Consider the following 72,089-nt stretch of genomic DNA (forward strand, 5'->3'; position numbering starts at 1 on the left):
TGGCTTCTTTGTATTTGTTTGTGTGTAAGAAACAGCAACCAATCTCATGTAGAGTGACAGCAACACTTTGATCAGTTTTTTCATCTATTGACACTCGTTTCTCGATTTCAAGTGACTTTTGAAAATAATCCATGGCTTCTTTGTATTTGTTTGTGTTTAAGAAACAGCGACCAATCTCACGTAGAGTGACAGCAACACTTTGATCAGTTTTTTCATCTATTGACACTCGTTTTGTGATTTCCAGTGATTTTTGAAAATAATCCATGGCTTCTTTGTATTTGTTTGTGTTTAATAAACAGCGACCAATCTCATGTAGAGTGACAGCAAAATTTTTATCAGTTTTTTCATCTATTGACACTCGCTTCTTGAATTTCAGTGAGTTTTGAAAATAATCCATGGCTTCTTTGTATTTGTGTGTGTTTAAGAAACAGCGACCAATATCATGTAGAGTGACAGCAACACTTTGATCAGTGTTTTCATCTATTGATACTCGTTTCTTGATTTCAAGTGATTTTTGAAAACAATCCATGGCTTTTTTGTATTGGTGTGTTTCTAAGAAACAGCAACCAATCTCGTGTAGCGTGGCAGCTAGTGTTGCATCAGAATTTTGACGACCTTGTTTTTCATCCATTTTTATCAGATTTTCATATTTTTCAATTGCATGTGCGTATTGATAAACATTTTTATGACAGCTTGCCACAATTTCAATGGCTTGTCTTTTAGACGCAATTGTGGCTTCATTTTTTGCTGATAGTGTGATTTCATTGAGATATTTCTCTCCATACTGTAACGATTCTCGGTATTGTTTGTTGTCATACAAAATTTGACAGATTTTTAAATACATATCCTTTGCTTCATTATTTTGTGATTCATCACTTTCGTTTTGAGCTATTTCAATAGTTTTGTCTAATTGTCTGAAATTCTGTTCTAATGAATACATATTTGTTTCAAAGTCCATCAGCCGTGCATGGGTAGTTGGATTGTCAACGAACAATGTCATCAGGTTAGAAGCTTGAAGTTCGAACCTAAGAAACTTGCAAATTTCTACATTCAGCAATGTTATGTTGGGATAAAAATGTAATCTTCTCATTTCGAATCGTTTACAGATGTCACACTGCAGAGAGTAAGCAACTTGGAAGAAACTGATGCAACATTTTTCTCCAATAATATCAACCAAAGAAACTGAATTACCCGAAATTTTACTCGAATTATTGCTTTCTAAGAAATCGACTTGTCTCTTGTTGGTCATGTAAACTTTTAATCGTATCTCACATGCAATTGCAACGGAAATTGATAACTTGTGTTTTGTGTACTTGCTAATAGTTTCTTGGTCATAAAGTTTAGAGATGATATCGAAGCAAGAATTTGCTGAAATCTTGTGTAGTCTCTTCAGCGCTGATAAAAACAATGTTACACTTCGATAGACAACTCGCTTGTGGTTGAAATTGTCTTTTTCAGAGAATGTTGAAAGGCTTGGTTTTGTTGCAAAATTTTCCAAATCTTCTTTAATTTGCTTGATAATGTTACCTTGCAAAGACTCTTCAGAAGCTGAATCTAATGATGCTTGTACTCCATCAAAAAATTCATCATATATTGCTTGTTCTCCGGCAACAAAAATAGTTTCAGTAAGAATATCACTGAGATGATAACCATTTTTTAGTGATTCCTCTGTGTTCAGATAATGCAGCATTTCACTCACAGGCTTTATAAGCTCAGTCTTCCAAGGTTTGTCTTTGGTGAGTTGTTGGCGACCGAGAGGAGATTTGCAAGCATGTGGCATCATGCCGTCAAAACACACTCCCCTTGTCGTCAAAGCATCAAAGAACCAATACTTACCTTCTTTCGATTTACTTTTCAAATTGTCAATATCTACACTTGGTAATATTGTTTCTTGTAAGTTGATTAAAATGATTTGATATACGACCGCAAACCAACGAAAGTACTCCAGCACTTCTTCATAATTGTCAAAGTTTTGGCATCCCTCCTCTAAAACAATGATATTCTCGAAATCAGAGAAAGGAGTAATCTCCTTTCTTGCCAACGATCCCATTCCAACAAGAGCATACTTGCAAGGTGGTTTTCCCATCACGGATTCGCAGTATTCACTGATCTCTTTCATGATTGATGTGTAATCATCACTTATCTTCTCTTGAATGGTCTTTATGGTTTCAATTTTTTCAACTTCCAGTTCATGCAAAATATCATCTGCAACTATGTTCGGAATTTTCTTTACTTTTGACAAAGAAGTTTCAACAGATTCCCTCATTTTCCGGAAACTTGTCTTCACATCTTTTGATTTTTCAACTAAATCTGGATCTTTCTTCTCTGCATTAGCTTGATGAAGAACATGTGAACACAATGCTTTTAAGTCACTTTCTACTTGAGCTGCATTGTCAGGTTTTCGCGCGATGGAAGCGTTCAATAAAGCAGCACTTTTTATCAAGCTTATTTTGTCCGGAGTGCGTTTTTGATAAAGGAGTCCCATTTGATGAAAAATATTTGCCGACTTTGATACGTCTCTTTCCTTCCCATTTGCGTAGCAGGCTTCTCGAAGGTCATCAGCAAGTTTGATTTCGTCAGCTTCTGACATGGTTTATTTGCTCTTACTTAAAGCACAAACTTAGTCTTTAAAAAAATTAGCATTTTTCAATAAGACTGGTTGTGAATTTATGTAAAATATATTGAAGTCTAAAGCAATGCATAAACTTTTTGATTAGAATAATGTTATCTTGAGAAAGATAAATTACCGTAGCTTATAATTCACAAATGCCATGAAAGTTTAAAAAGAAAATCTTTTTTGTTAGTTTTTTCATACATGTTTCTGTTTTATCAACAACGCATTTCAGCATCGTGGAATAATTAGCCAAACTTTAAACATTTGCTACTCTAACTATTCTAAGAGTGATAGGAAGTAAAAACAAAATTATTGCATTTTTTATAACGAGAGCATTAAACTGCTCAGGCTGGATGCAGTCTAGGCCTATACACAGACAACATTAACTTTTTATTCACTTCCAGATGAAGAACAGCCTACCAAAGCAGACCTATCATACTTGTTCTAATCTGTTATTAACCCGTTCAGTGTGTAATTAATTTTTCGCAACTCGAGTTATTGTGCGCATGTAATTTGGAGACTCCCAGCATTTTTCGTCGCATCATAACTTTGTATATTGGGGAGTCCCAAGCCCACAGCGCAATGAGCTTTTGTTTAGTTTTTTTTCGTAGTTTTTTCTTCCTTTTGTCATTTTGATTATTCCGGAGAAGTCAATATTGAACTAAGTTTATTGTTTTCTGATGTAATCGAATTATCACTGCATTATTTCTGTCAAACTGTAATAGACCTTTCCCGCTGCTTTGTGCCACGAAGTGTGACGTGGAAAACAATCACGCTGGCTGCTTCACAAGCACCAGATTGCCTGTGAATACTTAATAACTTGTTTAGCAGTTAGTAGAATCTTTGTAAAAACTTGAAATCACCGTATAAAAACGAGGAACTGACTGTATTATTTTGATCAAGTTACTTTACAAGAAAAACAGGCCAAGTGATGCAAAGATAAGCCACTTATTAATGGGCTCTCGTAACTGCGCATACGGTTTGGTGCTTGAAAGCACTGCTGGTGGTGTGTTACTGTGAAAGCAAAATGCTGTTGGTCTATAATTCTGATAGACTTGAAATTCCTTTCTGCGTTACTGTGTCTTTATAATAATAAGTGAGAATTATTGTCTTATTTGCTACAATAAGTAGGTTTCAATATGCAGTTTTTTATTGCTTTTTTACTTGAGAAAATAATGTAGGCTACTTGGCTTAGTTCGGTAATTACTCTACGTTTGAAATCGAAGCTACATTTTAAATATTTTTTGTTCCGGCCACAGAAGGATTTCACTAATTTATTTGTTCACCCAGTTTCATACACACAGTTGACATGGAAATCACGTTTTTGTACTCCCATTGCGACAACATATAGAGTACGGAGCCAACACTGCGATCACAAATGCAATACAACAAGAAGCAGCGAAGAGATGTATAATCTGGTCTTGCAGTCATCTGCCACCCTTATTTTAGCATGCCATCAAGTGTCTTTGCCGAGACACAGCCGCAAACTCTGGAGCGGTGTCGAACCGACGCCCTATACAAACGTCGCGCAAAGAAACTTTACGATAATTGCCTCTACCCCGTGATCGATTTCGAGTAATGGGTAGTACCAAATTTAAGTCATAAGTAGAGTAGACAACCAGAAACAGACATTGCAGTCGGCCGCAGCGTGGGTCAGGTGTACGTCGGAAGGCGTACACCGATGCATGCGCTCAAGTCCGCTTTCCCGCAATAGTTCAGGCCCTTAGGGGAATCTTTAGGCTAAACAAGTTACACGTTGTTTTTTTGCATATTTTTGCAGTTGATCAACCCAACTTTGAATTTAGTGGGTGCCGCAACTTTTTGGGTTACGTGATCACCCCCAAATCGGGGATTTCCCCAGAAATCACGTTTCAGCTCTTTTTACGTCATTTTTGTGCAATTACATATTTGATTTTTGTATATTTTAACTTAAAAAGCACATACAAATAAGTGAGACAAAATAAACACAAAATAATTTCATTGATGACGTCATTGTGACGTCATCACACATATTTTTTTTCTTTTTAACCTATTTTGGTCGTTTGCTGTTGATTTTAGTTGGAGTACCGGTTACTAAAACCATTTTACAATTCCTAAAAGTAGTTTCGTCATGATTGCATCTTTTATGACATTATTAAAACTAGACAACTTCAAATTCAGGAACCAAAGGTAAGTTTATTCCGAAAAAAGCGATCAAATACTCTCATTATAAGTTTTGCAAATGCTTAAAATTTTACAATTGCAAGCAATAACAATAATTCCAGTACAGTATGACGCAATAACGACGTCATCAAGGGAATAACCAGAAGAGCAGCTACCAGGGGTGAATTTCCCTTTTGGTCATGCCACTTTAAAATATAAAATAATATGTAGGCCTAATGATCTACAAATCAAATTAATACACGACCCCAGATGATGCAATGTCAGAGTCTTAACACTGTTAATTCAAGATGAAAAAACTAGCGGTTTTTGATGTTAAATTCCTACCATACGTAATTTGATGTTAAAAAAATTCGTGTACGACAAGTTTTTTCAAGTTACAAGATAGAGTTTAGAAAGTCAAAAGCATTTCTTGAATGATCAGTGTGGATTGGAGATGAAACGTCAATGTGGATTGAAGATGAAACATCAGAGAGGATTGGATATTCTGTGGTCGAATTGCATGTTTCGTACTCGCATGAACAAAGACTTGTGCATTTTATGGATTTTTTCTTACAGGAACATCGAGAGCCACAAGTAGACTGACAAAACGGAACAAGCTGATTTGCATCATTATGTTTCCAACCCCAAGCTAAAGGAGAAGGTAGTTGCTGAACATTTACGAGGCTTGATTTCCGTATTTCAGCTTGATGTATCGCTCTGCGTGTATGTTGCATCAGAGCAGCTGACGTTGGACGTTGGTGGCAGCTTTTCAATAGTGCAACCATTGGTAAACATAATATAACGGCATTCGTCTACATCCGTGATAGTAGGACCATTGCCATAAAGAGCTATGACATACTTTTGTATGTCATTTATAGAACTAGGTGAGCTTGAGAAATTCAGAGAGTTAAATAAGCCACACATTGCGGTAAGATTAAGCATCCAACAATCCCAAGCCTTTTTTTCCAAAGACGAAACAGTATCACAGATTGTGATAGCATAAAACAAAGGTAAAGAAGCGCAAATTATCAGAGATTGAGGTGAAGATGAAACAATATCATGGATTGGAATGAAGCGAGTTTTTTCTCCAACTCCAAATTCAACCCATAGTTTACAGATTTCTAACTTGTCAAAACACGAAATTGCAATAATTACCACATCAGTATTTACTGTTTTGACTATGGCATCGGATTTTCCATGTTTCACATAGAGAAACATACGGGCGTCTGCCTCTTCGTGATCACATGGGGAAACCTCAGACATGTCCAACGTTTGATTGTAAAGAGCTGTATCTAACGATGTTACAACAGTCGTAAACAAGTTTGGATCGACTGAAGTTATTACAGCTTGTTGAACCAGTTGATATAACGCAGTTTTGTTGCTGTCATTTCCCAAAAACTCAGACCAGTTGAGAGGAAGACGAGTATTACTTGTGACAGCCACGTATCATCCAGACCCTGTTTCTTGCAGAAGATAAGCCTCAAATAGCTACTGCCATCACAGAACATGCCAGCAGTGTGATGTCAGCCGATTATGAAGTAGTGAAAGAATCTGCCTCGAAAACCGATCACTACGTCCTTGATGGAGGGTTCTTGTTGCATCGAGTGCCATGGAAACTGGAGACAGTTATGGGTCTATTGCACAGTCGTATGCAGATTTTACCATTCGTCATTATCGCTTAGCAACGGTGGTCTTTGATGGATATAGTGGTTCGTTTATCAAAGACAATACCCATCAAAGACGCGGCATGAACGTCCACCCGGTTGTTCACTTTACTGTAGACACCCAGTTCATTGGAAAGAAGGAGCAGTTCTTGCCTCGAGCTTCCAACAAGGAAGGATTAATTTCTGCTCAACTGAGGAATAGAAGCTGCAATGTGATGAACGCTCCAGGTGATGCAGATGTTGACATCGTCAAGACGGCAGATGGACAGCTCTCATCGACATAGTACGACTTTAATTAGTGAAGACACGGACCTTTTAATATTGATACTACGCTATGCTGACACTGACCCAGACATTAAAGACCTCTACTTCCGCTCCGAAAAGGCTTACGCAACCAAGATACACGACATCAACAAACTTAAAGCAATCATCGGACCAGACATAATTATGCTTACAGCTCCACTTTATTCACCGGTTGTGATTCAACGTCAAGGATATTTGGTATCGGAAAGAAGACGCTTTCAAGAAACTAGTGAAAAGTCAACCAATAATCAAAGAATGTGCAAATTGCTTTATTCTCCCAAATCAGACAGACCACATCATTAAGATCTTGGAAACAAAGCTATGACCGTTATGTTTGGCAACGATGGCAGTAGGAACCTAGAAACACAACGATACAATACATTGGTCAAGAAAATTAAAACAGCCAAATCCTTTGTTCACCCTGAACGTTTGCCACCTACATCATCCTTTACCAAATTCCACTGCCTCAGAGTTTACTACCAGATTGTGGTCAGGATGGGTAGGCTACTGACGATGGTATGGATGCTCTACACTGGGGATGGAAAGTAGACAATAATCAGATGGTTCCAATCATGACGGACATGAAAGCTGCCCCGGACAACCTACTGAAAATGATCACTGCCATTGCGAATCGTGTTCACCTCACTGTAGTTGCCGGAGATATGTGCTACCATACCATGCTGGACGTGGACCATGCCAAACTGGTTCATGTGTCCATACAGCAATCACATAATTACAGACGATGACATCGAGAGTGACAGCGATGAGCATTAGTAATACTTGATCCATTTGCTTTCTTTACGCTGATTATGTCAAGAGTCTACATGACCACATCGTATGAGCTCTTTATGCCTGCTCAGTTAACCCAAATATATATAGAATTTACCGGGTTTATTAATAAACAATACATTGTTATTGTACATTTTTAATTGTTTTGGCAGCCATCTTGGTTTGCCACATTGCATTTATAGGCTATCAGATAATTCAACAATTCTGAGAATAGTCTCATTGACTTCACAGGGTATAAAAACCTAGATATAGACACCAAAACTGCATGTTTTGGTCATATGATAACCTAGTTATGGTCAATTTACTGTTATTTTAATGGTTTGGCGGCCATCTTGGTTCGCCATATTGAATTTATAGGCTATCAGATAATTCAACAATTCTGAGAATAGTCTCATTGACTTCACAGGGTATAAAAACCTAGATATAAACACCAAAACAACATGTTTTGGTCATATGATGACCTAGTTATGGTCAATTTACTATGTTATTTTAATGGTTTGGCGGCCATCTTGGATTGCCATATTGAATTTATAGGCTATCAGATGAATTAACAATTCTGAGAATGGTTTCATTGACTTTACAGGGTATAAAAACCTAGATATAGACACCAAAACTACATGTTTTGGTCATAGGATGACCGAGTTATAGTCAATTTACTGTTATTTTAATGGTTTGGCGGCCATCTTGGATGGCTATATTGAATTTATAGGCTATCAGATAATTCAACAATTCTGAGAATAGTCTCATTGACTTCACAGGGTATAAAAACCTAGATATAGACACCAAAACTACATGTTTTGGTCATATGATGACCGAGTTATGGTCAATTTACTGTTTTGTTCAATGGTTTGGCGGCCATCTTGGAAGCTATCTTGAAAATAACCACTTTCCGGAAGTTGGATTCCTTAAGATTTTGAATATGTTAGTACTGACACTCAATACTAATCAAATCAGTTGAAAAACCATTGGTAACTTATTGTAACCAAAAAGTAACACCAACAACAAACAAGCGACTACAACAAGAAAAAAACAAGCAAAAAATTAATACATGACGTCACAATGACGTCATTAATAACATAATTTTGTGTGATTTTTATCTCGTGTATTTTGTAGTGGCAGTCAGTCCAAATGTAAAAAAATAACGTAAATAATTGCATAAAAATGCCGTGAAAAGAGCTCAAAATTGACTTGGTGGGAATCCCCGATTTGGGGGTGATCACATGACCCAAAAAGTTACGGCATCCACTAAAATTGAAGTTAGATTCATCAACTACAAAAAAATGCAAAAAAAACAACGTGTAACACGTTTAGCCTAAAGATACTCATTTTTGCCCCTAAGGGCCTGAACTATAATGCAGGATAAAGATAATAAAACAAACAAAACAAACAAAAAACGTTCTCACCACTCAACCATGCAGCCGCTACATCAGGGACGTGCAGTCAGGGGAGGCAGGTGAGGCAGTGCCTCACCTGTCAACATCTGACAAAGCAAAAGTTATATCAAAGAAATGGTTATCACAGAACAAATAGTATTTGTTAAAAAGTAGTAAATATTGCACGTTTTTAGGTGATTTAATTTGTGTGAATTGCTGTAGTCGTGCCCCATTTCCCCTAAATTTTACGTTTCTACACCCAAACTGTGCTTTAATTTTTTCTGTTTCTGTGGCGATATTCATATCGAGCGTTCACGTGGTCAAAATCGTTGAAATACGCGAGGAGAGGCAACGCCAACTGTGCCTCAGGGTTGCCAGATCAAAATTGCAAAAAAAAGCCAAACTTGACTAAAAGTCCAGCCAAAATGAAAATAAAAAAGCCAAATATCTTTTGAGAAAAAGCCAACAAAGCACGACTATCAAGTAATAAAAACAAGTTATCATCACATGCTTGGTGTGATTAAATGGACGAATTAACAGCACAAAACACGTTTTACTTCGTAGGATGCAGAGAGCATAGCCAGAACAAAAATATGTTTGGCTAAGAAAAGGCTCTTCAAAATATTCTTGAACTAAGAAGTATTGATTGCACTCTTAAAAAGAGTGTGAAATATTGGTTGAGGACCTAAAAAGCAAAAAACTGCTACACATTCAAAATAACCTTACAATTTAGGAGAGGGGCAATTACACTCTTCCCCTTGCAAGGTGCACACAACACATAAGCGGAAACATTTGGTGCTGGCATGAAATCATGAATCATATTTTTTTTTAAATTACAAAAACGATTTAAAGTCATCAGTTAGAGTCTTGCATGATATCACTTTGCGTGTACAACTGTACATTAGGGTGGCTCTTAAAATTGAGTTTTTGAATTTTACTTGGGACACCCTTTCAAATGGTGAGATCGTCAGAAAAAATAACTTCTTCAAACTTTTTTTAAGTTTGAAGTTGATTAAGGGTGGCCTTCCCCCCTCATGTAGGCTACTGTACCATCCCTCAAAATACCAAATCTGCGTATCTCAAAAACCACTTGAGCTAGAGATATATACTGTACGGTTTTGTGTCAAAAGATGCAGAAAACATAGTTTCCTATCTGCTTTGTGAACATTAAATGCAGCTATCTTAAGTAGAAAATCAGTTATTTAGAAAAAACACATTTTAGCACAAAAAGTAGCCTACGATAGCAATAAATAATATGTGACGATCAGTGTTCCCTCTAAGAAATTAGGACTTGTGAAATCTGTCCAAATCTTGATTTCACAATCTTTTTTGTGACCACGAAACCATCTATGTACAGAATTTCGTTTATTTTCTCAATTTTTGAACCTTAGAAGGAACACTGGTGACGATATTCATTTCAAAATGCAATTCTGGTGAGTACTGCAAAAAGCGATATTATCGACAATATTGTTCTTGTTGCAATTTGGAAAACAGTTTCCTATATTCAGTACCGTAACAACTTACACAAGAAACTGAAGTTGGACCTCATCTTTAGTTAACAGTTTGTTAAAATCCTAGATTACAGCAACTCTTCTCTCTGCTATGTCATTGACTGCTGAAAAGCCCTTTGCTATGTGTAAATTGTAAAGCTTAAATAAATGCACCATATTCAGTCCAATGAGCAGGATCCTTCGAAAGTATTGCTTCATCTACAGTCTACACCCAACAGCTGAACAAGCTATTTTGAATTAGAGGTGCAAAACTGTTCTAGACCTTTATTGCCAAAAAACGCATCTACTTTGACGCTTTGTCTCCTTGATGGACGTTCTGCTGTTTCATCTAACATGGTTGCCACCATTAGCATTTTACTTTCCAGACAATCAAGAGTCAAACAAAGCTGGTCAGTAGTCATCTTAGGGTACATCCCAAATAGCAAAACCGTCATTTTTACATCGATTTAACGTCTGTAGACATTAAGTCAACATAGATATGGCGGATTTTGCTGTCTGGGATGTTCACGTTTAGTCAGGATTTTACGGAATTAGCAACAATTAGCAACGGGAAAAATTGCAGATTTATATGTTCACTTTGTTCAGTGGTCTACCAAAAAAGTAAAAAAAAAATGTATTATATACTGGTTAAAACACCAAAGTTAAAAAAAAGCCAAAAAGAAGCCAAATTGCAAAAAAAAAGCCAAACCGTAAATCTTCCAGCCAAAGGCCTTAAAAAAGAGCCAGATTTGAGAAATTTGGCTTGAAAAAAGCCAACCTGGTAACCCTGCTGTGCCTCACTTCAGATCAGAAAACTTCCATACACTGCATTATGCGTGCCTTTTTCTTCGCAAAGTCGCCTAGGAATCATCATGAACGATTTTGCTGCGATTTGAGGCGTGCCTCAAATGTAACGTCACAGTTATGAAACCTTTTTCGTCAAGCTGGAATGCCTGCATAGTACTTCGTGGTATGTGACTTCTTGCAGTGTAAAGGATTGTTTCTTATAAAATTTAACTAAAATGGAAGAAGATTTAGTATCAAATCTGAGATATTTTTAAAAACTAAACTTTCAATCCAAAGTTGAAGTCATAAATAAAGGAAGACCTGTTCCAAATTTATAAGGTTTGCATTAGACCAGTGGTTCTCAAACTTTTTTTTGTTGCGACGCTTCTGGAAAAATTTTCTGAACTTGCGACGCACCAGCAAATAAAAGTAAATGAAGAAACTTATGATTAAAGTTTTGTTTATTAATACAACAACAAAAAGCAATGCATATTATTTAATATGACGTGTGCGCTTGTTTGTTTTCACAAAGTTCATTGAATCTTGGGAGAATTTTTGAAATTGCAACCTGCACAGGCCTCGAAATTCACGGCGGACACCGCGGACATGTCCGCCGTCACAGCAGGTGATGTCCGCGGGAAGTACCATCTAGATCGGTCATATTTGTCCGCCGAAAAATAACACAGGAGCGATACAAATCGTCACTGCATTGCACGAACAATTGTTGCGAGAATATAATTTCCCGCGCATTTTAGCGCGCATCTAAAAAATGTGAATGCTGTATCCCTTAGCTTCCATTGAAGCAGGAAAACTTTCGATTTTTATGTTGCTTCAACGATTGATGACATTGAATCAGCGTAACAAAGGTGAATTCTTCGCTAAGAATCGATGGGAGTATCGGTACTTCTACACCAGTCACGCGCAACTTAGTTCAAGTTTTACGTCACAATGTCTGGCTTTGATCTCGAGTAATATTGATAAAGCAAGGTTGGTTACAAAATTAGATTTATACGAGTAGGCTATGACAGCAAGATGCAGCCAAATTTGTGAAGTTTTGGTATTACAGTAAGAAAGAAAAGGCCCAGGAAAAATTTACTTTCGCTCACATGACACGCAAAAATAAACCTAAAGAAAAAAGCCAAGTGAAACTTTACACAGCAGAAAATAGTAGCGTTATTGTAGAAGTTTTCCGACTCGTGCCCAGAGTATTGTGACGCAGGAAGCCACACGACCTCGTTCGGTGGAAGTTGATCAGTTATGCGGCGTATTAAGCAGCTACACGGTGCTTTGGCTCTTCAAGCGAACGTCGTTGTGCTGATGATAGCCTTTCAGAGTGACTTTGCTGAAATTTTAAAAAGCCTTCTAAACCGTAGCTACAGTTCTCAAATGGCGAAGAATTATCAGGATAGGCTAAAGTGATCAAGCATGACGATCGCCGCTAAAATTGGTGTGTCTGCCGTGAGACTTAATTTGTCCGCCGAGATAGCTGCTCAGACCGGATACGTTTGTCCCCCGTCAGCAAAAACGAATTTCGAGGCCTGTAGTTTCTCTTTCACTGATTATTCGTGATCGATATTTGCTTTTCATCACCGCCAAGGCAGATAATTTTTCTTCACATAAATACGACGTGGCGGATGGGATAATAATTCGCAGTGCTTTCTTTCACCAAACTTGGATATAATCGTCATTCGTTGAATCCAAAAAATTGCCCGATTTCCTGCCACGAAAGCATCACGCATCCATTTGTAGTTTGAAAATTTTTCAGGAAAGTATTTTGCAAATTTCGACTCGAGCTTGGACAAATGTAAATAAATATGCTTCGCAAATTTGAAGGGAAAAAACCCACTTGCAACCTCAACTCGGCAGCAGTGGCCGGGTGGTTAGCGCGTTGGGCTCGCAGTCGAGAGCCTGCATGTTCGACTCCAGCCACCCGCACTAACTGTTGTTTCTCTGGGCAAGAAACTTTACGATAATTGCCTCTACCCAGTAATCGATTTCGAGTAATGGGTAGTACCAAATTTAAGTCATAAGTAGAGTAGACAACCAGAAACAGACATTGCAGTCGGCTGCAGCGTGGGTCAGGTGTACGTCGGAAGGCGTACACCGATGCATAGCGCTCAAGTCCGCTTTCCCGCTATGCAGGATAAAGATAATAAAACAAAAAAACTCTTCACTGTTTTCAAACTGAAATAACACCAAAAAAATGATTCAAAGTTTCCAAATTTTTAAACATCCAATAGGCTACTACTACGTTAGGGTATCAGCAGTGGCAATTTTTTTAGTTAATTGCAGTGTAATCGGCTAAGTGCATGGGACACATGTGTCCCAGCGGTCCTCAAAGGGTTAACTTCATTTTTATAATCTTAAACTGAGCTCAGCCAAGAAACGGAACTATTCTGCGACGCCCTTGGAAAAGTGAAACGACGCACCAGGGCGTCGCGACGCACAGTTTGAGAACTACTGCATTAGACGACTGAACAAAAAAAAATAACTCGCAACTTTCAAAGAGATTGGTACTCAAAAAAGAAGTGGCTGTGTGGCTATGCTTTAAAAATCGCCTTTTCTGCTTTCCCTGTCTCTTGTTTTCAATATCTAGTGATAATGTTTGGACTAAAGAAGGGTCTCTACAACAAAGTCACAGATGTTTTAGTTCAAAAATATAATCGCATGGATTTTATTTTTAATAAATGTGAAAGCATGCTGCTAATTTTTTTGATTAGTATGATACTGTTTTTGTTATTAAAAATTTTTATTGTAAAAGTGACTTGAAAAAATGAGTGCCTCACCATCTAGGAACCTCACCGCACGTCACTGCGCTACATTACTATATATTGTCATTAATTGGAGTTATATAATGTTGAAAAGTTTACTTAAAATTTAGACAACAGTTAGTAGGCCAATAATTTAATAAAATTGTAGTAGCCTAACCAAAAACTATGGTATTGGGTGGTTTCACCTGCGTTGTAGACTTGTAGTCCAATTCAAAATGAAAGCGTGTGTGTTGCAAACGTGTGTTGTGCTTGTTTCTATTTCGACAGAAAGTAATAATTGTAAAAAATACAAATTCTCTTTGATTCTGTTTCAATATATTAGTTCCATAAGAGCAAGAGAAGCCGAACCAAACAGAAACATTAAGTGGCTAGAAACCTGGAGTGACCAGGGGCAACGGAACGGTTTTTGACTGGGGAGAAGGATTATGAAAAAAGAGCACTTTTGTCGTTGAAAGGCCAATTTTTTTTAAGTTTTAAGATATGATATATTAATAATGCTCATCCATCAGCTCATCATCGAGTAATGATACAAGTGTCCGGTACACAAAGAACAATGGCACGGGAAGGCATCATGCTATGTTGTGATGATGTAGGCTTATTACCTACTGTGATACAGAATTTTGTGTCGTGAATATTATTTTGAGGCAGAAATGAAAGATTATAATTGGGCTGAAAGCTAGTAGCTGAAATTGTTATATCATATTGCAAAATGTGCAGTGGCTTACATGACCTTAAAAGGGCATCGTTGTCCCCCCCCTGCCCCCCCATGCACAGAAAAATTGGGGGAGCATGGGGGCGGATGCTCCCCTGCTCCCCCGCTTCTGGCGCCCCTGGGAGTGACCCTAAGCATAGGTCAAGCTGGGACAAATGATGCAAGAAGAGATTATAAGCGTATATTCTAAATGAAATAATTACAATTAAGTTTAGGCTACCTATTTTAGTTGTTAGCTGAAATATTTTAAAATAAAATTTATCCATGCAAGGTCCTTTTGTTCAGTGGCCCTATGCATTAGGCTATAGCGCTGTGCCGGCGGTAGTTAGCTAGGCCCGTGGGCTACGGTCCTGTAGTAAATTCAATTTTTTTTTTTTTGAAAATAGATAACGTAATTGTAATACTCAGTCAATTAAGTACTTTTAGTACAAAATGTACGACTAAAATGAACGATTGTTCGATCAAAACAACAGCCAAAACGTTCAAAAACTGTGCTTCACTACTACGATTTCAATTGGTGAAGTTCTTTGTTTTCCACGTCACGCTTCATTGGTTTGGTTAATAACAAGTTTAGGCTATCTACTCTAGTTGTTAACTGATATATTTAAAATAAAATTTATCAATGCAATATAATATATTATACAACGCAATATCAATCAAAACAACAACCAAAACGTTTAAAAACTAGCTTCACCACTATGGAATTGATTTGAATTGATTGGTTTATTTTGTTGTGCAATATTATAACAGCAAAATCATTAAATGATGCAGCACGCTTAACGAACACAATTGAAACAAAGAAAAATAACAAATGTACACTGCATCTTTGAAGTAAATCACAACGGGAAGCTGCGAAGTGACAATGACGCCTGACGGTCTTCGAGTCAAGCAACTACCCTCAGCCAAGTCGATGATAAACATCTAATAAACATTACACTAAATTATCTACACTTGCAACAAAGAGTCAAGACAGAAACAAACTTGCATCCATAATATGGACTCAGCTTTTGAAACGCTTTGTTTCCCACGTCACGCTTCATTGGTTGGCTGCCGGGATCATCGGAACAACATGTTCCTCAGTTTCTTCAAAGCGCCGTTCAGACAAAAGCGAATACCAGAAGCGAAATTAAATGCGCCACAAAAGCTGCGGTATCGAAATCAACTATTGTGGTCTTACCCACAGTGAGAGCGACAAGGTCGAACAACAATTGTGGCCATCCGCACTTAACAGGTTAAGTTTAATTTTCCAAAACAAAACTTCGTTCCTAAACTTTTCATCAAATTTTCTTATAATTCAACTGATGATCCACTGGGATGCGTAGTGTGACAAAACATTTTAAATAAAGTAAACAATATCACACCAAATCAGAAGAATCGGTTTATTTAAATAATTGTTTTAAATAGTTTATTTAGTTTAGTTTTTTAAAAATTTATTCAAATGAATATTTAAATAAACCGATTCTTCTGATTAGGTGTGATATTGTTTACTTTATTTAAGTTTAATTTGTTTGCATTTTAATTTATTCTTTGTTTGGTTTCTCGTTTTGTTAGGTCTATTAAATTATTAAAGAATATCCTATAATCGTTACTACATGGGATACCACTTACCAGCAGGCTACGATAAAGGCAAAACTGAAACTGGATTCTAATTTCTATGTATCTTGAATACGCGAATTAAATTATAATCTGCACAAAACTGAACTACTAAAACACAGACTAAGTATTTCGAAAACACTTTCAAGTTTTAAGCATTACAGACTTAGAAACCTTCGCTACCATCAAATCAAGCGCAACGTATCAACTTCCTCAATCTGATACAAAACGTTTTGTTCGCGATCAACTCACTGGCACCATGACGATTCAAAGATTGCCTTGACAACAAGCCTACCTTTCCACTGAACAATGAACCAATGCCACCTCTAGGTGGCGTTGAATGAACACGGTATTATTATTTTGTAAGGCAATCAGTTTTACAAGAGTAGGAGCTAATTGCTTTCCTACAATCCCTCCTCTTTCTGCCTCAACCATACTTGGAATCGTTTCTTGTATTTTTATTTATTGAGTCTGAATTGATTTAGTGAGTTGGGATAAAAAGCTGATTTTTTGTACACACTTATAATTCTTAACAACGATAACACTTAGATTATGCCTACCATATTTTCATCGCCTAAAAAGAGGAGAAGTTTCGCCAGCAAGTAGAATTTAGGCTTGAAGAATCTTTTACATCTTTTTAGATCATTTTAGTAGGTAGGCTATAGGCCTATACGCAGAAAAAGTTACCAAAAAAAAAACAAGAAAACAGATTGACTGAACGTTTAACCTATTTTTTCTTATTTCTAGTGCTTCCTTAACACTAGAAGCCCTGAAATATTTCCCTACCTATAAGGACGATTGCGGTCATTTTTGACCGGTTGTATGAAACGCGTTTTTCTACCGTTTTTTCTTTATTTTAGTTCAAACATTGATATTCGTACAGAGATATACAAAGATGTACAAGATATACAAACAAACATTGTTCGAACATTAGAAATCTTCTTATCACGCACTGGTCTTTTTTAACCTGTCAGGGCTTATAGGTAGATGTCTGAAATGCTCTGTTTGCGAAAGTTCTAGTGAAAAATTATTGCAGCTAATAAAACTTTATCAAAAGTTAGGAAAACTCAAGGAGTATGACCAAGCAAATCGCAAGAACGCCAAAAATATGAAGCGCCAAAACTCAACCGGTCAAAACTGAAATGACCGGTCTGGGCTTTTAGTGTTAAGATAACAAATGATTTTATATTTTTAAGAGTCAGCAAAAACTGAAAAAAATACCTAGGTTTTAGACAGTTTCAGTCAGACAGCAATGATCGCAAAAATCTGCAAAATGTGACAAAGCAGGCACGACCTCCAGGTCAAGCCTTAACTTTTTTCAACAAGAAATGGTCAGCTTTAACAAAATTGTTAAATTACTTGCAAGAAATATGCAGGGATTGAGGAACCATTTTAAACGTAGGTGGGCCCAAAGGCTTAGCAGTCAAAGTCAATCAAACTTATGGGGGCTTCGCCCCCCAGACCTCCCATAACATTGCTACATTCGTAATACTTCAAATTGTTTATACGGTACATTGTGTTTTCATGATTGCGTTTTGTGCTGACCAGCGAAAATTTTTCGTTTTTGGGCCCGATTTGGCCAAACAAATTGTTGAATTGCTCTATAGCGCTGTACAAAATATGGCGATGTACACACAAATAAAAAGCCAATATACACACACAGTCAGTGGCGTACGCAGGGGGGGGGCCATTGGGCCATGGCCCCCCCCCCCTTAAAAATTTTTTGTAGTTAACGACGTAGATTAAGGCATTTAATATGTTTTGCTTTGCTCTGTCAAAGCAATTACTGTAACAATGTTGCTTTATAGACTAAGCCAATACGAAATACATGGGGGGGGGGGGGGGGGGGTTACAACTCCACTTTAGCACGCGTGTGACGTTACGATATTGAGAATGATGCCTTCAGTCTCTTTATGCTTGGGAATGATGCTTTCAGTCTAAAAAAAAACTTGCCTAATTTTAAACAAAACTGCATTAAAAAAGCGAGTTTTGCCAATACCAAACATCTCAGCCAGGAATTAACAACAAGAAAACATAGAGACTTGGCTTTATTTCCGAAAAATGCCAAAGAAAACATGATCTTATCCTTTTGCTATGCCACCTGACAGCGTCATTTTACAGGAATATTTATACCCACGTTTTTGTTGAAAATGCTCTAAGAATGCACCAAATTCAAAGTAAGTTTTCAAAATTTTCTGGGGGAGGCCCCCCCAGACCCCCCGCTGCTGGGGGTCGTCTTAAGAGAAAACGCCGACGGGCTTCGCCCGCCGGTGGTCAAAACCCCCCCTTTCAAAATCCCTGGCTACGCTGCTCTCAATGGCCCCCCCCCTTGAGAAAATCCTGCGTACGCCACTGCACACAGTTATAAAACCAACCTGGGAGAAATAATCTGCAGCATTATACAGTAGGCCTACGTGCATGCACTGCATAATATGTAATGATATCATTGTTTTAACCTTAGAGAACAATTAGATTGATTTATAGATTACTCCACCAATCACACGCAACCACACCCACACGTGCTGCCCATCAATAATGGGCCAACATGAAAAGTTTGAAGATTAGACTTCATCGTTGCGTTATCAAAGATAACACAGGCCAACAAAATTTTTTTTTTAAAAGGCACGGCATGTGAGAGTCTTTTCGATTTGGCTCTAGTTTTTGAGATAGCCTACAGCAAAAACGTTTTTTTTTGCTATTTTGAGCCCCTATCCTATAGCCTAGATTTAACGTCGTGTCGTTTATTAGGCTACATGGACAAAACTGAAAGTAATCCCAGGCACATTTCTGAGTTGTATAAACGCTATTTGGAACCAATCACGTTGCTTACAACCCAAACTAACGGCTATTTAAAGTTTACTGGCCTAGTAACAATCAAAATACGACGTGAAGCAAGCCTTAAGATACAATATGCAGAATATATAACTCGTGCTTTGCGTTAATATATTTGTTGACTTCAACAGTATCACACTTAGGCCTACTAACTAACTACTACTGTAAGTACAAACAAAATGCATTCACTGTTTTGCTTAACAAACGAGATGAATAAGCAAAACAAAGCCATCGATGAACAAACGCAATTCTTTGTTATGGTAGGCCTACTATACTTAGCAACACCCATAAAGGTACGAAGGCCATTTATACAATTACAGAATACAAAGTTGTGTTCTTCAATAAAGTAGCTGCTTAAAATTTTATCCTTGTTAATACGAAAGAACGTAATATTGGTTCGAAATTCAATTCCTGGTAGTTTCGAAAATTCGAAAAAACTAAGTGCATTTTTGGAATCAGGGGCCCTGAAATACTCTAAAATAACTCTCACCTTTTGTGACAAATTTTTTTTGTTGGCCTGCGTGATCAAACTTGTGTGTATCAAATGAGTGAAGAGCTTTTTTTGGAACTCCTTCTCTAATTTGCCGTTTTCGCTACCTTTTCAAAGAAAGTTGGCTTTCAAAAGTGGGTGGGCCAAGCCTACCCAGAAAATAAAGTAGGTGGGCCCAGGCCCACGTGGTTCCTCCATCCCTGGAAATAGGCTATGACTAAAACAGTAGGCTACACATAACCGTTAAAGATGCTAAAAGCGGCGTGAACTAAAAAGCTGTTCCTTTCCTTGCAAAGCTGTAGGCCTATCCATGCCACGATTTCTTTTGCTGTAGGTTAGGTGTAAAACACATTGCACTTTTAGACATTTGTTTCAAGTAACAAACGAACCAAACTGAGTTGGTAATCAACAACGTCTACAAGCGTTGTATCAATATAAAACGTATGTCGGTAAAAGAATAATATTTTGTGAAAGTGTGAGCATGGCGTATTAAAATGTCGTTTAATATCTTGCAGAGAACCAGACAATGAACGTTCAACAACAGTTCCATAAAATGCGCCAATTTCTTGTAGAATTTATAAATTAGCATGTTACATTGGTATACAAAATGTTTAGAAAACAAATGGCTTACAAGCTGTCGCTGAAACGTCATCAATCAATATAATCCGTTGAAAATATAAGCATTGTTACGTCGTATTTGTCCGCCTCCTTTTCTATGTTTAAAAACTAAATTCGGATTCCCTAAGTAGCACCTGGCAACCCCTGCTGTCTCACCTCGAGGTGTGATCGTTACGTCATAATTACATTTGCGCCTTTGCGTTCGTTACTACGTTTCTTTGTGCTTTGAGTTTTGTTAAGTGGCAGTAGGCTACATGTAAAGATCAGCTTAACGTTTACAGCAACTATAGTTAGCGACTGGTAGTTAATTCTAGCTATTTAACGGTGCTGCTGTTTTTTAGTTGAATAAGAGTTAGCCTACTGCGTTAATGTACTGTGTGGTTGAAGCATAGTTGAACTCTGTGCAGCAATTTCATCTGTCGTTGCCGTTGGCCTATGTGGCCAAATCAGTGATTATCACAGTTCACGGTAAGCTTAACATCCTACTGCAACCTTTGTGATAGGCTAGGCCAATGTGAATTTTAGTGTCAATGGTTAAGTGTAATAAGTACCTCGTCTTATTTCCCGATGTTTAAATCAAGTACGGGACACACCTATGATGTGAAATTTATAGCATAATATTTTACTGTTTACCGTTTATATGTTCAGTTTCGATCTACAACGGTAGAATTTTCAATTGTTGGGTTTCTCCCTGTGCTGTTCCGTGCGCCACAAAATAGTCGGTAAGAATTCATTAGGCCTATAATTCGTCATCTGTAATTCCGCATTAGGCCTAATTCGTAAGTTTTGTTTGCTAATCGTTGTTTTGCTGTGTTGTCACAGAAACCTTCTTCTTCGTTTGACCTTCTGCTTGTTCGTTGTCGTCGCTGTCGTTGTCGTCGACAGTTGAATACATTACCGTCACTCTGTGTGCGTGTTCGTACGTTACATAGAAGCGTTTCGACTATTGTGGACAGTCCTCGGAGTTGCAGCACTCAAGTCCCGAAGGTTTGCCGTAGGCTTAATTGTTTCTACATTTGTTTATTTATGATGAGCGTCCAAGGCAGTAGTCCACTCGAGGATGCTTCTGCAGCCAAGCAAGCTGAGTTCGATGGGGCCGCAAAAAATTTGCAGCAGTCCTATCTGCATGGAGAGCGGCTAATGCTTCATCCTAGTACTAAGTTGGAGGCATTCCGTTCCTACTGCTCCGAAGTGGACCGAAAATATCAGGAAGTTGTTAATATGATTGGAGATGATAGGGAAACCGAACGCTCCCTAATAAAAGAAAATAAGGTCGAGTTTGACACTCGTTGCAAGGAGTGGCTGGAAAGAACAGCCAACTTGCCTGTGCCATCTACGTCTTACAAGAAGCCTAGTTCCTCACATCGTTCCGTGAGCCTACGCTCTGGAAGCACCAGCTCGCGAGCAAGCTCAAAGCAACGTGAAGTACTGATCCAACTGAAACTGGCTCAGCGAGAAAAGCTTCATATTCAAGAAGAAGCTCGGATAGAAGCAGAGAGGAAGAAAGAAGAAGCTGAGAGGAAGAAAGAAGAAGCTCGGATAGAAGCAGAGAGGAAGAAAGAAGAAGCTGAGAGGAAGAGCAGGCAAGCTGAACACAAAATTGAAATGTTACAATTGGAATTGCAATCTCGGGCAGAGGCGATGAGTGACGCTGATTCACCTTACGTTACTGTCGATGAAACTGGATTCACGTCACCTGGTCTGCCAAACAGCAAGGAGAATGTTTCCTCCCGTTTGACAAAGAGACCCTCTGTGCAATTTCAAGAAACATCTTCTCCTGTCCTTTCATCTCCTTATGCTACTCATGATACTAAAGCTAACACGCCTAATTCTACGTTACCTGCAGCACGCTCGACTCCTCAAGTAAATATTAGTTCGCCAAGTTTGGCTTGGCAACCGAAAACAATTAAACGTGACTCGTATGGACCAGATTACCAACCTATGTCCCATGTCGGTGAACAACCAGGGTGCTCCTATCAGCAGCCCCAACAACCAAGTAGACATTTCTCTTATAGTGACGAACGTTTCTTACCACGACCAGAAATACTTTCATTTAAGGGTGACCCCTTAACTTACCAAAATTTTGTGCGTACGTTTGACGCACAGATCGTCCCGCTGGTACATAACGATCAAAGGAAGTTGGTCTATTTGTTACAACATTGTCATAGTGACGTAAAGCGTTCAATAGAACATCTTGTGAAGAAACCCGATGGCTATGAGCTGGCAAGGAAGAAGTTGTACCTGGAGTATGGCCAGCCCCATATCATCGCAAATGCAGCAGAGCAAAAACTGAAGAGGATGCCAAAGGTTGGGCATAACGATCCTCAAGGCTTAAAGGATCTAGCCAATGCCATGGATGTGTGTCTCTCAACCCTGGATGACATTAATGAGTTTGCTGGACTGAATTCTCTGGACACAATGATGGTAATGATTGAGAAGTTGCCATTCCGTATGCAAGAGGCATGGGCAGAGAGATCGGTTATGGTTCTGCACAACACAAGCCGTGAAGCAGGATTCAGAGATCTTGCAGAATTTGTTGGCATGCGAGCAGAGATCCAGAACTCCCTCTACGGAAGTAGGATTCATAAGGCGAAGGAAACTCACCAGACCCTGGCAAAGAAACCCAGTCGGAAGGATCGAGTCTCAGCATTTAACACGGACGTTCCTCCGCTCAAGGGTGTATCAAAACCATCTTTCAGTAATGCTTGTCTATGTTGTAAACGCAAGTCGCACAAGCTTGTTGATTGTGACGAGTTTAAAAACATGATGTACAAACAGCGTAGACAACTGGTTTACGATGCACACTTATGTTATAAGTGTCTGACTAGCACAAAGCATCAAACTCGCGACTGTAAAGTTGACAGCACATGTACCATTGAAGGGTGCAAGGGACGTTTCCATCATACTTTGCTCCACAACTCTAATCCACCTAATTCATCTCAGCCACGCAGTGATGAAGAACAAAGGGGAGTTCTTTCTTGTTCAGTGACGGAACCGCGGCCGCAAGATAAAGACGTGGGTGTCTGCAAGACCTACCTGTGCATTGTGCCAGTAAAGGTTAGATACAATGGCAATGAAGTTTTGACTTACGCGTTCCTCGATCAAGGTTCTACAGCAACCTTTTGCGCTAACAGATTAATAGACGTTTTGAATATCACTGGGGATAAAAGAGAGATCTCACTATAGACTCTTTCTAACACGTCTAAAATATATGATGGAATATCTGTAAGCTTGTCTGTGTCCTCCCTAGATGACAGACGAAAGTTTGAGCTGTCTGGAGTCCTGTCAATTGATGAAATTCCTACAACTCCAAATGCCATTCCGAGTCAAGAGGAACTGTCTGGATTACCCCACCTAGGTGATCTGGAATTTCCCTGTGTGAAGGGTGGAAGTGTGACTCTGTTGATCGGTGTCGACAATCCAGAAGTGTTTTGCATTCAGTGTTCACGGAAGGGATCACGCGATCAGCCAATCGCTATAAAAACCCCGTTGGGTTGGTCCTTGCTGGGCCCATCTCTGTCACCAACTTCCTCTTCTTCTTATCAAGTCAACTTTGCTCAATCAAGAGACATTGCCATCGAGCAACAAATCGAGTGTTTGTGGAAAACGGACTTTGGTGATGAAAAATCAATACTTGACATGCCCAACTCACGTGAAGATAGAATGGCATATGACATGATGACAAAATCAGTCAAGCAGATTGATGGAAAATATCAACTCCCGTTACCTTGGAGACCCTGTTCCTTGACTCTACCAGATAACCGCCAGATGGCTCATCGTCGTTTACTTAGCCTGCGAAGACGTTTGACAAGAGACGAGCAGTTGTGTAAAAAATATGTTGACGTAATAGAAACTTATCTTTCGAAGGGGTATGCGCGAGAGATTCCAACAGAGGAAATCCAAACAGTAAATACCACATGGTATCTGCCGCACCACCCGGTTTTACACCCTCGGAAGCCTGACAAGTTACGAGTGGTGTTCGACTGCGCTGCAAAACACCATGGCATTTCACTCAATGACGCCTTAATGCAAGGTCCTGACCTGGTAAACAATCTTGTGGGTGTGTTAATGCGTTTTCGGAAGGAAAGAATCGCCTTGGTTGCTGATATCGAGGCCATGTTCCATCAAATTAAGGTGGAGCCTCGAGACAGCGATGCACTACGATTCCTCTGGTGGCCTGGAGGAGATATGGACAAACAACCGGTCCCACACCAAATGTTAGTTCACCTGTTCGGAGCAACATCCTCCCCCAGTTGTGCTGGATTCTGCTTGAGACAGGCGGCACAGGACTTTGGTAGCCTTCTTTGTCCAGGCATTCCAGACATCGTCAAAAATAATTTTTACGTTGATGACTGCTTAGTGTCTGTGAGCTCTCGGGAAGAAGGAATACGAGTGATGTCACAACTCACTCAGCTGTTGAGCAAAGGTGGCTTTCACTTAACCAAGTGGCTGTCGAACGACAAAGGTGTTTTGGAATCGATACCGGAAAATGAACGCTCTAAGTGTTTAAGGAACCACACCTTTAATGAGGATAGCATTAACGAACACATATTGGGCGTCTATTGGACCGTGTTCACCGATGAGTTTGGGTTTAACGTGTCACTTCCTGAGAGACCCCTGACCCGCAGAGGTATTTTGTCTGCGACGAGCTCGCTATATGACCCCCTGGGGTTTGTTGCTCCAGTAACCTTGAAACCAAAGTTGTTGTTGCAAGATTTGTGCAAGCAAGGTCTCGGTTGGGATGACCCAATTTCGGCATCTGAAGTGGACACTTGGAATGAATGGATAAATCAGCTACACCAGCTTCACGATGTACGTTTGCCTCGCTGTTTCAAACCTCCCCACTTTGGCGTGGTAACGGAGCATGAACTTCACTATTTTGCCGACGCCTCGTCTGTGGCATATGGAGCTGTGTCCTACCTCCGTCTTGTTGATGATGAAGGAAGGATTCACTGTGCATTTCTGATGGGAAAGTCCCGTTTATCCCCACTGAAAACAGTTTCCATTCCAAGGCTGGAACTCACTGCTGCTGTTATGGCCGTGAGGTTAGATAAAATAGTGAGAAAAGAATTGAACCTACCCAATTGCACATCAAGATTTTGGACAGACTCGAGCGCTGTCTTACAAAGTATTTGTAATGCAAGGAAAAGATTCCCTACATTTGTTGCCAATCGATTGTCCACGATTGAACAAAATACAGACCTTTCGAAATGGAGACATGTGCCTTCAAAGTTAAACCCTGCCGATTGTGCGTCCCGTGGGATGAATGCGAGTACGCTGATTAGCTCCAGTTTCTGGTTGTCTGGCCCAACGTTTTTGTGGGAAGCCGAAGAAAGATGGCCAGAGTCTCCAATAAAACTACCTGATCTTCCAGCAGAGTTTGCGCCCGTCAAGAAACAACAAGTTTACGTGAGTGCCGCTTCAGAAGCTTCTTGTTCTACTGACCGATTGATTCATCGATATTCCAAGCTGATACGCTTGAAGAAAGCAACAGCGTGGTTGATGCGCTACAAAGAGTTCCTCATGATGAAGACTCGACCCTCGGTTTGCCAAGCTCCACTTAATCGATCTCCCATCACAGACCGCGAATTGAAGCTTGCTGAAGTGGAACTGATTAAATATGTGCAAAGAAGTCGCTTTGGACAGGTGCTAAACGTATTATCTGGAGGTGCCATGCTAACTAAAAGGACATTCTCACGATCCATGGTTAAATTGAACCCTATATTGGTTGATGGGGTCATTCGGGTTGGCGGCCGTTTGGAGCGAGCACCAATCGAAGAAGACGCCAAGCACCCGATCGTGTTACCTTTTGACTCTCACCTTACAGATCTTGTGATTACAAGTCACCATGCTCAAGTGGGCCATTCTGGCATGACCCATACATGGGCATCTCTTCGACAAACATACTGGATTCTGAAGGGAGGCGTCGCCGTTAGACGTGTCCTCGGGAAGTGCTTGCTCTGTAAAAAAAGGAATGCACAAGTTGGCAAACAATTTATGGCTGATTTGCCATCTGGAAGACTCCAACCCGATAAGCCTCCGTTTTCTCATGTCGGTGTCGACTATTTTTGACCCTTTATGGTGAAGCAAGGCCGCAGTTCACTCAAACGTTATGGCTGCGTATTCACGTGCATGTCAATAAGAGCTATCCACATTGAAATTACCCACACCATGTCTACCGACTCGTTTATTGATGCCCTTCGACGATTCATCGGTCGTCGAGGTCTCCCAACCGACATTTATAGCGACAACGGATCGAATTTTGTCGGTGCTGAAAGAATATTGCGTGAGTCCTTACAACTGTGGAACCAACAGAAGATTAATGAGTATCTGTGCCAACAAAATGTGACCTGGCATTGGAATCCGCCAACCGGCTCTCACTTCGGTGGAGCATGGGAGCGCATGATCCGTTCCATTCGAAGGATCCTAACTGCTCTGATGAAGGAGCAAACCGTTTCAGATGAAGCTCTCGTTACTTTGATGGTCGAAGTGGAGTCAATCATAAATTCGCGACCCATCGTTCCTATCACCTTTGACCCACAAGATGATGTGCCGTTGTCTCCCAATCACCTATTGCTGTTGAGAGAAGCACCAAACCTGCCCCCTGGACTGTTTGATAGAAAAGACTGTTATGTTCGACGCCGCTGGGCCCAGGTGCAATACCTAGCCAATCAATTTTGGTTGCGCTGGACCCGTGAGTTCCTCCCATTCATCATTCAGAGACAGAAGTGGTTTCAAAGAGAGAAGAACTTTGAAAAAGATGATGTTGTCCTCCTCGTCGACGATTCCCAACCTCGTTCGAAGTGGCTGTTGGGGCGAGTGGTTGACACATACCCAGACAATAAAGGGACTGTACGCACAGTTTCGGTGAAAACTCGATACAATGTGGTCAAAAGACCAATTTCGAAACTGTGCTTGATTTTGGAAACTGCTTAATGCAGAACAAAATGGACTGTTTACCTGTCGCCGGGTTAAAGGCATTGATCAATGTGTATTATGAACTATTGAACGAATTTCTGTTGGCTAATAAAGCCAAAAACAAACATTTCTTGTTGAGAATAGTGAAAAACACACTACCTGCTTCGAAATTTGCCTTTAATTGTGATAAGTGACTGCATTTTGCAACCCTTTGTTCATGAGGGTCCTCTTGAAGGCTGATTGGATTGTGAAACATATCGTTCCAAACACGACTTAGTTTGATCGTAAAAAATGTTCACTCAGTTCCTATTTTTGTGTGGGGGTGTTACGTCGTATTTGTCCGCCTCCTTTTCTATGTTTAAAAACTAAATTCGGATTCCCTAAGTAGCACCTGGCAACCCCTGCTGTCTCACCTCGAGGTGTGATCGTTACGTCATAATTACATTTGCGCCTTTGCGTTCGTTACTACGTTTCTTTGTGCTTTGAGTTTTGTTAAGTGGCAGTAGGCTACATGTAAAGATCAGCTTAACGTTTACAGCAACTATAGTTAGCGACTGGTAGTTAATTCTAGCTATTTAACGGTGCTGCTGTTTTTTAGTTGAATAAGAGTTAGCCTACTGCGTTAATGTACTGTGTGGTTGAAGCATAGTTGAACTCTGTGCAGCAATTTCATCTGTCGTTGCCGTTGGCCTATGTGGCCAAATCAGTGATTATCACAGTTCACGGTAAGCTTAACATCCTACTGCAACCTTTGTGATAGGCTAGGCCAATGTGAATTTTAGTGTCAATGGTTAAGTGTAATAAGTACCTCGTCTTATTTCCCGATGTTTAAATCAAGTACGGGACACACCTATGATGTGAAATTTATAGCATAATATTTTACTGTTTACCGTTTATATGTTCAGTTTCGATCTACAACGGTAGAATTTTCAATTGTTGGGTTTCTCCCTGTGCTGTTCCGTGCGCCACAAAATAGTCGGTAAGAATTCATTAGGCCTATAATTCGTCATCTGTAATTCCGCATTAGGCCTAATTCGTAAGTTTTGTTTGCTAATCGTTGTTTTGCTGTGTTGTCACAGAAACCTTCTTCTTCGTTTGACCTTCTGCTTGTTCGTTGTCGTCGCTGTCGTTGTCGTCGACAGTTGAATACATTACCGTCACTCTGTGTGCGTGTTCGTACGTTACAAGCATGAAAACTCAAACTGTCAAAAAAGAGGACATTTGAGCATTTTTTAGTGTCCTCGGAGGACAATTCATTTTTCTTGAAAAAAGAGGAGAAATCCTCTTAAAAAAGGATGTATGGTAGTTGGTAGCTCTAACTTAGATCCGAATTACAAAAACATCGCAGAGTTGGCCTGGCATATCCCCAGTCTGCTTTACCGATACTTAAACCCAACACAAAAGGCAAATGGTCTCCAGAAACAACGGCTCCGTCACGGGGCAAAGGCGACAATCAGAGGTGAAATGTCTTGGTAGTCAGGCAAGCCACCTCAAGGAGAACGACAAAACGACGCAAATTCAACGTTACAAGATTCATCACAATTATCATTATTTATTTGCGTCAGACAAAGCTGTCCATATCCAAAACAAAACAACGAAATAATACACAAACTGCAAATGCACAAAGATCACAGAGAGCCACTTTGGACGCCACTTTAAAAGCTCACTACATAGGCTATCTACTGTTACAAATTTACATACAATTAAATTATAGCCTAATCAATAGGGCAATTGACCCGCCGGAACAGAAATAAAAAAAATCTGAAAACATTGGTATAAAAGCTCGACATTCAATCAAAGGTGTAGCCTAGTGATACAAATCGCGCCGCGTACGCTTTTGACTTTTTGCCTCGTGCCGCGCTGCTTGCCGCGTAAACTTTCAAGAAATATCAGTAATGAAACTTTAAATTTAAATTGGAAACACGGATCACTTTTTTTTCCTTTAACGGAAACTCTCAGCTAGAACAGGGTTGCCAGATGGCCCTTTTTTAGGCAAAACTCCAGAAAACTGGCCATTTTAAATTGCAGTTGGCCTAAAAAAATTGATGCAAATAAGGCCAATTTTGACCGGTTTAGAAAGTATTATTTTAAGGAAATTCAATTTCAATTGTATTATAAAAGTATCACTTATCATCACTTAGAGCAGGGGTCGGCAACCTACGGCCCGCGGGCCGGATCCGGCCCGCCAAGCAAAATTATCCGGCCCGCAGCATTTTTGCAAATTGTAGTTGGCGGGCCAAAACGAACATCCCATTATTTTATGCTGCCATTTGGTTTTACATAACAGACAGGGTGGCCAGATTGGCCTTTTTAAGGCCAAATTTCTCGAATTTGGCCTTTTTTAAAGTGTGTTGGCCTTAGAAATTATACGTTTGGCCTTTTTCTAGATTTGGCCTTAAATTTGGCCTTTTTTAAAATTTACTCTTCAAAATGCATAATAATCAATACAGTAGCGTAGCCAGGAATTTTGAAAGGGAGGGGTTTTGACGAACCAGCGGCGGTGGGTCTGAGGGTTGTAAGCCCCAACCCTCCCCCCCTTGGCTAGGCCACTGAATCAATATTTCTCATATATCGTAACCTTACCGGATGAAACCATATTCACCATTGTTCAATACATGTTCTATGATTGTTTAATAGTCGTATTGTGATGCCGGCGCCGAGTCAGACTGCGCTGACCCGCTAAGGTAACGACTAGAACATCACACAACTAAGGCGAAAGAGCCATGTCCATTGAGTCCTGTCTTTGTCATGAGTTACCAATGGGGGTGGGGGAACTTATATACCAGTCCCAGGTAGCCCCACCCCCAAGTCCCCCCACCCCCCTTGGTAACTCATGACAAAGATAGGATTCAAGCTGCGTGGCTCTTTCGCCTTAATTGTTTGATGTTCTAGTCGTTACCACCCGCCAAGGCAGCCAGTGGTGCCAGATGTCACCACTGTAGCGGATTAAAACTCATCCGCTACAGTCCTTTTATACTTGCTACCTTTTGAGCTAATTTCAGAATTATTTTTGCTACAATTTATTAAAATCTGGTACGTCGGAAAATATCGATAAATATGAATATTATAGATATTATTTTGGAATTATAATGTCAACGTTCAAAAGTAGGTAGCCTATACAGAAACGTAACGTGTTCAACTGTTCACGTTTCGATCGATCGGTAGTCTAACCTAACACAACCGCCGGCTTGCCAGCCGAGTAGCCTACTGTGTATAATGTGCAAGGACAGCAAGGTGAATATATTGCCAAAGCTAAGCAACATTTCTACACATGAAAAAAACCAAGAAACACCTAAATAAAATACCAAACTCCTCTTAAAGTTCTCTGACTAAATTTGTCCATGAAGTCACTGATTCAGAAAAAATAGCAGAAATGGATGTTAGTTTAACCATAGCGTGCCATGCATCTATTCGCTCAATTGATCACATTGGTGATGTGGTGAAGTAGCCTATCATGGTAACATTTTCACTAGTTACTGCTGTAAAAACAAAGCCTAGAAACAGAACACAAATTCAACTATTGAAAGTTGTCATTAGAATTTTTTGGGGGCACCTTGACTTAGATAACCGCATGGTTTTTTCGGTGCCTCCATGGTGTAGTTTCCATATCAAAAAAAGCGATTTGTTATATCTCCTGATGTGTACTTTGAAAATGAATGTGGAGCTATGCCGAAATAAACTTGATTGATTGATTGAATTCGTTCTCACCTGTTGGACCAAAAAATGTGTTGCAAAAACTTCAAGTGCACCCTAAATATGATTGAATTGCACAACAGTGAGAATTTTTATATTTCATCAGAAAATGAATAAACCAACTGTTTAGAAGAAATTCTTCAATAATCCAATAAAATATAAGTACATTTGTTAAATATATGTAATTATGTATATTTCATTATGTTTAATATAAACAGTTAATATCCATTTAGCCTTTTTTATCTAATATTTTCCTTGTTTTGGTCTTTTTTTTTTGTATTATTTTGCATTAAGACCTTTTTATGGTCTGGAAACCGTGATTACAATGCTTATTTTATCTTGTTTGAGTTTGGCTTATTTTTGGCCTTTTTTCTACCTATTTGGCCTTAAGTTGGCCTTTTTTCTTGGTGAGTTTGGCCTTTTTTGCAAATTTTAGTCTGGCAACCCTGATAACAGAATTAAGATTACTAAATGTTATGTAAAACTTTCGCAATTTTTACTTTTACATATTTATCCGTAACGCTCACTTGTAATCACGTAGGCTGTGTACTTATGCCGCAACAATGCTTAGTTAGGGCATTGTCGCCATTTTGAATTTCCTTGATATTCTTTCTCTGCGAACTGCATTTTAGAGAGAGCGACGTTGCAGGCCTGACAGATAGTTTGATAGATTTGAAGTTTTAAGAATTAGTTTGTTTGAAGGTTGATAATTTAGAAATATGTGTAGCTTAGGAAGCAGGAATTGGCCTTTTTAGTGACAGCCGGTCCAGACTTTTAAATTACTTTATTTTTTAGAGTTATAATTTACTCCCAGTTCCATTTTTCCGTTTTTTTCAACAAGTGATTCTTGTCTTTGAAGAATTTGCTACTTGTTAGAATCCACCAAGCATAGGAAATTATCACAAAGCGCCTTTGTACCCGCGACCTATCGATCACGGGTCGCTTTGTTATAGTAAACTAGGTTTGGGGCAAAATTTAGCTTAAGCTTGCAGAAGGTAGCATCAAGGGCAGTTTCACATTGAAGTCCGGTTATATTAGCCTATTTACTGCATGCTAGTTGCAGGCTACATGAGTTGCGTTAGTAATAGTCAATTAACCGTATATTTAACGGCAAGTTGAGAACACAACTTACTGATGACCACTTGCAAGATGTTATGATTCTTGCCTCATCCAACCTATCACCTGACCTTCAGAAACTTTCTAGCAGGAAACAACATCAAATATCACATTAATGTTGTGCTGTCAATAAATAAAGTACTTGGTGTTTTCCGTTACCAATTGTTACTATTTTTCTTTATATTAATCTATATAAGCCTATAGTAGCTAAATATGGAGATACTCTGATAAGAACGCCAATTTTAACAATATTATGAAAAGTAAAGAAAACGGAAGTGCAAATGGAAAACTTGTACGGCCCGTTGACATCTGCGCAGTTTTGTTTTGGCCCGCGACTGAAGAAAGGTTGCCGACCCCTGACTTAGAGCCTGACCTATATTCGTTTTAATTTTAATTAGTGAGTAGAGACATAGGTAGAGAGTAGAGAATATGTTAGCGGTGGACAGGGCGGTTCTATTAAGTTGCACCTGCCGTAAACTGTAAAGTATACACTTGCCTTGTTTGTTAATGTGATGTGTTTGCATTCCATTTGTGCAATCTTGTCGTATTTTGTTTGCTGCTAAATAATTTCAAAACCGAGTATTAGTTTTAGTTCTTATGACATCTTAAACGTATTGATTTCGTACTGGCTTGGTTTGTGAATAAGTTTATTATAAAAGCCTACGACAACACATTTCACTGATTGTTGAACATTCCACGTTTACTTTTGATCCGGTTTGCGATACGCAAAATGCTACAGAACGACAGGGAATCTTTGCATTCGTTTATTTTTGATTTTTTAGATTCGTGGTTTTAAACTTCTATACATCAAATAAGTTTTGATGTGAGTGTAGGCTATATTTTATATTGCTATTGTGAAATTGAATTTTATACATTCTTTAGTTGATACAAACAGTGTTTTATTTTAATAATTCTTCTGTAGTCATGTATAGCACTGAAAAGAGTTTCCAATCCTGTAGTTGTAGACATCCTTGGTAAATATACTCAATAAGACAAATTCATGCTTATTGCTTAGCTAGATGTTCCGAATAGCACTGATCATGAATTGAAGTAATAATGGTTTCTAGTTTATCTGCTACTACAGTAATTTTTCATTAATCAAATTATGCAAACGAACCGGTCATTATGCTTTGACAGTGCTAAATTATTATCTGTCATATTTGATCGTAAAATGGCATTTTCAAAAAATTATTTCAATTAAGTTGTTAGCATTTATTTAGCCTTAGAAGTAAATAAAAAATTTGGCCTTATTTCATAATGGATTTGGCCTTACTATAGCTTGAGTATCTGGCAACCCTGAGCTAGAAGGCTAAGCAAAATAGCAAAGGCTACGCAAATGGCTTAACCATATCTGATACTGGCGTAGACCTTATGGTCTCGCCCTCTGCTAATTCAGCAATTTCACATAGAAGCAGTGACGCTAGAAACCTGAGATTTCTTGACTTTTACTTTTTTTTCTTGCCCCAACTTTTAATCCCGATTATGTTGGTATCGGATGATTGTGAAGTTCACAATAAACCTTTTGTCACAGCCAGTTATAAAATGCAAGAAATTTCCTGATATTCAATAGCTTGATTGACAGTTTACTATTAGCGTGCGGTTTTATTTTGTGTCTGTCAGTCACAACTCCACAGCGCTAAAATTCCATTCTCTACCCAGGCAGCAAAATCCGTCATTTTTACATTGATTCAATGTCGATTTTGCTGTCTGGGTAGGGAGTTGGTCTTTGACGCGATATGAGTCATTCTTTGCTGGCAGACAATGATTAGGAAGGTAATTTATTATTTGCGCAAATTGCTTTGTAGTGCAAAAAGTGCATGGAATACTGTTTGCACAGAAACGGAAAAACAAAATTGATGAAATTCTATGTTCTATGCAAGAGGACTTTCAAAATAAAATGTGAACTGAGAAATTTGACCAAGAAATGGCGAAAATAGGTCAAAAACCGAGTCTTTATCACCTTTTCTACCTAAAATACACAATCACGAATATATTTTGTGAAATAAATTGATTGAAGTGATAGATAAGGCTTTTGACCAACGGCATACTTTTTCCCGTTATTATTTGATGTAAGCTGACGGAGTAATTAGCAATAAGAGAGACGTAGACCTAATGGTCTCGGCCAGTAACTCTTGCCGCCAAAAGGAAGCAGTGACAGATACGGTTAAGCTATGCAAATGGCTTGCAGTTGACAGGGTTTTTGGGGCTGGCTTGTGAGGGAAGCTGAACGAGTGTTTTTGGTTAATAGCCTAGCTGATAAGCTCAGCTCCCAGTTACCAGGCTATAGGCCTAGTGCAACTACCGTATTAGTTACTATCAGAGATGGGCGTGATCTTGATGATCACAAGTGATCTTGAAGTGTAACAAATGTGCGGGAACATTTGCTGTTGCATATATAGAATATATCCAGCTGCGATCACCAGCTGTACCTGCGCATTCGCAAATGCGTGAGCACATTAGGTCAATGTGCATTCATCCATTGTGCGCGAGTAATAGCGTTAATTACCGTGATGCGAAACCACAGGTTGAAGGTTTGCGATTTTTTGCACGATTATACTTAGAGCAGTAGGACTAGACGAACATAATTGAACAAAAACAGGACGAATTTTCCGCTTATTAAATGATCTAGAATAAAAATTTAAAACAACCTTTGCGCATTTGCCTGTTTGACTAAGTCTTGTTTGGTATTCCCGACGTTTATTTTAACAAAGTGTTAATCCGAAGTGCTATTTTATATCGGCTGGCAATTGTCGATTTTATGTCGATGCAATGTTGTCGGACATTGAATCGTTGTTAAAAGCGAGAACTAGGTTAGTTGACATCCGAGGGGAAAACACGTGTCTTCTGTCTTCATAGTTGAGAAATGTTCTGGATTGACTTCTGGAGTGACTTCACACCTCAATGGTGACATCATAACGGTATAAATGGTCAGATTTCATGAAAGGCGGTATTCGGTAATGCAGTTGAAACAATTTACTGAGCAGCTGAAACAATTTAGTGTCGTTAGATGGTCCCGCAATACCGGATTACAATCCTGATAAAGCAGTTATTGCGTAGTACAACGATTCTATTGCAAGACGTCGCCCAGACTTCAACAGACGCTAAGTGATCATTTTAGCATTGTAGCAAGTTTAATTCTATTTACTTGTGCTATCGTTATTTGTATTTTGGCCTCCAAGGCAATTGTCGATTTTATGTGCAGATTTGGCCGCCGAGAAGGAGCTCCCGGTAGGCCACGATGGCTGCCGGAAAAAAATACGAGTTTTAAGGCCTGGAGTTGCAGGAGTCCAGAAAACCTGACTCCATACTCCTTTGCATTTAATAACTGATGCTAAGATTGCTGACAGTACATCAGTGAGATTTTGTATTATCTTGTGGGTGATGTTGTATTTTAATGTGTTTAGTAACACCAGGGATTACTTGCATTTATAACATTGAAGATGAAGACAGTTTACTTTTTGCTTTTTTTGTTAGTTTAACCAGACGTTTCAACCATTTTGCTCCTAACCTCTTCTAACTGTAATTTAACATGAAGTGGCTGCTGGTCTTTTTGCTGTCTCCTCATCATCATATGGCACAATAGTATATGGCATATTTTTTATATAATATTTATATAAAAATGTTTGTTTTGTATAAATGTTCTTGTTTATAAAAATGTTCTTGTTTGTGTTTGATGATTGACAATGTTCCTTGTTTTTATTTCAAAGCCTATGTTTTGTATTAAGGAAAAAAAGCTTACTTGTTCATGCTACCAAGTTTGTACACAGGCTGAAGTAGTCCCAACATGACTGAAAAGGTTGAGATGAATTGTGCCAAAGTAAATTCTCTAGTTGAGATGATAAAGAAAGCTGAAAATGATAGTCAAAAATGTGCTGCGCTTTTGGTTGTTGCCAAAATGGTCAAGGCAAATGAACTTTCTACCAACCAAAGAAAAAGAATATTTCTAGCAGTTGGAGATGATTTCCCTCTGCGCCTTTTGACCAACAATGAAAGTATGGAGTCAAAAAACGTTCTAATCAGTCTTGGACTCTCACTTGTATCATCATTTGCGTCAGAAGTAGACCTTGAATCTTCTAAACTTTATAAAGCAATTCCTGTTGTCATAAGCTTACTGAGTAAAAAATCAAATCTTGCTGCAGAGGATCAAATCGTGTTAACAGATTCTTTTCAGTTCCTATCAGCAATGGCTACAACAAGGCGAGGTTGCAACGTCATATTGAAAAATTGTGGAATTCAACCTTTAGTAAATCAATTTTTCTCAACGAAGCTAGATGAAAACTGTGAAAATATGTTTTGGAGTATTTTGTTCAATTTAATTAATGCGGACAAGGAATGTGTATGGCAAGAGAATATTACAAGTATGTCACATTTGCTTGATCATGTTTCTGAGTCCATTCAGAATAATCAAAGTAATAAAAAATTTGAGCAGTTAGAAAACCTTTATTTACTTTTGATGAAGCTCCCAAAGTGTCATTCAGAGCTGTATTTTAAACTATGTTGGATTGATAGGTTAACTGAATCATTGTATGACATCTTCCGTAGCAGAATCAATCATTCACAAAGAAATCCTGCCTTAAAATTATCAAGTTGCCTCACTGAGATTTATGGTTTAAAATGGACTCTGCGTCAGAATGAAACAAAAACCAAAGAGAAAAAACTTCTTTTATTACTTGTACAGCTGTCATGTGTAGAAATAAAAATGATAATCTACGAATGGACTGAACACAACTCTGCAATGTTGCAAGAGAAACAAGACAGCAATGAGACATCACTTTTGTTATCTTGTTTTGTAGTTTTTGAATCTGTATGTGCAGAAATAGCTGTATTTGATAGTACGGAAGATTCAATGGAGGTTTTGTCATTTAAAGATATTGAAAATATCCAAGCAACATTATCAGATACTGCAAAAGTTATCACTGAAAATTTACTAGCTCCTCTACTGCAAGAAGACAAAATTGATGATATTAAGCTTTGTTGTTTAAGAGCAGTAGGATCTTGGCTTAATCTTGAGGTGTATGCAACATCACAGATTGGATTAAGCCTTGCTCAAACCGTTTTATCAACTTTTAAATCTTGTGTAAAACTTGAACCAGATGATGCAATTAGATCAGCAACTCCTGCTATTTTGCATTATGCTGAAAATAGCAATTCATTGAATACAATCCTTGACCTTGATCTGGCAAATGTTTTCTGTGATCTGCTCACTGATTTAAAACTTGTCACAGATACCAAAACTTTGGCTGCTCAATGCCTCATGGCACTATGCCTTGCAACTGATAATCCAAGTTGGTTTGTGGACATCATTCCAAAATTAATGGAAAATGCCATTAAGAGTGACATTTCAGACATGGTTACTTGGTTTTATATTTCTACACTGGTTTTATTAATTTGGAATAAACAAACCCAATCACCACAAAACATGGGACAGAGTAAGCGGTTTTTTAAAAGTCTTACCAATATATTTCATCAAATGCATACAACTGACAGGAATCATATTGGAGTTAACAAGCGGTATGTAACACTTTTCTAATTTATGTAAAGTTGCTTATTTATGTATATATAAGCTACTTTATAGTAATGAATAGGCTAGCCTATACTTCGTCGAAAATAAGAGATTGCCGTCATAGTAAACAATTGACAAGGTGTTTCTGCATGGTTTTTTATGTCATGAAGTTTTTTAATTAAGTTGAACAACAATATGATTCAGTACTAATATTCGGATGCCGCCGATGTCGTACCCTGAACACGTCCCTCCCCCTGATGTCGTCCCTTGAAAACAGTGTTGCCAGATGTTCAACTTTTTTGTCCATTTAAATGTAGGTAAAAATTAGGGTTGTTCGAAATGAACTTTTTTAAGTCAATATGAAATTTTTGCCACCTTTTCCTTTTTTTTTAGCAAACATCTGAAAAAACAATTAGCCTACAAATTAATTTTTATTTTTGAGATGTATTCGAATAAAATCAGAGACTTTTAAAAATGGTAAGTTCCTACCAAATTGAAGTTTTTTTGTTTGTTCATAAACTAATCCCACAAGTTGTACCAAAGTGAAAGAATAACGTAACAAACACCACAATAAATATTGAAAATGTAATAACCTACTTTCGCAATTCTGCTGTTTTGGCCTACGCTTAAGTAAAAAAGTGTATTCCCAGCGAATATCAAGTATTTTCGGCAGCGTTATTCATAATCACTCACCGGGACGACATGGGCATTGACGCTCGAAAATCCAATGACGTCCTGAAATCCAACAGCCCGCTGAATATAAAGCTTTTTCTGGCTGCGTAAATGATTGTGCGTCCCGATGTATGAGGGGACGACATTGGCAGGGGACGACAAATTTTGTTTTCATGTTAATTACTTTTTGTTTAATATCAATTGACCTCAATGTGTCCAATTTAAAATATGTGGAAGCTAAAATCAGTGCGTTTCATATGGCAATCCAGGAAATTTGCATAGAAGAAAAGAACTTGATCTTGATACATATTTTGTTTTCATGTTAATTACTTTTTGTTTAATATCAATTGACCTCAATGTGTTTAAATGTTAGTTCAGTAAGGATGTAGGCCTACTCATGTTTATTTAAATTACAGTTTTGTTCGAGCATGGTAATTGTAAGTCATTAATGTAATTTAATCTGGAGAAAGTTGATTAGTTCAATTTGAAATCTAGGTGTCCACCTACCCAATTCCACAGTTTGAAAACTTCCGTTGAAGTTTTGTCAGATTTCCAATGAAAAACTAATATAATGTATAATTAATACTTGTCTTGAATAGAAAACCTTTTTGAAATTAGTTTCATGTTGCAGGTTTGGTGAAATTTGGCAAGATATCGAACAATTGTGGTCCATTGCAATGAAGGAATACATACGCGCGGTGCAGAACTGTGAAGATGTGGCAACAATATTGATGGAGAGTAGGTTGCCACGGAAAGTGAAATCATTGATAGTTTCATCCAACAAAAATGAAGTTGTCGAGTGTTATGGACTTCTTAATGCTTGTATTGAAACACTGGAACAATCCTAGAAATTTTATTCCTTTGCTTTGCTGAATAGATCTAGGTTGAGTAGTGTACAGTACACTCTGATTTCAGCTTGCTATTGCCAGTGGCGGCTCCAGCAACATAACTTGGGAGTCAAAAATAAAACTCTTTCTTAGTTATGAAATCATGTTTTTGAACAAAAGTATAATCACTGTCATTTTTGCAATATTGAGTAGGCATATAGAGAAAACACTGCCCTTCAACGAACAAAGGCAACTTTTTGGAATAGAAATTTCAATTATGGTTGTAATGAAGTTGTAGGCTACAATAGAAAGAGAACAACAAAAGAAAAACAAAATGTAAATTTGGCTAATAAGAAGAAATGTCGGCTGCATAGCCGAGTGGTGAGAGCTCTGGAACGGCAATCGAAAGGGCGCTGGTTCGACACCGTTCAAGAGCATGCGGCTGTGCTTTGGCAGGACATTTAAAGACATGCCTGAAGGTGGACACGAAGATTGGCTTCCTCGCCTACCCGTCCACTTAATCTAAATCTTCAACCACCGGGTGTAAACCTGGATACGACAACAACAAGAAGAATTCAAATTAACTTAAAGCTCCTTCGTTAATTCGCATTCTTCTGATCAGCCAAATTTACATTTCGTTTTTCTTCTACCATAAATAATTCACCACATTTTGCTTTATTTTTATTCTGACGTTAGATCCTGTAGAGTCACACGAAAACGTGCAGATTCGAGCTGTGTCGCACTCACAATTTTAAACTCTTTCTAACCTTAAGTGCTAGGCCTGTTCCTGTTTGACGTTTCAATCTGCTTCAGAGTTCCTTAGTTATGGAAGCGTTTGTATTTGAAGTTTTGAACCACCGCACTGTATTTTATTATCACGCTCATTGCAAAACCTTGACTCAGAATAAATGTGTCAAATAGTCACAAAAGCTCTGAAACGGACAACATTTGATAGTTTCGTGATGTTGTGTCACAGATAGGCTACATACTGGACGGTGCTGCAAAGCCAAACGCTTGCTGTATAATGCTGTAAGCTACGGAGTCTGTAACCAGTTCAACAAATCAATTCCCATCACTATTAGCAAATAACACAACCTTGTTTTCAATTGAGCGCTTGTTAGTTTTCTTTTAAAATTAACGTATCGGTACCAGAGGTGTAGGCTACAGGATCTGGATGCTAGTTTTTGTGAACTTTTTTAAAATTCTGTATACAAAGATATAAAATCATAATGAACTCCTGGCAACATTTTCAAACCTCGAGAAAGTTTTGAATCATTTCTTTTGTGGCAACACTGAAATTTTATTCAGGTCAATGTTGATTTTGTAAGCAGACTTGGACAACTAGAATTTTTGTAGTCTTTCGAAATTAGATGAGAATTATAATTAGAGTAATTTAAGCTTTTACAAATTAGACTAAGATTAGAATTAGAGCTACCCGAGTTTTCACAAATTAGAGTAGAATTTAAACTAGATTAGTATTAGTTGGACGCAGTTGTCACGTATATTTTTTAGTTGGGTTAAAACGCCAATGTGGTAACTCGGGATCAAAGTGTCATTCCACCATCACTGCGCCAAAACCACTTACGTTATAATATACATTGTAACGTCAGTGCATTGATGAATTAATCGAATTTTTCATGACCTTGATGCTCAAGGGATGGAATGACACTTTGATCTTGATTGTTTTATTGCATTTTTTTTTGTATAACGTTAAGAGCGCTGTATCCTTCCATTTGCCAAAAAAAAAAACTGTTGGACAAACTAAATTTTTAGCAAAACTGGAGAATGGATAAGAACTACAATTAAAGCAAACAAGTTTTTACCGAATTAGATTAGAATTACCGACATTTCGCTCTAATTTATCGAATTAGACTAGCAGGCTACTCGAATTATCTAGTTGACCAAGTCTGGTTGTAAGATCATAGTTTTTCCACATTCTAATCATCAGTTTTGGTTTTTGCATGTTTACTGCAATATGTGTTGAAAATTTTTAATGTTAGAAAGATAGACATACATAGGCTACAAGGCCTACATTAAGTTGGCAAGTGATGATAGACTTTATTAAGCTTACATCCTACATGACATGTTTTAGTTATTGCTTTGCTATGCACTGAATCGTTATTTCAGTAACCATAGTGGATGAAGTATACCATTACGCATTTGAAGGAAGAAAGATAACATCATGATTAACTGAATCACTGAAAAATAACTGAAACACATTTGGCTACAAGTCAGGGTGCTTGTTGTAATGTAGGGACCAAAAGTGCTATAGCCTAATCGGTGATCAGCCAGCTCAACCAGGTTACTTTTGCAATTTAGCCTGCCAGCAAACTCAAAATCAGTCTGCCAGAAATAAAATTCAAATCTTGCACGATGTATTATTGAGGTCTATATTGAAGAATGCCATGATTTAATCATTCTAAGCGTTTTTTTCTTGTTTCAAACACAATGAATTTTGTTGCAAGGTATATTTATTGAAGCTGCCTCAACCATCAAAGGAAGGTGTTGCGACCGTGCCAAATTTTTTTTCAACTCAATAACTTACTTCGGTCACAAGCACGTTTTTAACGTTCGCGTTTTGTCGCTTCTACCTTTTTCTCGACCTTTGCTATATTGACGTGTATTGTTTTGATATGATGGTCAGAAATAAAAAAACAACTGAACTGAACTGAAATCTGGCCACCTTTTTGTTTGGTCTCTTTTGGTCTGGCAGTAATTTCTGGACTGCGTATACGCGGTCTGAAAATTACGGTAACTTCTGGACCGCAACATCAGATCTGAGATATCTAGACATTTCTGGATTTGAATCCTAAAAATATTGGATTTTTGTCAACTGTCGCACTAGGGGTCACCAAACTACGGGCCGCGGGCCGGAACCGGCCTGCGAACTGATTTCATCCGGCCCGCCACGTGCTGCGGAAATAACAGCTGCACTAGAACTGTTAAGGAAAAAAGTTACCAAACTTTTTGTAAAGGACTGACGTTGCTGTTTATCATTAGGCCACAACAAATGGGAACAGTAGGGTGCGTCGTGTGGCTCCAAAAATTTAAAAAATGTTTGAAAAAAAAATTTTTTTTTTGTGGATCATGCTTGACTAAAAAAGCAAAATTACAAAATTTCAAAGAATTTGGTCAAGGTTTAGGTGCTCCACATCCCAATTGCCCGTAGCCTATCCACTTGTTAGCTTAACAATAGGGTGGATTGAAAAAAACATTTTTTTTAAATTAAAAAAAGGGGGTCTAGACCCCTGACAAATTGGCAAAAAACAACAACAAAACTAGTTTCAGGGAGTTGCACCACCTATTGGCCGTGCTACCCCCCATTTTATGGGGGAATACCCCCAAAATTCTCAAATCGGATGTAACTTTGGAACTGCTGGTGCTATGAACATGAGTTTGGTATCAAATGATGCAGAATCGTAATGTTTCTATCTTCTCCAAGAGGACTTTTTGCCTTAATTTCACTAGAAAAAAAGTTATGACAAAAAACGTATATTTGACAATGTTTTGGACAAAAACGGTAGCGCAAGCACAACGTAGGCTAATGGGTAAATGCACATGCTGTACTGCATAATATGCAGGTTACAGATGACTTGGATGCTTAAATTGCTTATTGCATTTGCAATAAATATACAGCATAGTATGCATAATATATGGTACATATGACGTAGAGAATACAAGGGTTAATCGAAAGCATGTTGGCAGTGGTCTAACGGTACAGTAGTGTGACTGGTAATACAATATAGTATTCATGTCATGTACACACACAGTAGCAAGTAACAACTTTACTGGACGACCTGGGGTTACTAACTGGACTGTTCAAAGTGTAGGTGCATAAAACATGATATATACACTACAGCATATATGATATACACTGTAATTGGTAGACGTAATTGGTGATGGGTAGACTGTGATCTGCCATGAAATCATTGTCAAGGAAATACCAGCACACAGATTGATATACCGGTACTCCATACTGCTGCATGTGCTAGACTACCTGTACCACATTGAGACTTCAGCGATCAGCACAATGAAATAATGATGAAATGATGATGATAATGAATAATGATAATGATGAAATAATGATGTGGTTACATATTATTTAGCGTAACTTATAAAAATGTGGTAATCTTTATTGAGATTATTTAAGTATGAGTTTAAGTATGAGAATAGTTTGTTTATAAGTTGAGTTGAATTTTACGGCTGTCTGACTACCTGATGAAATTTCTATTTATCTAATTTAGCTAGTTTGGCTATCTGACTCCATTATCTAATTTCCACACAATTGTTATTCGAATTATAATTTTAAGTTATCAGAAGGTGTTCGTATAATGTTGTAGGTCTATAACACAATTTGAATTTAAACAGTACAGAATAATAAAATTACAGGATAGTGAAACATTATCACGAGTTATTACATTTTAATTAAACAATCAATTTAATGTTTTTCTGAGAGCTAAACTGGTCTAACTGAGCTGGTTTGATGTGATCGAGCTAGTCCGATTTTATAGAGCTCCCGTCAAAGGACGAACAAACCATTTTATTGTGTGCGCCCTTTTTTCTATTTTCTTTGGGAGCAATTGAAATTATACGATGAAATAATGGATCGCTACAGGTTAACCCTAGTGGGAATTGCTTCTTGCTGTTGAATTCTTTCATAAGTTGACGGGATCGCACCATCTGACGAATCAGCCCATCCCTTCTTTCAAAACATACAGCATATAAGCTTGCTTCAGTCACGATTGACGTGACGCTCCACTGCTTGGTTGAGGCAAGGATAATCCAGCGGCAGAGGTTCGTCGATGACATTGTCAAGCTGTTGATCTGTTAGCGATCTCATGATAGGTGGCTCAGACTTATGAACTGTGCCAAGCTTCACAAGTTGGTGGTATGATTTTGCTTTAGTATTAAGCTGTGGCACAAGAAATCTGCATATTGCGGAAGCCACTTTAACAAGTCGAAATTCTGCCACTGAAATTGATTAGAATGCAACCGCCAACCAATCAGAACGTGTTATAAGAGGCTACCGTCCAATTGTGACCCTTCTAGCACTCATCCAGAGAGTTAATGCTTGTTTTGAACTTTATTTGGTAATTACAGAAGAAAAAGAGCAATAGCAGTGGTGAGAATCGAACACGCGTCAATGAAATGACTACTTTCTATCCCTAACCCTAACCCCTAAGCCAACGAGCTGACAAAAAATCCATCACTTAATTTGCTTTCTATGATCTTCTTTTCGCCATTTTTTACGTCACTTGAGCCGTAGCTCATGATTGTTTGGCGGCTGCATTCTAGTCAATTTCAGTGGCAGAATTTCGACTTGTTAAAGTGGCTACCGCATATTGCAGGTGGCACCGCTGGTAAAATTTCCTTTCTCAGCTTTCGATTTTCATCTTTTTGTGAAGAGCCAACATGATTTTTGCTTTGCTTTTCCTGTGCTTGTGAACCTAAGGAATAGATTTGGACTGCTGCTCTTCTAACTTGGCAGTCTTCATCACCTAGCATACCAACAATGACATTTTCAGAGTGAGCGAAAAATGCATTGCATTCCAAAACCTTCTTGGAAATCTATTTTACTTCTTGGTTTGGGAAGATTTCTTTGCAACATGTTGAAGTTTTTTGACCCATCAGATAATGAATTGTGGTGTTTTATTTCAAACCAAGATGGGAAGCAAACCTTGATGCACTAATAGCACTATGCAGTACTCAGACAAGATCATGAAACTTTTGGAAGGGTTGATGGCATGTGTATTTACGAAGTAGCCTACAAGCAAGTGTTAGCCACCTTGAATCACATAATTCCCCGACTGACAAAAACTGCAAGTCTTCATCAACATTCAACATGCCCAAGCACAATGCAGGCATAATCCATACATTACACTGGTCTACAAAAAATTTTTTTTTTGCTCCATTAACTTTGAAGACTGATTTAGAGTAATTTTGGGGTGCTGAATCCGAATCTGACCTCAGATTTATCCTATCACGTCAGGTTTGTGAGATATGATAACAAAAAATTGTTACTTTTGTCAAAAGTGGAAGATTTGACGTTGCGTTCACCACTAACATATGCAGTGCTATAACGAAAGGTTAGTGTTAGACACGCCAAAACAGCCTAAATAAGGTTACTGGACAAGCATTACCATAGGCCTGCTTAAATGTTTGTGGTTTCATGCAAAACATTGATGGGGGGGGGGTCAGTTATACTTTTAGCCTCCCTTTTAGCTTGTTATTATTGCCTTGTTAATAATATTGCTTGGAAAACAAATTAGTATCAAAATTATAGTTGGTGGGTGTATTTCAACTACTTATGCACCACATGGCCTGGATTTCTGGATATAGCACAATGTGTATGTGCAATAAACGCAACTCTTCCACTTTTGACAAAAGTAATAATTTACTGTTATTATATCTCACAAGCCTGACGTGATAGGATATATCTGAGGTCAGATTCGGATTCAGCACCCCAAAATTACTCTAAATCAAGTTTTCAAAGTTCATGGAGCGAAAATCGTGTAGACCGTTGTTATGTTAAAACAAGGTATTTATGGAGTATGGGGGTCAAATTCCTGTGTTTTTAACTGCAATGTGGAGGACCTAAACATTAATATTTTTTGCTGAAACTTCATATTATTGCTATTTCAGTGACACCTCACCATTGAGAAAAAATAATACAAAAAATATGAACATTGGGGCACACGACGCACCCTAGGGGACAGCCTAGGCCAAATTTGGAAAGATGTAATGTTTTTTCAAGAGCACGATGCCCTGTAGTGTATCACAGCAGAGGATAACTTTTCCAGCAACCTTTCGATTTTCATCACAACTTTGCTATTCCACCGCTAACTTTGTTATTTATTGTGCTCAATTCAAGTCAATGGAGATTCTAAATAGTTGTATATCTTTTCGCAATTTGCATCCGGCCCGTAGCGGTTAATCTCGCAGCAATCCGGCCCTCGGAGAAAAAGGTTTGGTGACCCCTGCACTAGACTGCAGTGGACAAAATTACTGAGAAGATGTTCAGTTGTTTTTATTTTGACCATCAAGGTAAAAACATATGTCAACACTCAACATAGCAAAGGCAACATATGTCATCCAGAAAAAGGTGGAAGCGACAAAACGTTGAGACCGAAATAAGTTACGAAGCTAAAAAATTTGGCAGGGTTGCATTGCAATATCGTTAAACGTCTGGCACACGAAGGCGATGCACATTTTTACACAAGAGCTAAGTTTCATGTTATAATTTCCGACTGTCAAAGTTAAAATTTTTATTAGCTAGAAGATAGTCGGAGTGTGGAAAAAGGTAGAAGTGACAAAACGCGAATGTTTGAGCGTGCTCGAGACCAAAGTGACGGACTGAATGCAAGGATTTGGTATGGTTTCAACCAACCCCTCAAAAAGGGTGTCTGAAAACAATAAAAACTTCATAGACAATGGCTATGTTGGTCGGCCGTGATGCGTTATTAAACGTGTTGATGGGCAATGTAGGAGACAAGTTTTGATAAGATCATGTGTAAAGGTGTCCAGTGACCTCAAGTACTGAATGATTAATCGACCCTACTTGAAAGCTGTTGTTTTTACTGTGACTTGAATTTATTTGCACTGATATTTCAATATTCGTCTAACAGTGGTGGCTTGGTGGCACTTCCACAAAAAATTGTGTAATGGGGTGTTTTCAGAAAACTTTAAAATACAATAAGACACATTTCTTCTGATATATAATTTATATTACGAAGAAAAACGACAATATTAACCATGCTAGCATTGACCACAAATTTGGTTGCTACTACACTTCTTCCACAAAAATACAAGGACAATACAAAGTATATATGATACAGCAGCCACATAAACAAAGCTACTTTACTGCACGTAAAACGAAGAAAACGGTCCGTTCAGCAGTGTAACGTTTCAGTTTCGTATATCACTAATACCAAGAGATGCAAAAAAATGAACAGGTGTTTGATGCTTGTTAGCATCGTACAAGCATGCAATAAATAGAGGGTACAAAATTCAGTTCTTTCAAAGGCTCAAACAAAAACTACAGATTCTTGACACGAGAGCAGACTTCACTTGTAAATTTGGAACAGGTAGCATCACCACCTAAATCTTTCGTACGTGAACTTTTTTCTTTAATGGCATCAAAGCATGCTTGCTCAATGCGAGCTGCATATGTCATCATACCCAAATGGCGGAGCATCATTATTGCGGACAACAACAAAGCGGTTGGGTTCGCCAAGTCTTTTCCGGCGATATCTGGGGCAGTGCCATGGACCGATTCAAACAATGCAGTCCCATTAGCACCAATGTTACCACTTGGCGTCACACCGAGGCCACCGATCAGCCCAGCACAGAGATCGCTGAGAATATCTCCGTACAGGTTGGGCATAACTAACACGTCAAATTGAGTGGGATCTTGAACAATATTTAAACATACAGTGTCCAAATACATTTCATTGAATTTTATGTCGCTGTTCTTTTCCGCTGTTTCACGGCAACACTTAAGAAACAGTCCATCTGTCATTCGCATGATATTCGCTTTGTGAACAACAGTCACATTTTTGCGGTCATTTTTTCGTGCGTAATCAAATGCAAATTCTGCAACTTTTCTAGAAGCTTCTTCAGTGATCAACTTAATGCTCTGCACAACTCCATCAACGATTGCATGTTCAATTCCGGAATATTCTCCTTCAGTATTTTCTCTGATTGTAACCAAATTGACACCATCGTATGGGGTTTCATAGCCTTCCAGGGACACACATGGTCGAACATTGGCGTATAGGTCGAATGTTTTTCTCAAAAGTAAGTTCATGGAAGGATGTCCTGCAGCAATAGGCGTTCCCAACGGCCCTTTCAAACCCACCTTGTTTTTGTTAATGGATTCTTGAGCATCAGTTGGAATAATCCATTTTCCTCCCGGACCCTTTGTCGCCATCACATCTCTTTCTTCCCAACTTATAGGAGCCCCGGCGGCATCAAAAATTTTCATCACTGCAGCAGATATTTCAGGTCCGATTCCATCACCTGGGATCATAGTGCAGACTTTATGTTTATTAGCCGATGCTGCCTCTTTTGACGATGAAAAAAAGCATCGGTTGACAGAGCTCGGGAAGCGACGGAGAAACGTTTTTACAAATGTAGAAGTCATAGTATCAATGCTACAGTGTTGTACCTACATTTACCAAACATAAATCTGAAATAAACCATTCAAATTTTTACTATATTTAGCAGTCATGTTTACAAAAGATTATTTAAACACAGTTTCAATATTGAGTTGAAATCTAACTGTTTCAGAGGCTTAATAGTAGGATGACTGCCTGAGAGTTGGTGAATGTGGGTTTAACACCCTGTTGTGTCATATCAAAGACCTGTACTGAATAAGTGAATATTGTTTCCGTCTGGCTCTCAGCATTGAGGAAAGTGCATCTACTGTATATTGCTGTGTCAACAGTTACAGATATATTATTTTTGCATGCAACAGGACAAAGTTTTATGTTTGTTGGCATCACATGCATTTAATCCACCCAATTTTACAGGCATAGTTAATACTTCTACATTATCAGTTAGTTTTACAAGGAATAATACTGTGTTATCAACCTGTGTATCAGATCAACCACCCTGAACCAGTATAGATGTAGTTTACACCAGCAGTTTAGCACTAGTCAATATTTTCTTCAATGATTTAAGGTACCCACAAAATTACACTACATCCACATCAGTACAATGAAGTACTAAGAGTTTGAGTTTACTTTGTCCATACATTATTATATATACATATACAGTATACACCGTCTCGGTGGCTTAGCCGTTAGTGCGTCTGCCTCTGAATTGGTGATCAGGCCATACCAAAGACTTTTTAAAAATGGTACTGTATCTAATTCTTGCTGGGCACCGAGCAAAGCAATGGATTCGGGTAATAATGTATATACTCAGTTGTGCCTCTATACGGCTGCATTGACACTGTCTGCTTTGTAAAGCGCTGAGGAGCAACACATTCTGCGATGGATACAGCACTATATAAACACAAGCATTATTATTATTACAAGTTTGGTAAGTAACTAATGCTCAAAACAACTACGGTATGTATAAGGTTGTGTAAACATGAATCAGCCTGGGAATGAAAATTTGTTGTTGCCTTGAAACACTGCATACATTTTATATGGGAATTGAAAAATTATATACCTATCCTTCAGTCAACTGAAAATTGGGTGATTTATGTTTTATTGAAGTCATTATATTGATAACCAACGTCAATTATTTTAACCCTAGATCCTAGAACTACCACACCGGTCCATTGACAGGTAGGACATTTTTTTGCAATATTTTCTGCAAAAAAGCATAATATAATATACACGTATTCAACTGATATTACGGCTAATCTTTGAGTTATTCTTGTAGGTATCAACAATAAAAACTTATTAGACAAAAGCTCTGGCATAGGCTTGGTTTTCCATCCCAAACAAATACTTTGCTTCGGAAATATCTTCTAACAACATTATCTTTATCTGGTTATCAACCAGTCAATTGACCGGTGTAGTGAATCTAATCTATGACGTCGATTCCTGTCTATGACGTCATGGTATTTGTTACCAGGGCAAAGACTTGTACACCAGCTATGAGTCCACGTCTTTTAGGCGCCGATCAAATAGACGAGCACACTGTGGCGTCAAGATATTTAGGCGTGGAGCACTGTGGCGCCTGTTCATTTAGGTATATACTATTCCTAGTAAAGTCTGCAATTTGTATCAGCTCTACAGGCCTTAAAACTCGTGTCTTTTCCGGCAGCCATCGTGGCCTACCGAGAGCTCCTTCTCGGCGGCCAAATCTGCGTGCTTGGAGGCCAAAGTACAACAACGATAGCACAAGTAAATAAAATTAAACTTGCAACAATGTTAAAATGATCACTTAACGTTGTTGAAGTTTGGGCGACGTCCTGCAATAGAATCGTTGTACCACACAATAACTGCTTTATCGGGATTGTAATCCGGTATTGCGGGACCATCTAACGACCCTAAATTGTTTCAACTGCTCGCAGCTCAGTAAATTGTTTCAACTGCATACCGCCTTTCATAAAACCTGACCATTTATACCGTTATGATGTCACCATTGAGGGTATGAAGTCACTAACCCACAGCGTTCTCAGCTATGAAGACACCTGTTTTCCCCTCGGATGTCAACTAACCTAGTTCTCCTTTTTAACAACGATTCAATGTCCGACAATCATTGAATCGATATAAAAACGACAATATTTCCAGCCGATGTAAATTCATACTTCGGATTAACACTTTGTTAAAATAAATGTCGGGAATTGCAAACAAGACTTACAGCGCTGGTGATCGCAGTTGGATACATTGAATACAATAGCAAATGTTCCCGCGCAATACAACAATGGTGATTATGACGCAGTGACGCACTGACCTAATTCTGCATTACTCTTTGATACTACATATTTTCGACATTTAATCCACGATCATTTTATTGCGAAATTGAATAATTGGCTAGAAGAAACCGGCCAAACTTGGCCGACTGAGGAGGTAGCATCTGCGGTCATTCAAGCACTGCTTAGCGGCCATGGCCACCGGCTGCTTTAAGGTTTGAGCTGAGCTTTGGCAAAACCTAGTCAGGGTTTTGATGGAAAACTAAATTACTCTTTGAACAGTCAAGCCTATCACCCGCTTGAATATAAGCTACGATATATTTTTTATTGATGTTTAGTGTCAGTTATTATTTGACTTATACTGTATCATATATATAACTAAAAGTGAACTCAGTCATGTTTAAAAACCTGAATAACTTATTGATAAAGTTTTCGCCGACGCAAACCTGGACTGACAACAAATAAATGCCGAACATGTGCATTATAACAACAATATATTTTTCTGTTCAGTATAACATTTTGTGTGAAAAGCATTGGCGGTTTAAGCAGCTTCACTCATGGCAGCCATGACATATTTTTCTGTTCAATACAACATTTTGTGTGAAAAGCATTACCGGTTTTAGCAGCTTCACTCACTGAAGCCATGACTAACAACAAATGAATACACGGACAGTCGGACACGCGCATTAAAAAAACAACATATTTTTCTGTTCAATATAACATTTTGTGTGAAAAGCATTGCCCTATCTGCCAAGCTGATACAATCTGCAGACTTTACTAGGAATAGCACCTAAATGAACGGGCGTCACAGTGCTCCGCACCTAAATATCCTGACGCCACAGTGTGCGCGCATATTTGACCGGCGCCTAACTGTCTGCGCCTAGAAGACTTGCTCCCCCAGCTATGCATATGTGCAAATTCTAAAGCAACTGGTTAATTTTTTCCCAGTCCCAAGCCTTACATAAAAGTTGTCAAACCCATGTGCAGAATAATGTTGGTAGAGGCTTTACCATATATATACACATACAGTGAATATAGCCTCTGAAGAAATATGCACACATTTACTTGAGCATGACGTTTGATCTCAATATGCAATCAGACATGCTCTATACTAGGGTAGCCAAAAAAAATTGAAATTTTTTATTTTTGTTTGCACACCCGCTCATTTGAGGAGGATTCATGAAAAAATGACACTGTGAAAATTTGAAGTGAATCCGACAAGAGGAAGTGCTCTCCCACCGACCTCAAAGTTTGCTTTCTTTGGCATAATTCGTCAAAATTCCTTGAATATGTGACGTAATTCTTTTTTGACTTATCTACATTGCAGTTGCAGCATTATTGTGTTAACCATTGTTTTACTCTGAATTTATGATACAATAAGTGTTTCCACATGCAGAAAAACATAAATAATGCACAAAATACATCACATTAACAAGCGTTTGGTATGAAATTAAATGCACTAAACTTTAGCGAAAATCGCATAAAAGTACGTTCACCAGTCACGATCGCAACGCTTCAGGTGACAACACATTGCCCAGAAATTGCAAGAGAAATGTTTGTAAAGAGTCAAGCCATTGATTAACTTTATTGCACTTGTTGGAAGCAGCTTTCTGTGGTGCTCGACCACTTGATAGAGGAGCTCGTGCTGTTGTTCATTTTTTGTGGACTTCATTGAAGTCAGTAGCAAATTTGACTGCCCGCTCTGCACAATTATTGACGGCTTTGAGATGACGCCAAACTTTGCATGCTTCTTTATAATCATCACGATCACGCCATGTGTCGACAGAAGCAGTGACTCGAAAAGGTTAAGTGAATGCTGTGTAACAAATTGTGCCAAAGAGAGACGTTGAAACTTGACAATTTTGTTTTGGGCAACACGGCGAACATCTTCGGAAAATGGGTCTTTATTAAGAGCATTAACGGTTGCCTTCTTTTCATCATCTGTGATATTATCACTGAATAAAGGCAGTGCAGCAAGATCCTCACTGATGTACCACAAGTGCAACCTCATCTTTTTTCTGCCACTTGAGAAATTGCATTGTCAACCTATTTATATTCCTCTGTGAGCTGTAGCATTGCTAGGTCATTTGTAGGGGCAGATATTGATGAAGGTGCTGCAAACCAAAAAGTAGCATAGATGGTAGTAGTTAATATTACTTCATCTGCAACTGTACTGCAGTTGCAATGCAGTAGAGCCACACCCCATACAGGCAGCTGATATGGCCCCTCAAGAGAGTCAACAAATGGACACCCACTTTCTAGTGTTGACTCTCTTGAGGGGCCATGTCAGCTGCCTGTATGGGGTGTGGTTCTTCACCACCTCTACTACGAGATGAAGATCAATAAGGTTACACTGCCACTTGCTTGCAGTACAGTTCTTGTGAGTGAAAGCTAATATCGCTACCACTGCAAAGACTCACGTTGTTACCAAACTAAAACGCATCCATCAAGAGCATATAGGAGAATCTAAGCACAAAGGGAGGCGAAATTCAGCTTCCCAGCTGACCTCAGAAGCTGACTTTACCCAGAGCTTAAGTGCATTATTTGATATTGCACATGCTAACTGGGAAAGCGCACAACAATACCAGAAGACTGCCAGTTTTTGTTAGACCAATGTGGTGCATGACAGATACTGATGACAACAGAGGACCCAATGCATCGGCAAGCTGCTGCAAAGTATAGAAAGCGCAAAGATGATGAACAGAGACGCAACAGAAATCGCATTGATCCAGCACCATCAAGTGCTGCTGCTTTTTCATCTGAAAATGATCAGCAGATGATGAAGATTCTTCCAGTGACCCACTGTTTGCACCGTAAATCCAAATAACACCAAAACAAAAAGAAAATCCAGTAGGAGCAGCCATTACCAAAACGCTGCATTATCGATAATTCACTGTTTAATGCAGCACTGAACAGAACTATAACATCAAGTCGTCAAGCAATGATGATCGTCACTCCTGCTCTTGCTGCAGCTGGAATTGATATAAATGAATTGACAATGTCACATTCCTCTGTCATGAATGCTCGAAACACCTCACGTGAAAGCCTGGCAGCTGCAGTGCGGCAAAAATTTAAACCAACAGTTCCACTTGTTGCTTATTTTCATGGTAAACATTTGACTAATGCCACTGGCACAAAGTGCAACTCTTTGGCCATTGTAGTTTCTGGTATGCATGTTGAGATACTGCTTGGCATTCCGAAGCTGCCTGTTGGAACGGGATCACTAATGGGCCAAAAAGTAGTGGAATTCATACTCGAGTTGTAGCAGAGCATTTAGCTGCACTTTGTTTTGACACAACATCAAGCAATACGAGAATCTACACTGGAGCTATCACTGTCGTGCAGCAGGCATTTAATCGAAGGCTGCTATTTCTTGCATGCCGTGATCTCAAAGTCGTCAATGATTGTGCAGAGCGGGCACTGGGCAGTCAAATTAGCTACTGACTTCAATGAAGTCCTTACGGAAAATGAACAACAACGCCAGCTCCTCTATCAGGTGGTCGAGCACCACAGAAAGCTGCTTCCAACAAGTGCAAGTAAAAGCCAACATGCCAATTAAATAAATTCAATGGCTTGACTCTTTACAAACATTTCTTTTGCTTTTTCTGGGCAATGTGTTGTCACCTGAAGCGTTGCGATCGTGACTGGTGAACGTATTTTTATGCGGTTTTCGCTAAAGTTTAGTGCATTTAATTTCATACCAAACGCTTGTTAATGTGATCTATTTTGTGCATTATTTATGTTTTTCTGAATGTGGAAACACTTATTGTATCATAAATTCAGAGTAAAACAATGGTTAAAACAAAAATGCTGCAACTGCAATGTAGATAAGTCAAAAAAGAATTACGTCACATATTCAAGGAATTTTGACGAATTATGCCAAGGAAAGCAAATTTAGAGGTCGGTGGGAGAGCACTTCCTCTTCTCGGATTTAATTCAAATTTTCACAGTGTCATTTTTTTATGAATCCTCCTCAAATGAGCGGGTGTGCAAACAAAAATAAAAAATTTCAATTTTTTTTGGCCACCCTACTCTATACGTGTTCACAAAAACCTCGGTTAGACTATAGAGTTGTATTATCACTAGGAGGCTAAGAAAATCCTGCAAATGCCAAGAAGCATACCTACAATACGCGACTACGCGTGGTTCATTGGGTTGAGTAAACTAGCTATGTCGTCTAAGTAAAACATTACCATATATGCGACGTGTCGACATCGGGTATTATATCATATTTTTATGTTTTCAATACAAAATCTATTTAAATGAGTAAACTGGTTGCTGCAAACTAAAACTTATCATCAATGCAAGCTGAGTATGGTTGGCTAATCTTACACAATTTAACTATAACTTAACTTACACAATTTGACTTAACCTACTGGTTATTATTAGCAAATAGGCGTTTTTCAATTAAAAAAAAGGCTGTGGCTATATTTACACTATATAGTGTAATAATAGCCTCCATAGCGTTGCCAGATCAGGAATTCTGCCCTAATTTGAGAAAAGTTAAGCTATGTAAAACAAAAACTTGTATTTTGAAAAAAAAAAAATATTCCTGGGCAAAGATTAAAACCCTAATTTTATTCCTAACTTTAACCCTTACCTTAACCTTTCCTAACTTTAATCATAACTCTGGCAACACCTGATTGTGGAAAAATAGCCACTTCCTAAAAAAAAATCGAAATCTTCCCCTCCATCAGAAAATCCTGGGTGCACCACTGGTTGTTGTTATGACATGACTTGGAATGAATTTCAGATCTACCAGCACTAGAGTCGAAGGCGACAACCACGGAGCTGGTAACCCATGGAACTGTCTGGACAAAATGAGCTATTGCCTGATATGTTAGGCAATTATTTTGATCAACTTCTAAATGCAAAAAAAAATGTAAGCTTAAGTATACTCATACTCACTCATACTGAGCAACAAAAGAATCACCTAAAACTACTTCAGCTTGAAAATTGTAATCAAACTTTTTTACTGATGATTAATTTCTTTAAGTGGCAGTTAGACTATTTAATGACCAGAAAAACGCAAGTAAGAAAAATCTGCAAACTGCGGCCTTCCTGATCTTGCTTTTCTCAACCTTGAAGTCTCGACTTACTAATTCAGTGTTGCCAATTTTCCAACAGCAATTTCATTACACCAGTGCTTTTCCATCGCAAATTTTTCTTGCATGTTTTTCGCCAATTTTAAGATGACGATTAAAAATAGGTCTATTCGTTTGACAATGTGAAACTGAACTGATCTCCAAAAAAAAAAAAAAAAAATGTTCTCGTTTCAAAAGTGTTTCGCTGTGTGAGTAGGGTTGTTTTTTTGATTGATTGATTGCGGAAATCTTTGTTAACATGGTGATCTTCAGTGTTATATTTATTCTAAATCCAGGTATGGGAACGAAGGAGTAACACAGCAAGCATAACGGAATTCAAAAAATAGATCATTGAACAGAAACCACCACAAATAAAGGTTAACAACCCCGAAACTAGAAACTAAGAATAACAACGCTTTAGGCCAGGGCTTCCCAAAGTGGGGGTCGTGTAACGGACTTCGGGGTCGCAGAAATTATAAGCTTACAAATTTTACACAAAGCACTGCATATTAACACTTATGTGCAAGATGCTGTAAAAGTTAACTTTATTAACAGTCGTGCACTCAATAGGCTACCCAGAGCCACTATATAGCCACTATGTATATCAGTGGTTCCCAACCTGGGGTTCGCGGATCCCTTGGTGGTCCGTGAGAAAGCATTTCTGGATCCGTGATTACCTTGATGAACTTTGGAAAAAAAAATTTGCTCTATAACTTATGCACGGATAGAGCACCAGCTATGCTCGGGAACAAATCCGGATTTGCCGTTTTAGTAAAAAACAAAGCTCCTCGCGTGGTTGTTATACCCATTGCTTCTTGCACAGGTACGCCTTAGCAGCAAAAACTTTACCAGCAAGTCTTAAAGAAATTCTGATGAATTGCGTGAAAATTGTTAATTTCATCAAAAGCAGAACTGTAAACTACCGTACATTTAAAGCGCTCTGTCAAGAAGTAGGGTCAGAATACGAAGTACTTTTGTATCATTCTGAGGTACGTTGGTTATCTAGAGGAGTTTTAAAACGACTGCAGCAGCTAAAAAATGAGGTATCAACTCTTTTGAAAGCAAAAGGAAGTCCCCTCTCAAAATTGTTTGAGAGTAAAAGTTTTCTATACGGCATGGCCTACTTAGCCGATATTTTCGGTCATATTAACAATGTTAATTGTAGCGGACGCTGCTTTCAGCATATCCACCCATACACAGCCATCAGTGGGATGGCAACATTCCTGGGCAAAGTCGGCAAGGAATGATAGGACACGAGGTCCATTACGCTGCGGTATTGTTTACTAACTCAACTCAGAAGATCAATGCTTGCTCACAACGTAATTGTTTATAGTTTTTAATCTTCGATCCAGCAACACAGAAAGTAAAGGAAAACACCGGAATTATTAAAGCTCTACCACCAACAACTGGATACGAAATGTTGTCGCTGCTACATTAACAATAAACTGATCCAAACGTCATCCTGGCAGTGCCAAAAATAGAAAGCAGTAGCAACAACGAAACCGATATATTGCTTTAGAATTATCAAGACTGATTTCTTGATACTGGTTTTAAGTTCTGACTTTTGATATTGCATTCAACTGATTCCCAAGTAGCAAAGATTGGCGTCTAGCCAGCTCCACGCTAGCGAAGTTATTGGCGACGCGCCAGCGATAATCGCCAGCCAGCCGCCACCGATCTGCTCATCGCAAAACCGGCGTAACGCTGGCGAAATTCGACAATAAAGTCGGCTGTGCGTAAGCGCCTCGATGGCGAAAGTCGCTCACGTTAGTTAACGGCGCGCTGTCTGTACGCCTACGAATTTCGCTCAACTTACAGGCACGTTTTTCCGGCTGCGCGCGCTGTCGCTGGACTGACGAATGTCGCCCTGCTGAAGCCCCTTTTTTTTCGGCCACCAGCAGCAGCTGTTGTTTTGCGAAATTATCAAAACAAAACACTAAAATGTTTTGAAGCATTTTGTGTATTAAATGTCTTTTTGTGGTTAAAGCGAGACGCAATTCAAAAATGTAAAACAACGAAAACAATGAAGATTTTTAATACACTGACTTACCACAGCTCCATTTTCGTAACACAATGCTAAAAAATGTTTCAGTAATTAATGAATGGCGGTTTTTCTGATCATTTGTAATACAAATAACAAAACAATTTACAAGTCCAAGCCATGGGAGAGCAAAGCTAAAGACTATAAACATGAGGTTATTTGTAAAAGCCCAGCAGCTGTTAAGTGAATTTTGACAGTTTTCGCGAAACAATAATTTTTAAGCAAAAAATTCTATTAAAAAAAAACTTTCTTGGTTTTCGAAACTATAATGAGTTTGATTAAAATGTTTGCTTGCAAGATTTACCCTAGGCCTAGGGTAGGGGTAAGTAAAATTTACTCCCGGTTAGAAACCAATTGTGTACTACGTACTACAGTATCATAACTATCAGCATATATTGTAGGTATTGCAATACGTCAAAATCACAGCACTGGAAGAAAATACACAGCAACATCAAGAACACTACCATTGCTTCCACTGTACTCTCTGATGTAATAAAGATTAATACGAAGCTAGCAGAGAAATTCAGATTAATGAGTTTTTTGTGCTATCTGGCTTTGCTATCTGTCACCAGCCGCCTTCAAATACCGCTTCACTGCAGATTCGATATCTTTGTCCGTCGCCTTGGCTTGCCTTCGAATCACATCTGTAATAATACAAAATGAGCTCTCTGTGAAAACAATTTCGCTCACAACAACAACTTAATTACACTACTAACTCATTATTAGATAGCACATCTTATGATCCTGGATGAAATGTCGAAAATATGTAGTAAGAGTGAGGCAGAATTAGGTCAGCGCGTCATAATCACCACTGTTGTGTTGAGCGGGAACATTTGCTGTTGTATGGAATATATCCAGCTGCGATTACCAGCGCTGTAGGTCTTGTTTGCAAAGTGTTAATCCGAAGTGCTAATTTACATTGGCTGGCAATATTGTCGTTTTTATATCGATTCAATGTTGTCGGACATTGAATCGTTGTTAAAAAGGAAAACTAGGTTAGTTGACATCCGAGGGGAAAACACGTGTCTTCATAGTTCAGAAATGTTCCCGCTGTGGGTTAGTGACTTCAAACCCTCAATGGTGACATCATAACGGAATAAATGGTCAGATTTTATGAAAGGCGGTATGCAGTTGAAACAATTTACTGAGCTGCGAGCAGTTGAAACAATTTAGTGTCGTTAGATGGTCCCGCAATACCGGATTACAATCCCGATAAAGCAGTTATTGCGTGGTGTAACGATTCTATTGCAGGACGTCGCCCAGACTTCAACAACGCTAAGTTATCATTTTAACATTGTTGCAAGTTTAATTTTATTTACTTGTGCTATCGTTACTTTGGCCTCCAAGCACGCAGATTTGGCTGCCGAGAAGGAGCTTTCGGTAGGCCACGATGGCTGCCGGAAAAAAACACGAGTTTTAAGGCCTGCCCTAGTCAACAATTTGGGTCGATCCTTTCCTGAAAAGCATAGGCTAACAATATATACTGCATCATGTTAGCATCAAAAAAGGTTTTGCCATTTTTTACATCATAATAATAAACCAGTAGAGTAGTAGACTACTATTTCTGGTGCTTTCGTGTGTATCTCTAGTTTTAGAAGCACTGTGAACACAAATCAACACAACACTTCAAAACTAACCGCAGCTATATCTTCTTAGAAACATCGTCCATTTTCCAGGAATAGGTTGAATGCCATTCTTTGCTGCGTTTGTCTGGTTGAATGGCGGTCACCAGGTTTCAGATCCAACTATTATGGACAATTGCCATAGCACCATCCTCTCCATCAAACTCTATTATATGATATTGTTCGATTTCTGTATCTCTCGTCCAAGAAAACCTTGTATCAATAATAGGCTATGAACAAAACTACAGTTAGTTAAGAATAAACCTGTGAACAAAACACATGTAAAACAAATAATTCGTCATATGGTTTGTTCCGATCTTAATTTTGTAATATAATATATACAAAAATTAAATTAGTAATACACAATCTATACAGCAACCAGTATATACCTGTACCACAGACTAACTTCAGACTTAGGTTTTTATTGCATTGTAGCACTAAAGTAATTGCATTACCGAAATCTCTATCAATGTGCCTTTAAAAACCTGCTGAAAAAACACGATAGCCTAATTTGTTTTGTAGCTATTTCCTTATCTACTTTTGCCTTAAGTTCATTGGTAGTTACATCTTAAATGCAATAAAACATGTTCACATAAATTACGTGTAACATTATTTAGTGGTTTACCGCAAGTGACTAGAATACTGAATACCAGACACCATCAAATCAACCACTTAGTGAATTTGTTAGCTTAGCAACACAATTGCATATCGCAGTAACCTAACGACTAACGAGGTCCCTAACCCTAAGCTTTATTACACAGCAGTCTACCCAATAACTGAGCAAACAGGTTTCAACTCAATCAAATCAATCGCGTGTTTGAAATGGCACGTGACTTCAATCAAGCGCAACTAAAACGGAATGAAGCGCGGCCTTTCGTAAGAAACTCGACAGCGCGTTGTCAGCGGAAAACGAGAAAAAATCGAAAGCGCGTCTCTCGCACGAAAGTCGACCGCGCGAAGCCAGCAGAAAACGATGAACTTTGAAGAAAAAAAGTCATGACGATATTCGCCATCCAGGCGCTGGCCTACCGCTAACGATTTTCGATGTCGCCAATGTGAGCGCTCGCCGCCCTGATTACGCCAGCTGCACGCCAACTATTGCTACCTGGGTTGCCACTTGAAAGAACCGACTTTTCATATTGAACAAAAACTCAACAAACTGATTTTACATGGTGCAAAACTCTACAAAAGACTAATTTTCACATAGCAAAAGACTTAACACACTCTGATTTAGAATCATGAACTAAACTTCTTTAAGAAGGTTTCGTGTGTGAGATTGCGAGTTTTACATACGATCACACAACGCAACGCGACTGCAAATCTACATAACGATGAACCAAGGTAGGAATTCGGCATAGTGAAGTTGATTACAGAAGTTGAATTCCCGAGACGTGCAGTTATGCGCTCAAGGCGGAACCTTTTGGACAATTCTAGTGACGTGTACGTGTGACGTCAGAGACAACAGAGCTCTCTAGCGCTACAGACACCCCCGCAAGAAGGAAAACGGGGTTGCCGTTTGACTTCTGATGAGATGTTTGCAGCATGAAATGAAACAGGCGAGGCACAAAATGCGTATTATAACATAGACACACGGTGAACAACAAGACGGGGTCGGATCCCCTCCGCACGGCGCGAGCGCTAACAGTTCCTCTGATTCCGGGGAGCGGCTGGTCGGCTCTCGATTGGTTGAAACAGAGGTCTCGTGCGACGGACATCCGGCTTCGATGATTTCTAATTAAAAAAATGTGGAGAGTTACAATGACAAACACCATCTAATCACTCATCAATCACAGGTGAACACTGACAATGCAGATAATGTTTATATGCAGTACACGACGACTAAGTTGTGAAAATTGATGAAGCATGCCAGAGGGCACAGAGCGCACTCTCTCTACGACACGGAGGGACAGTCCGGACAACGGCCGTGCGAAGCAGTCGCACAAACTGCCACACACCGCGGCGCGAGAGCAAAGCGTCATGACAGCAGGATGGGTATTCTAACCAAACGGGGAAGGTGAAAAAACGGACACACGTTTAAATGAAACCAGACCAGGACTGTAGTGCCAGCAGACAACCAGGGGAAGTGACGAGGCTTGAAGTACCTAGCCTCACGACAACCTGCAAACATAGGAACTGAAAGATAGATGGGATGAATGGATAGATGCAGTTTTACGTCGTACCCAGGACGGCTGGATGGATGCAGTTTTACGTCATGCTCAGGACGGCTGGATGGATGCAGTTTTACGTCATGCCCAGGACGGCGGTGTCAGAAGTGAGATTCGAAGATGGCATTTATCTGGGGGCGACTTAAGCAGTCAGCTACGACGTTATCTTCACCCTTTATGTACTGTAGATCAGACGTGAATTCCGAGATATAAGAGAAATGTCGAGACTGCCTACCTGTAGCATGGGCAAGCGTACCCTTGAAGGCAGTGATGAGGTTTGTGATCCGTGAATATGGCAAACTTATTACGACCTTCCAGGAAGTACCTAAAGTGCCTTAAGGCGAGGTATATTGCCAACAACTCACGGTCGAATGTAGAATAGCGTCTCTGAGTATTATCCCGACATTTGGAAAAGAAAGTAATGGGCTTCTGTTTACCATCGATTTCCTGTTGGACCACGGCACCGACAGCAGTGGAAGATGCATCTACGACGAGAGAGGTCGCGGCGCCGGGGGCTGGATACGCTAACAGTGAAATGCTCTTTAAGCCTTCCTTCGACCTGTCGAAGGCTGAGATTGCATCATCGGTCCAAGGTATCGGTTTCTGACCGGATAGCTTAGGAGTTAAGATGCCGTGTAGCGGCTGCAAGAGCCGTGCACAGTCGGGAATGAATTTACGGTAGAACTTCACCATGCCAAGATACCTCCTGAGTTGCCCTGCCTGTAGTGGGCGCTGAAACTTCTGGATTGCTTCCACCTTGCCAGAAAGGGGTTGAATGCCTTCAGAGTTGACCTCATGACCTAAGAATTTTACCTTCGGAACACCAAACACACATTTTTCCTTATTGAGAATGAGCCCGTAGTGAGTCAAGCGTCGAAAAACTGCCCTCAGGTGGATCACATGTTCTTCTTTATTTTTGGAGAAGATTAACACATCATCGACATAGCAAAACACGAAGTTCAATCCACGCAAAACCTCGTTCATGAAGCGTTGAAACGTTTGGCTAGCATTACACAGACCCATGCTTAATTTACAAAATTCGAAGCCGCCAATGGGCGTAACGATGGCCGTTTTTGGAATGTCCCGTTCGGCGACACGGATTTGATGGTAAGACTTGAACAAATCCAGACTAGAGAAAATGGTAGAGCCATGCAACGCGTCGACGAAGTCATGCAAGAAGGGTAGCGGATAAGTGTCGCGCCGGGTCTGACGGTTGAGATTTCTATAGTCCCCCGTGATGCGGTAGCGACCTGTGTCCCCTTTTGGGACCATGTGAACAGGGGAGGCCCAGGGAGAATTGGAAGGGCGAATGACACCCAGATCTAAGAGGTGCTGTATCTCCTCGCGCAGATGTATTAACTTTTCGGGCGATAACCTGCGCACGCGCGACGCTGTGGGAGGACCAGAAGTGAGAATATGATGACACGTTTCATGTTTAGACGGACGATGATAGTTTTTCAGGGCAAAAACCTTCGGGAACTCGACGTTTAAGAATGCGTAGGCGCCTAGCTCGGCAACATTGGAGTCCTTGCCTTTCGGTCCGCTAGAGGGTGCGGTGTGTCGCACATGATTAGCATAGTTATCACGATTCGGCATAATCAGGCGCCTATTAGGAATGTCAATGGACAGGCCAAAATGCAACAAAAAGTCTATGCCTATTATGGGTACAGGCAGATCAGCGAGCTTAAAAGTCCATTCAAATTCGATGGGTAGGCCAAGTGAGAGCCGCTTGCGCACGCTGCCGAACACCTGAATGAGCGAGCCGTTCACAGCGGTAAGAACACTAGAGGGTTTAGCACGATTAAAGGAACGACAAGGAAGTATACTTAGGCTACTACCAGTGTCAATAAGAAAAGTTAGATTCGTGTGCGGGTCGTAGAGCCGAAGCATCGCGGCGGAGTTTAAGTTGATGGTCCCCACTTCGCCCGCTCTGCTGAAGTGGGACCCGATACGTTTTTTTGCTCCTTCCCAGTTGCAAGGAAGGGCGCAGCGACGGGCCCTAGGACCAAACCTATCGTGATAGAAACAGAGTGAGGGGCGACCTCGAAGATTGTCATGTGAGAGCGTGGGCCTTCGAGCAGCGAGAGAGGGGGACGCCCGACAGTCAGGCGTCCTGAAACTCCCAGAAATCTCACTACCGGAAGAGTTCATCCTGCGATCGAATGACTGTACAGACTCAGACAATGCGGAGACACGCCTATCCAAAGATTGATTAATGTCTGCCTGCGAGGAAAGACTGCGTGAACCCTGTAGCCTACAACGGCATCATCGCCGCTTGAAATTTTAACTATTTTATCCGCTCGGCGCGCCAACGTCTCCAAATCATCACCCGCATGCGCGGCTAGAATGCGCCTAACGTCAGTCGGTAACTTACCCAAAAACAATTCACGCAACAAGGATGTATTTCCTCTAGCAGCACTACCCAAAAGTCGTCTTATTTTAGTTAAATGAGTCGATGGCCTTTCGGCTCCGAGATTAGTCTTGTGGAACAAGGCACTCACACGGTCTCCCTCAGTGAGACCAAACTCGCGCAGGAGGGCCCGTTTAAGCATGGCATAGGGGTCGTCACAACCGTCACGGTCGACGACGGCGTCGGCGACCCTATGCAATTGCTGCTCGTTGAGTGCCTGTATAACTAAGTCATATCGTTCGTCGGTATTATCAATGGCCTTATTTCTGAAAAAGCTTTCGACTAACTCAATCCAAAGGGATACGTCCGTCTCAAAGAACCTCGGCAACGACATGCCATAGGGCCTGGGGTGCCTGCAGACACCACAATCCAGTGTCTGAAGGGAGTCGTCCGGACGGGGGCGAAACACATCGTCATCGCTGCTGTCAAGACGCCCCGATCGCGCGCCCCGAGTGAGGCGACGACCAAGGACGACAACGACGAGGGAAATAAAAAGGCTTACGGCTACTACGATAATGTAAAAAGAGTATTCAAGCATCATGAATTAATGTTACTTAACTTGAATCCCACGGCGTCGTCGTTGAAGGAACGTCCGATGAAAGGCAGGCTTGTTATAATCCGTGATGTAATCCAGAATAATTCAGTGCATCCAGTCAGTTCACATTTAGTTAATTCACAGTTAAGTCAAGTGGTTAATTCACAGTGAGATCACGTCGTTACAGCTCACAGTTAGCAAAAACATCACGTCGGGGTCACCAGAAATATGTAGCGGACGCTGCTTTCAGCATATCCACCCATACACAGCCATCAGTGGGATGGCAACATTCCTGGGCAAAGTCGGCAAGGAATGATAGGACACGAGGTCCATTACGCTGCGGTATTGTTTACTAACTCAACTCAGAAGATCAATGCTTGCTCACAACGTAATTGTTTATAGTTTTTAATCTTCGATCCAGCAACACAGAAAGTAAAGGAAAACACCGGAATTATTAAAGCTCTACCACCAACAACTGGATACGAAATGTTGTCGCTGCTACATTAACAATAAACTGATCCAAACGTCATCCTGGCAGTGCCAAAAATAGAAAGCAGTAGCAACAACGAAACCGATATATTGCTTTAGAATTACTGTATCAAGACTGACTTCTTGATACTGGTTTTAAGTTCTGACTTTTGATATTGCATTCAACTGATTGCCACTTGAAAGAACCGACTTTTCATATTGAACAAAAACTCAACAAACTGATTTTACATGGTGCAAAACTCTACAAAAGACTAATTTTCACATAGCAAAAGACTTAACACACTCTGATTTAGAATCATGAACTAAACTTCTTTAAGAAGGTTTCGTGTGTGAGATTGCGAGTTTTACATACGATCACACAACGCAACGCGACTGCAAATCTACATAACGATGAACCAAGGTAGGAATTCGGCATAGTGAAGTTGATTACAGAAGTTGAATTCCCGAGACGTGCAGTTATGCGCTCAAGGCGGAACCTTTTGGACAATTCTAGTGACGTGTACGTGTGACGTCAGAGACAACAGAGCTCTCTAGCGCTACATTAATCGTGGTATTCAAGGACCAGGTGTGACAATAATTGATGCAGCTGAAAAACTGAAAGCGTTTTTAGCCAAGTAGCCGGTTTGGAAACGCAGATTGGAAGCAGGTAATTACGCTAACTTTCCAATGTTAGAAGATCTTATCTTGATGGATGAAACTAAAAAAAATGTACTCTTTTGATCGCTATGAGAGAAAAATTTTGCGCACACTTGAAAACTCTGCAAATCTCATTTCAACGTTATTTTAATTTAGAACACCTGCCGCACGAAGTTGAAACATGGATTCGAATTTCTTTTCTTTTTGACTTGAGCAACATTAGCGATAACGATCTCAGTAAAGATGACCTAGCCTACTTGATTTGAGATCAAAAGAGTTATTACGCATTGAATTTCATTCAAAAACTGTGGAAGAATTTTGGTGCTCACAACTGCAAACCTAACCATTCTTGGCAAAGCAAGCTATTGTTATTTTGTTACGATTCATAAACACTTTCTTTTGCTAGGCCGGATTGTCAGCTCTTGTTACAATAAAAACTAAACATCGAAATCGCCTGGACGTTGAAAATGGCATGCGTGTTGCATTGTCAAAAACTCAAGCACAGTTCAGTCGTTTAGTTCAGGAAAGGCAACAATAGCCCTCTCATTAAATTTGCTTACGTTGAAAAAGTTTCGACATGGCACTTTCAGTCACCTTAATATTCAAATACTGCTGACATTTCTTGAGCAATTTATTCATTTTCTTATTTAAGCAACTGTTTAATCTAATATTTGCCGCAGGAATCATAGCGGCAATGCAGGCCCGTAGCCAGGGGGGTTCTCAAGGTTCCCGGGAACCCCTCCTTGAGCCGAAAAGGTCCACATTTTGGAGAAGTTGTAGTGTACATACGATCACAGGATCAGCTACCTATGATCAGCTGAAACCTTCCAGATAGTTCTGAATAAACATGTTAATATATTGTTGCTTGTTTGGAACAGGGTCCGCAAATACTTGTTGGCGCGGACCCAATTTGGCTTAAAAAGCGAGTGGACCAAATTTGGCTTAAAGAAAAAAAGAAAAAGAGACAAAGAAAAAGCTTAAAGAAAAAAGAACAATGGACAAAAAAAAAATGGACCAAATTTGGCTTAATAAGCGAGTGGACCTACTAACTGTGGTCGTCGTCGTGTGAACTTTTTGGGCCAAGAATCTTTTCTTTTACCACCCCAGATTCACGATGTTCCAGGACTACACTGGAAGGCTACTAGAGAGCAGCCAGTCTTTGGTTTCATCATCCAAGACGCGCAGACCTTCCACTCCGTTCTACAGTCATTGATGACGTGGTCTGCGGTCTGCGCCCGACGCCGGTACGAAGACTGTAGAGGCGCACCTATGCCTGTCTTTGTAGTGTCAGGCCTATGGAGCATGTGTCGGCGTAGATCTTTTGTTCATAAGCTTCGTTGATCAGAAGTTGAGCTGCTGGCACGAATGGGTGTCTTGATTTCAGTCGACAGAGGTGCTCATTTGGAGAGCCGAGATCTTGTGGTAGAGAAGATGGTTAGGCTCCAGTGCTCGTCAACTGAGAGAAAGAGTGACTTCTTCACGACGAAGATCAGCGGGTTGGATGCCAGCGAGAATGGGGAGATTGTCCAATGGTGTGGGACGCAGGCATCCAGTCACTGTGCGCAAGGCGCTATTTATAGCTGTGTCGATGTTGTGGCAGTGAGCACTGCAGCACCAAACAGGTGCACACTGCACAGTACTCTGATGAAGAGTAGACAAGGGCTAAGGCTGTTAGGCTGCGATAGGAAAAGTTTCAGCTCTCGCCCCCCAGCTGGAGCCTGCCAGGCGCTTGAGTAGCCCAGCGCGGAATGTCAGTTTCTTGCGCAGTGACACCAAATGGTGGTGGTATGTGAGCGATCTGTCTAGTGTCACCCTAACATATTTTGGTTCGGGGCGGAAGGACAGAGGTTTTCCATTGTTCTGAACATGTAGCTCACGATCAGCTTCCCGATGTTTTAGGTGGAAAGACGAAACTCAGTGCGTCAAAGAGTATATGATTGTATTTATTTTGACATACAAGCTATATTTATAGTAAGTTTAACCCCTTTTGCGACCCACTGTGGATGGTCTCGCGATCCAAATTTGGGTCGCAACCCACAATTTGCGAAACCCTGGTTTAGAACCTCGCATATCGTAGACAATTTAGGCGAAAAGCGAATAGCAGAAATTGTTATATTGCAAAATGTGCAGTAGCTTACATGACCTTAAAGGGCATCCGCACCCTCTGCCTCCCGCTTCCGGCGCCCATGTAGATATGCTATTGTTAATGTGAAAATTGTTTGCAGCCTATTTATTTATTTATTTCGTTTTTGTAATGTTGACAATTTGAAGTTTGTTTTGTTTGCTGGCCTATATATTACGTATTGCCACTTCCTATGTTTTGATTGCTTAGGGACACACAAAGAAGAAAGTGTTACCAAAAGGTCCATATTTTTGGATTTGGGAACCCCCCCTTGAAAATGTCTGGCTACGGGCCTGCAATGCAATATGACACAGTACAGTAGTTGAGTAGCATACTTATTATTTATTATAATAGTCGATAGTAGCCTATGTTAATTGAGTTTCAGGTAAAATGTAGGTAGGGGTCCGCAGAATTAATAATTTGTCTAAAGGGGTCCGTGACCAGTGGCGGCTCGTGTAGGGGAGAACCTCCATCAATGGGACAAATTTTGCGTTTGCTAATTTTTTTAAATTTTGTAACGAAATGCAGTGCTTTTTTTTACAACACTTTTTCAAATAACACTTGATTTAATTTCATTATCTCCAGTGGTTTAGCAATAACGCGCAATTTTTTAAAGTTACTCAAAACGTCCCATTGTTGAATCTGGCTCCACCATTGGGACAGGCAATTTTTAGCAATGGGACACAATTTATTATCCGTGTAAATGCATATTATAAACTTGATATTCACTTTGTTATTGATTATATTTAGGCTACTGTAGTGCATTATTAAAGTTTTCTAAATTTTTCTCAACTTCATCATGCAAAATCTTTTTGACACCATAATGAGGTTGAAAACTTAGATTGCTTTTAAGATCATTATTTGCTTGGGCTCTTTGTATGCGTTTTTCAATGTTTGGCTTGGTATGTCAAATTCTCTTGCTACAGGTCTATTTTTTCCGGTTTGTATTGCTTTTTCAACAGCAGTTTACATAGTTAAAGGATCTGTGTTTCCCTTTTTACGAATAAGTCGAGTTGATTTACAGTGTCCCATTGATGGGCAAGACCTGCTGTCCCATTGTAAGATGCCATCCGCAAATGCAAAAAAAAATCAGCTAATTTCTTAAATACTACGTCACTGACAACAACGTTTTGTCTTAAGAACTGCCAGACATATAGACTATGCTACCATGTTTTTTCAACCTGCTTCGCCAAGTATGTAGAAAAATATCTTCAAGACAAGTGACCTGTCTTTATTTACTTTGGGTATCAAAAAACACACTTTCTTTAACAAACCAGCCATGCATGCAAATTGAAGGATCCCACTGTTGGTACAAGCTTTTGACTACATGGCGCATTGAAATTCGTCATATACGTTGTGCTCGCTTGATCAACCAAGCGTGGGAGACCAAGTGTCCTATTGTAGAATCGTCCCAATGATGGAGGTTCTCCCCTAATGGTGCTGTGGCGCTGCAGCTCCACCAATTTTTTGGCTCATTCTGCCCGTAATAAGAAATGTAAAAGACGTCGTGATTTTTCTTAATATTTATTAAAGTTGTTAAAGTTAGCAGACCTTTCCAACTTTTTTGCTTTGTTGACTGGAAACGCCTTCTCAGAAAGGGAAACTACCTCGTTGTCACATGACTTCCACTCAAGCTTGACCGCTTTGATTTTGCTCTGTGTGGCGCTGCGATTTTCCGTGCACCGAAGCGCAAGCGTTATAAAAGCAAACCAACCAAGTCGAACTCACGTGACAATGACGTAGTTTGTCAGTCTGGCAACAGCAACGTTCGTCGTTTTGGCGCTGTCTGGAACAATGCGCCTTGGGTTGCCACATTGACGATTTTATTGCCAAATTCAAAAAAATTGCCGATTTTCAAAGATGTTTGGCTACATATTTGGGGTTTGGCTATTTGGGATAATTGGCTATTTGGGAACCTATTTGGTATAATTAATTCTGTTTGGCGATTCCCCAACCTATATTACTTGCAGAACAATACTTTGTATAAGTGTTTAGCAACGCTTTTTGTCACAATATTGGCTCCAGCCAATTCACCAGTTCCATTCATTTTTCTTTTATCGTAATACAGAAGAAATGGTTTTGAAGAAATAAAATACAGCAACAAAAGGTAAAGGTGGCCAAACCGTAATGGTTTGAACGTGCATGCAAAGATCCATGTCTCAGGTATATGTATCGATAAACAGGGCCTCTGAGAAAAATTTTCACTAGGGGTACGAAGAGTCATTCCGGACCCCCCTCTCACTCCGGGCCCCCTTTGTCTTGGGCAAAACGCGTGATACTTGCTTAGGCATATTGCACACCATACAACATTTTACTGCAGAATTGGACATCTGTGCGCAATAATAGTATCAGTCTGCAATAAAACTATTATTTAGTGTTTTGTGCTGTGCATATCATGTGATCTGTCCCTCACCAATTTGTGTATCCTGCATTGAATTCGTGTGTCAGTTGTTGATGGTGCTGGTGAGAGGTGTCGCTTGTAGGCTACATCTTTAATATAAAATTTTCAAATTCATTTATTTATTTCTCTTAGATGTAGCCTATAATTATTCCTGATGAGGACACTATGCGGTGTTGAAAACGTTGGAATTAGTCGTTTTTTTTTTCATTTTTTGTGTGTTTAATAAAAAATGTTAAATCCATTAACGTTACTGAGTGTTATAGGCTATGTATCTGGAACAACAAGTCAAGCTCTCTACCAAGGCTCAAACATAACATCTTGTTAAAACATAGGCTAATCAAATTAATCATTTGACCAATAACCTTTCTTCATTAACTTTTGCATTCACCAAATGCCTAGCAGAAGTGAACGAAGTCCTTTTTTTTATTCCGGCTGCGCTCCTGCTCCGAAAGTATTCACTCCGGCTTCTGCTCCGAAATTGAAGTGAAATAAGCGTGAAACTACCTTATTCAAATAGCTTTTTTTTTAAATTCGGGTTTTTCTCAAACCTGCTTTTGCTACACTATGCCTCCCCCCATGGATAGGAGAATAACCAACTTTAATGATTTAATTTAGGATGCTTTTAACAAAACATTTTTGCACGTTAAGCATTCAATCACCACTTTGGGCCCCTAATTTGCGTGCAATGCATTCAATTACCATTCCGAGTCCTTTTTCTACATTACGGGCCCTCCCCAGGACTAAAGAATAACAACTTTTATGCTTGAGTCTAGTCATTTAAAATGGTTTTAACCAAACATTTTTGTGCGTAAACTACAAAATCACAATTTTGAGCCCCCCAGCAATCACAGTCCTGGGCCCTCACGGGTACGCGGTACTCTCCGTACCCCCTCTCATAGGCCTTGTCGATAAATACAATTAAGCACGGCCACCAAACCTAATAATTTAAACAAGTACGTGGATGAATAAGTTGAAAGTATCAGTCGGTTTATCATTCCTAAAACAACTGAAAAGCACCAATAGATTATTGAAACAATGCAGAACGATGGCACCAAACAACTATCACAGAAAAAATTAATACGCAGCTTTCTGAGTAGGCTAAACGTTTGGGCTGCAGTGAGACAGTGAGTTTGGCAGATGACTCTTTTTCAGCAATTTTTTATAAAGTACCAGAAGAGCAGGCACCATCACTAACTCAGTTGAAGGTTGTCTGGCAGCCAGCTGGGACTCATACGGTCCTTGACAAATCAATAACTTTGTTTTTATCTTAACGCTCAAAATGCACTAGACTTAATGCGAAAGTTTTATCTTAACTTTTCATTACAATTTAGGGCTGAAGATGCGCACAAAATGCACCAAATTAAGTGTCATTTTTCAAAAATTTTCTGGGAGAGGCCCCCCAGACCCTCTGCCGTTTAACTCGCCTTCCGCGAAGACGCGGCCGGGCTGCGCCCGTCCGCAGCACCACCACTTTCACAGCTCACCAGCCGCCACTGTCCTTGACAACAAAAAGGTTGAGAACCACTGATGTATATAGTGGCTCTGGGCTACCTGCAGCCTACCGTATTTTGTACATTTATGTACGGTAGTGAAATATAAAATAGGAGTTTAAAACCCTCTTTGCCAGGGTGGCCAGATTGGCCTTTTTAAGGCCAAATTTCTCGAATTTGGCCTTTTTTAAAGTGTGTTGGCCTTAGAAATTATACGTTTGGCCTTTTTCTAGATTTGGCCTTAAATTTGGCCTTTTTTAAAATTTACTCTTCAAAATGCATAATAATCAATACAGTAGCGTAGCCAGGAATTTTGAAAGGGAGGGGTTTTGACGAACCAGCGGCGGTGGGTCTGAGGGTTGTAAGCCCCAACCCTCCCCCCCTTGGCTAGGCCACTGAATCAATATTTCTCATATATCGTAACCTTACCGGATGAAACCATATTCACCATTGTTCAATACATGTTCTATGATTGTTTAATAGTCGTATTGTGATGCCGGCGCCGAGTCAGACTGCGCTGACCCGCTAAGGTAACGACTAGAACATCACACAACTAAGGCGAAAGAGCCATGTCCATTGAGTCCTGTCTTTGTCATGAGTTACCAATGGGGGTGGGGGAACTTATATACCAGTCCCAGGTAGCCCCACCCCCAAGTCCCCCCACCCCCCTTGGTAACTCATGACAAAGATAGGATTCAAGCTGCGTGGCTCTTTCGCCTTAATTGTTTGATGTTCTAGTCGTTACCACCCGCCAAGGCAGCCAGTGGTGCCAGATGTCACCACTGTAGCGGATTAAAACTCATCCGCTACAGTCCTT

The 72,089-nt window shown here is 39.5% G+C and overlaps 3 protein-coding genes and 1 long non-coding RNA gene across 5 annotated transcripts; 3 read left to right on the plus strand and 1 right to left on the minus strand.

Moving 5' to 3' along the window:
* The first annotated feature begins 20,255 nt into the window (after positions 1-20,255).
* LOC145780324 (uncharacterized) lies at positions 20,256-26,249 on the plus strand. Its single transcript, XM_082592026.1, has 3 exons — positions 20,256-20,899; positions 21,000-23,283; positions 23,428-26,249. Exons 2-3 carry the CDS (start codon positions 21,204-21,206, stop codon positions 26,247-26,249), a joined length of 4,902 nt encoding a protein of 1,633 aa, XP_082448152.1. The 5' UTR covers positions 20,256-20,899; positions 21,000-21,203.
* Positions 26,250-27,102: 853 nt separating this feature from the next.
* LOC145779992 (uncharacterized) lies at positions 27,103-28,260 on the plus strand. 2 transcript variants are annotated; one of them, XR_014290584.1, is made up of 3 exons: positions 27,104-27,820; positions 28,001-28,074; positions 28,175-28,260. It is a non-coding gene; the product is annotated as an uncharacterized LOC145779992 (long non-coding RNA). The 2 variants fall into 2 exon arrangements; XR_014290583.1 differs by having other exon boundaries at positions 27,103-27,820; positions 28,001-28,260.
* Positions 28,261-34,500: 6,240 nt separating this feature from the next.
* On the plus strand, positions 34,501-39,827 carry LOC145779549 (neurochondrin-like). Its single transcript, XM_082591160.1, has 2 exons — positions 34,501-37,415; positions 38,711-39,827. The coding sequence occupies exons 1-2, from the start codon at positions 35,689-35,691 to the stop codon at positions 38,925-38,927; spliced, it is 1,944 nt and encodes a 647-aa protein (XP_082447286.1). The 5' UTR covers positions 34,501-35,688; the 3' UTR covers positions 38,928-39,827.
* A 6,112-nt stretch (positions 39,828-45,939) lies between these two features.
* Positions 45,940-48,088, minus strand: LOC145779415 (isocitrate dehydrogenase [NAD] subunit alpha, mitochondrial-like). The gene has a single exon (XM_082591000.1). The coding sequence runs from the start codon at positions 48,046-48,048 to the stop codon at positions 46,942-46,944; it is 1,107 nt and encodes a 368-aa protein (XP_082447126.1). The 5' UTR covers positions 48,049-48,088; the 3' UTR covers positions 45,940-46,941.
* Positions 48,089-72,089: the final 24,001 nt, after the last annotated feature.

This window comes from Aplidium turbinatum, chromosome 11, assembly GCF_918807975.1.
Source record: "Aplidium turbinatum chromosome 11, kaAplTurb1.1, whole genome shotgun sequence".
In the NCBI taxonomy this organism is placed as follows: Eukaryota; Metazoa; Chordata; class Ascidiacea; order Aplousobranchia; family Polyclinidae; genus Aplidium; species Aplidium turbinatum.

Excerpts from the sequence above, each read along its gene's own strand:
- LOC145780324 (XM_082592026.1), top strand. The coding sequence starts at position 21,204 with ATGATGAGCGTCCAAGGCAGTAGTCCACTCGAGGATGCTTCTGCAGCC. Across the intron at positions 23,284-23,427 it reads TTACGCGTTCCTCGATCAAG|ATGACAGACGAAAGTTTGAG; the intron begins GTTCTACAGCAA and ends TGTCCTCCCTAG.
- LOC145779549 (XM_082591160.1), top strand. The coding sequence starts at position 35,689 with ATGACTGAAAAGGTTGAGATGAATTGTGCCAAAGTAAATTCTCTAGTT. Across the intron at positions 37,416-38,710 it reads CATATTGGAGTTAACAAGCG|GTTTGGTGAAATTTGGCAAG; the intron begins GTATGTAACACT and ends TTCATGTTGCAG.
- LOC145779415 (XM_082591000.1), bottom strand. The coding sequence starts at position 48,048 with ATGACTTCTACATTTGTAAAAACGTTTCTCCGTCGCTTCCCGAGCTCT.